Consider the following 72,089-nt stretch of genomic DNA (forward strand, 5'->3'; position numbering starts at 1 on the left):
TCATATCTGCCTTTACTCTCAGCGAGGGTCTAGAGTTCATATCTTACTCTGGAAACGTCAAATTTGCCATTGTGTAATACCTGATCTTTTTGAAAGTTATCATGATTAAATAGCACACGGTTCTAGAGTTTAAATAATAATAATGTATACAATGTGTATATATAGTAATACAACATTTCAAAGGTAGGAACACAACAACCGAAAAAAGGAACGAACAGAAGGCATCTGCAAATAGACACTACGTAGACTGTGGACACCTAAGACGATAGATTTTTTCAAGGGGACCGTCTCAACATAATTTGAGTATATTATGCGCGGTAGGAAAAAGATTTTATAACGGCAATAGGGTTTGGGTTATGATATCATCACTATGCGGTAGGTGATATAAATTCGAATGTGCCTGTTTTTAGCTCGAAAAAGTAGAGCTATTGCACTCGCTCCGGCGCCGGCGTCGGCGTCGCCGTTTGTTAAATTTTTTGATAATGTCAAGTATCTCTGTTACTATCAAAGCTATTGACTTGAAACTTATAAAAGTTATTTACTATCAAAGTCTTGACCAGGAGAAATAATCCCCTTAACTCTGATTTGAATTTTGATAGAATTATGCCCTTTTGTAACTTAGAATTTCTGATTAAAAATTTGGATAAAGTCAATTATCTCTGTTACTATCAAAGCTATTGGCTTGAAACTTAAAATGTTATTTACTATCGAAGTCTACACAAGGAAAATCAATCTTCATTACTCTGATTTGAATTTTGACAGAATTTTGCCCCTTTTTTAACTTAGAATTATTGGTTAAATTTTTTGATAGGGTCAAATATCTCTGGCTATTGACTTGAAACTTAAAATACTTATTTATCATCAATGGCTTCACCAGGAGAAACAATCCCATAACTCTGGTTTGAATTTTGATAGAATTATGCCCCTTTTTAACTCAGAATTTTTGTTTTAAGTTTTTGATAAAGTCAAAGATCTCTGTTACTATCAAAGCCATTGACTTGAAACTTAAAATAGTTATTTACTATCGAAGTCTACACCAGGAAAAACAATCCCCATAACGCTGACTTGAATTTTGACAGAATTATGCCCCCTTTTTACTTAGATTTTTTTTTTTTAAATTTTTGATAAAGTCAAATATATATATTACTATTAAAGCTTTTGATTTGAAACTTTAAATACTTTTTTACTATCAAAGTCTTCACGCGAAGAAACAATTCACATTACTCTGATTTGAATTTTGACAGAGTGATGTCCCGTTTTAACTTTGAATATTTTACTGGCAAAGCCCTAATTGAGAGTCAAGCACTGAGAAAAGTCGAGCGCGCTGTCTTATGGACAGCTCTTGTTCCGTTGTTCTGTCCATCAGAGAGAAGTTATGCTACACATATCACCAAAAGTATCGAAGCGAGCCATGCGCTCTGCACGTCGTCATAATGTGGTGAACATTTGTGCCAAGTTTCTTTAAAATCCTTCAAGCAGTTCAAGAGTTACACATCGCACTCGAAACAAAGTAATATGACCTTTGACCCCTAAGTGTGACATTGACCTTGTAGCTAGCCATCCAAAACATTGTGCAATGTTTCTTTAAAATTCCTCTAACAGATCAAGAGTTACAGAGCGGACACGAAACAAAGTCATATGAACTTGACACCCAAGTGTGACCTTGACATTAAAGCGAGCCACCTGGTATAGGTGCTCTGCACGTCGTCTTAATGTGGAGAACATCTGTCAAGTTTGTTTAAAATCCTTTAAGGGGTTCACGAGTTACAGACCGGAGTCGGCACGAAATTGCTAACGGACAGACGGACACACAGACAGACAGACAGAATGTCAGATGAACACCTGTTGTATCCCAAAATACGTCCCCTCGGGCGTATAATAACAACAAAGGAATGGAGACGCAAGATATTACGTTTTCTACAATTTTCACAATGATTTACCTACTGACCTACGTTTTGATCCCAGCTGTCCCAGTTTAGATTTTTTCATGTCGGACGACGACGACGATGGAATACGGATACATTGCGATCAGACTAGCTCATCTTTTCAACTTTGACGCAGATGCGCAACTTATCATATTAAAGTCTTAGAACATTTCCGGAAAGTGTTATGACAATACTTTTTGCGATATGTATAACAAAACATTTTTCTGGTGAACAGACGGACGGAAAGACAAATCCAAATCTTATCCTGTTCGGTGACATAATAAGCCTTACCTTACCATCATATTTGGTATGTTTTCCTACCAAACATAATTTAAAATTATCGTGTTGAGACGGCCCTCTTGAAAAATCGATCGTCTTAGGTGTTCACAGTCCACGTAGACTTAATTCGCAAAATGTCTATTGGTAGCATGTTGGTCTACAATATTGTGCCGGTAACTTAAGGGCAAACAGTGAAAATCGCTAACTCGGTTTGATTAAGTCTGTTCATGGGCAGTACTGAAAAGTGCAACACTACCCACACACCCTAGAACCGGCTTAAGCGGTATTCAATTTTCAAATCTAAATTTGATGAGATCAGTGGTCCCCAAGGACCAGAAGAAAGATAAACACCACTGAGATGAAGCACTGGGCGACTTTTTACATGTTTAAAACAAGTTTGTTTTCTAACTTCAGTGTCACAGATTGATGAAACTATACAGAATATCAAAGCAAAGTACTTCTGCCACCAGCCTGGATCTAAAGGAGCCAAAAAGCGAAAGGTAGGAAAGCCAAATTGCGATATCTGATTGTTTGCGCAGCCTGGCAGGCATGGAACAAGAAGGGACCCGTCCAGTTCATTGAATCGCTAGAGCATCGAATCATCAATCCAGCGATCGTGGCTTGATCCCCCAGTGGAGCACTCATACATCTGCTGTGATTGGCCCTGAAATTCTTTTTTTTTGCCATTTACACTCTACCTTTGTCTAACATGTTGAGAAGTTGTCCTATACTTGCGTTCGTGTACACATCAAGAACTGGTAAACAGCTTAAGTCTAGCCAGGAACGGTGTGCATTGGTTAACTGATCACCGTATATGGCAGAAAGATCGCAGAAGTCCTAACACAATAACAGTAAACACATGGTTTGCCCTCCTTGATTTGAGTTATAGCTTAGAAGTGACCTATAGCGGTAAAACATCTGTAGGTAGATTGCATGAAAACAAAGAATTTGGGATGGCTTATTATATAATATTATGGTTGGTGGATTAAAGGTCAATTTCACTGTTACTGAAAATAATTTTGTTTTGTAGGCGGTTTCAACCCTTGCATGGAGACATAGTTTTTATTGCATATAGTAGCATATGGTTCAGTGTGAAAAATTCAGTGTCAGAAATGAAATTAGAAAATAACAATTATCTGTCAGTAATGACATACTGGCAATGTCGTTTGGTTTTTATTCCATTACAGGTATACCAGTTGGGGACTAAATGAATGCTCGATTCCATTCATCTGTGCGTCTGTCTGTCTTTCCATCCAGATCATTTCTGCTCCGTATAAATTTAAGAACCCTTTGACCTAGAACCATCAAACTTCATAGGCTAATTGGCCATGATGAGGAGATGAACCATTCTTATTTAAGGGTCACATTGTCAAAGGTCAAGGGCACTGGAGACGTAAAACGTTAAAATGGTTTCCGCTCGATAACTTGAGAAGCATTTATTCCAGGACCTTCAATCTTCATACACTTATTTTCTTGATGAGTAAATGACCCCTTTTCATTTTGTGGTCAAAAGTCAAAGACACATGGGATCTTCAAACTTCGTAGGCACATTAGTCCTGATGGGTACACGACCCTATTCATTTTGGGGTCAGTAGACTTCAATTGGCCTACTACCTACTTACCTACTTCCTTGTTTTTGAAGATAAAGCAGTTATTATCTGACCAGTACAGGTTTACATATTGATAAGGATGGGTGACTTTGATAACCTTGACCATGACTTTCTGACCTCCTTATTAGTCCCCAACTGGTTGAAAACCAGTTTCGGGGACTATAGGAATGCGCTTTTCCGCCCGTCCGTCATTCTGTACGTCCGTCCGCAATTTCGTGTCCGGTCCATAACTCTGTCATCCATAAAGGGATTTTAATATTACTTGGTACAAATGTTCCCCATGAGAACTCTGTCATCCATCAAGGGATTTTAATATTACTTGGCATAATCGTTCCCAATGATGAGACGACGTGTCATGCGCAACACGCAGAACCCTAGCTTAAAGGTTAAGGTCACACTTGGAGGTCAAAGGGCAATGGGACATTTTCCTGTCCGGTGTATAACTTTATCATGCAAAACATGATTTGAATATTACTTGGCACAAATGTGCACCATTGTGAGACGGAGTGTCATGCGCAAGAACCTGGTACCTAGGTCGAAGGTCGAGGTCACACAGGCGCCAAAGGTCAGATACAAGAATTACTTTGTCTGGAACGCTTTTTCTTCATGCATGGAGGAATTTTGATGTATCTTGGCATAAATATTCACTACCATGAGACGGATTGTTGTGCGCAAGAACCAGGTCCCTATGTCTAAGGTCAAGGTCACACTTAGAGGTCGAATGCCTGCCAAAGACAAGAATGACTTAGTCCGGAGCATTTCTTCTTTATGCATGAACGGATTTTAATGTAACTTGGCACAAATGTTCACCACCATGAGGCAGTCTTGTTTTTTAGAACTTTGTTTTTACTATAAACAGCTTATATTGTAACTTACTTATTACAGGCCATAGGAGAAAATCGATACCAGTTTTCTGTAGTACAACATGCATGTTACATCCAAATTTTAGGTGTATTTTGACCTATATCTACCTGGTAAAGAGTTTTGTGTGGACATTTATAGATTTTTTTATACTATAAATAACTTAGATGCTACCTTTTTGATAATCGGCCAAAAAAAGCTATATGAAAACAACTATAGGGTTTTATGTATAGAAATGTTAATCCAAGTGTTTTGTTTATAACATATTGTATATATAGTACAATATTGTGTATACATTATTGACAGTTCATTCTGTTATACCGCAGTAGAGAAAATTAGATGCCTTCCAGTAGGGGACTTTGTATTGCATGTCAATACTTCATTCACTTGTTTCTTTTCGAAGCTGCATCACTGAAATTAGGCCCCCATGGACGTTTTGGCATTCAAATGTCATTGGTTACTATAGTTTGATATTGTTGACCTTGCCTTTGACCTATTTACATACTTCTTTTTTAAGATGTGATATTTGGATCACATGTATAATTTAACATATCATTGTAGATTACCTTTAACACGACCTGCGGGCCTTTTTTTGCTTTTGAGGCCACATCATTAAAATTTGGACCACATAAACATTTTCGCATTAAATGTCGGTGCTTTCTTAAGTTTTTCCTTCATGACCTTGCCTGTGACATACTTCCTTGTTTGAAAGACACATCAGTGTATTACTGAAGACTACTTCATGAAAGGCCCGTGGTGACATTTCAAATTCGTTATTTCAAGCTTTCTACTTCATGATTTCTACTTCACGGTTTCTCGATTAAATTTTAAGGTTTCCACTTTACGATATCATGAACTCGTGAAGTGGAAACGTAAAATCAAGAAATGGTGAATTCGTGAAGTGGAAATCAAGAAATCGTGAAGTAGAAATCGTGACTTTGTGAAGTAGAAATCGTGAATTCGTGAAGTGGCAATCGTGAAGTTTAATCGTGAATTCTTGAAGTGAAAATCATGAAGCAAAAAGCATAAAATAATGAATTTGAAATGTCACCACGGGTCTTTCGTAATTTCATCTTAAGCCTTTTTACTGCACTAATGTCTGCCATGTACAGTAGTCTTCATACTGCATGGGAATAGATCATTCACATGTTTTATATGTTTTTAAAAATACTGCTGATTTGTTTCAATATACTTCGGCGAATACCTTTGTAAGAATACAAGTACATGTATGCCAATATGCTTTTTGTGCCCCCACCCCCCACCCCCATGAGTGGTGGGGGCATATATATTTGCTCTTGTCCGTGCGTCCGTCCATCCGTTCGTGCGTCCGTCCGAAATTCGTGACGCGCCTAGCTCAAAAAGTATTTGATATAAATTGATGAAACCTTGCATGAGTCTTTATCATGATATCTACTTGCGCACCTTCTATTTTTCGTCTGGCTCCGCCCCGTAACTTTAGAGTTATGGCCCCTGAAATAGTCAAAAATGCACATTTTCACCTTGTCAAACGCCTAGCTCAAAAAGTATTTGATATAGATTCATGAAAACTTGCATGAGTCTTAATAATGATATGAACTTGCGCATTTCTGATTTTAATCTGGGACCGCCCGCTATTTCTAGACTTATGGCCCCTAAAATACAAAAAAATGCACATTTCACCTTGTGACATGCTTAGCTCAAAACGTATTTGATATAAATTGATGAAACCTTGCATGAGTCTTTAAGCACTGTTTTTTAGACCATATGTACAGTTTTGCATACTGATTGAGATGGGTAACCTTGATCACCATGACTATGACCTGCTGACCTACTTTTAATGAAGCTATATTTTTGAAATGTTGGCAACATATATACTTTTGCATACCAATGTCATTGTTTAATATAGCTTGACCTTGTTTACCTTGCCTGTGTCTTATTTACCTACTTTCTTGCTCTTCAAACTACAATCACTATATTTGGACCTTATGTACAGTTTTTCATATCGATTTAGTTATTAGACTTTTATGACCTTTAACGTGACCTTTTGACCTACTTGTGTGTTTTTTGAAGCACTGCCAATGAAATTTAGACCACATATACATTTTTGCATTTGAATGTCAGTGCTTATTTCAGTTTGTCCTTCTTGAACATACCTGTGACCTGCTGGTCTACTTTCTTGTTTTTAAAGACACTTCAGACTATTTATCCTAAAGCCTTATCTTACATTAATGCTTGCAACCGGTAGGGGAGTTTTTATTGCACGGCAATACATCATTGACTTGTTATTTTTTGCTCACAATGCTCACGTGAGATTTTGTGATCGCTCGATGTCCGGCGTCCGTCGTCTGTCTGTCTGTCTGTCTTTGTCAACATTTAGCTTGTGTACGCGATAAAGGCTGTATTTTTCAACTTATCTTCTTTGTCAGGAGGATTATAATCTTGATAAAGTCCAGGCCAAGTTTGAAAATGAGTCCTCTTGGAGCAAAAACTAGGTCACTAGGTCAAATAAAAGAAGAACGTTGTGTATACGATAGAGGCTTATTTTTCAGTTCATCCAAATGGGAAAAGTGCCAACATCTTAAGTAATTTATTTTACAAAAAATATTTTGAAATAAAGACCGTAGGCATGTGCACGTATCAAAATCACGTACTAGTATTACAAACTTCATTTTAGGCAAGTTCAAATGAAAGAATTCTTTTCTTGTATTCTGCTATTCTGCAAAACAACGGATATATATTAAATTTGAATTACAATAAGTTGCACTATTACAATAACATGACCTTTAGCCCTCTGGCGGCAAGTGGTTCTGCATTTCTGACCAATGATTGCCAAGAGCAGCCTACGTATTTGTGCAGGCTGATCATGGTCTGCACTGTTCGCTATTCAGTCAGTAAATTTTCAGTGAACAACCCTTTGAATAATAAATGATACTGTCTAAATTTAATGATGGGCCTGTCCATTGTAGAAACTTTGAAGGGCAAGGGATAATTCAGTCAGTTATGGTTGTCTGAGCTATTTTCAAAGATAATGAAGAAGTAACTACAAGGAACATGTTTTACGGAGTCTGAGTAGTTAAACACATTTTCAAAACATTATATGTAAATTGTCTGCGGTAAAAACGAATACCCTACTGGAAATCATTCCTTTTAATTTTAGAAATGCTATGTACTCACAGCTATGAACTATTTATTTCCTTTCACTCAAACGTTTTACATATGGACAGTCAAAGCAGACAGAATCTATTTCTTGTTTCAAATCCAAATGTTCTTTCTTAATCTGTTGCCTTATCTGTGCGATAACTTTGTATGAAACAGGGATTTTTGCAGTCCAGAATTATCCTGGACTGAAACGCAAGGCGTTGAAGTACGCGGATTTTTGATGGGTAACCGTATGAAAGTTGAAGTTAACGTATGCCGCAAAGGCTTTGTTTCCAGAAAGCTGTCCAGGTGTGAAACATTTGCGCGAAAAGAAGAGACGCAACAATTTCGGGAAATTATTCTGTCAAATATCAGAACGATGGAAAAATACACAACAGGCGATTTCCAAATCACAAAAGTTGAATATGTTTCAGCAGTATTTGGAAATAACATTAGAGTGAGAATTTGTCACACGGATAGATCCAACGTTAATTGAAAAACGTTAAGTACATCTGTACTCGCTTACTGATACATGAGATGTCTATTACATGTATCACATATGAGCCGCGCCATGAGAAAACCAATATAGTGGGTTTGCGACCAGCATGGATCCAGACCAGCCTGCGCATCCGCGCAGTCTGGTCAGGCTCCATGCTGTTCGCTTTTAAAGCCTATTGGAATTGGAGAAACTGTTAGCGAACAGCATGGATCCTGACCAGACTGCGCGGATGCGCAGGCTGGTCTGGATCCATGCTGGTCGCAAACCCACTATGTTGGTTTTCTCATGGCGCGGCTCATATAGATTTTCAATAAAAGTCAAAATCACCCATATTTCTAATCATAAGTCTGTCAAGCTTAGACAGAAACACGTGACAGAAAACTTGGTAGTCATAAAACCCGTGACATTTAAGGAAAAAGATTTCATTAGGTGTACTTTGCTATTTATATAATCTGTTTCAATTGTAGTCACTTACTGGAGTCTGAATAACAGCATATTGTCAAAATTAAGTTAAAAAAATTGAACAGACGTATCAATATGTGAAATTCTAAGCTATTTCGTTTCAATGACGGCGAATAACACAGAAATCGTTCTGAAACCGGTGACAACACAAAATCCGTTACCAAGCATTTCTTTGTGTTACGGACATCCCTAAGCGTGAATTAGGCTGTAAAAAAGACACATTTTTATACCGGCATTTCATGAGTTCTGGATTGTTAAATATAAATAAACAGTAACACTTCTTCTTTGATAATATTTTCAACAAGTAAGAGAAAGTATGGAAATTGTAGACAGAACTTGAGAATAATGCCATTGATAATTGTACACAACTGTTCTTTTTCACGTTTAAAACATTGACATTTCTAAGTGTTACATCTCTTTATATCACTTATTCCATCGATTATTGTACGAGGTTGGTTGTAATTTCCGTTGGTATGAACATTTGACCAGTAGATCAAGGGAGTCTGACTCCAAACTGAATGTTTGCTTCTTTCATACGGATCTCTGCAAAGTGATTCTGCCTTTGCGATAAGTGCAGACCAAGATCAGCCTGCACATCCGTGCAGTCTGATCATGGCCTGCACTGTCCGCAATTCAGTCAGTAAATTTTCGGTGAACACCACCCAGATACTAAGTGGTACTGCCCAAACTGAATGATGGAACAGTGCATTTTAGAAATTTAGCGGGGTTAGGGTTAACTGTCTGGAAGGTAACAATCCAGAGATCTGTAGGACCTAAATGATATAACATAAAGACAATAAACAAAAAGAAACACTTTATTTCTATACATTTTAGTTCAAAACAATATTAGATCATTCAAGAAAAGAATAGAACAGAATTTTGTTCTGCTACCATTTTCGATATAATTAAACGTTTTGTAACATTTCTGTGCAAATTGGTATAATATTAAGATGTATAAGTTTAATTGATATTGCTTTAGGATATATCAATTATTTGTTGTGAAATTATTGATAACGGAACTGCATTTGCACAGCATATTGTTGTATTTAAAGTTGATCTATATAATTGTTTATACAATGACATGTAGTTTTAGTACACATTTTTACAGGACAAGTTACATTATATGTTAAATATAAACTTCACCCTAATATAATAAGTCACTCATGGTATTACTGTTGTACATACACAATTATATAAAATTGAGCAATATATAACACTTAAGTATAGGACAGTCCAGTAGAATGAGGGTTGCATGAGTAGATAGGTCTAAACAATCCATGCTCGTGTGTGTAACTTAAAGATCTGCAACTTGTGTACGAATAAACTATATGATCTTTTGAAAACATAGAATGCAAACAGATATATGATAGCATCCTCGCGTTGATCGAGTCTGTTTATGAGAGGTAATGATAAGTGCAACTACCCTCGCACCCACTAGCAGCGGCTTGAGCAGAATTCTATTACACAATATCTACTATTGAATCGACTCCCAAGATCCCAAATGACCAGAAAAAAAAGAAGACAGAATCCACTACATGCAAATAGTATATAGTTCACATGATCTTTCTAGAATTCGTATTACTTTTTTTCGGTTGAGTTTTTTGGAGGGTAAAACATTTTCAGAAGGTGTGATTGTTGAGACTCCTCAACTATTTGAATCATGATGTCCTTTTCTATGCGTTTTGTTTTCATGATTTTCAATAGATCTCTGTTTGCATCTGCCGAGCCATTATTTCTAAATACAGCATGGATTGATTCCATCTGTGTAAGCGTAATAATATCCTTTGCATATAAATGATCACAAAATGTTTTTGTGTCTATCTCCTTTACCAGTTCTGGAAACCGTTTTTTTAAGTCCAGCTGATCTCCAAGCTCATCAGCCAAGACGTTCATGTCAGGGCTTGAAACCACTTGAGGCACGCCGGGTACTGGAACCGGTTGTGGAGCTGATGATGGAGAAGACTGAGTTTGAAGTTTCATGTTTTGGAGTTCCTGTTCAAGACTCATCACGCGTCCAGCAAGGTGTTTAACCACTTGCTCACTGCCACCTGCAGTTTGACGATCATGCCTTTCCACATTATCCTCTGGTGGAACTGCAGTTACTCTAGGTCTTAAGGGTAAACTGTCCGGTTCATCAACACCAGTAGTTGTGGAAACTGGCCCTCCAACTGCTCCGGATATAGCTTCGTAACTGACTGCTTGTGCTTTAACCCTGTATAGGCCAAGAACAACCCAGACGCCATTCTTGGCGTTAAAGTTTAAAACCTGTGTGTTCTGTTTACCTCTCGCCGTTTTGTATTGTACGGTTTTACTGTCAGAAAGAGTTACAGTTATTTCACCGTTACATTCGTCTTTCTCAAAACTTTCAATAGTCGTGAGAGGCGGATCACTTGTTTTAATATAAGAAGCTTCAAACAAATATTTGAATTCGTTCTTCAGGGTTGAAGGGTCTTTCTCAGAGACATGTAATCTTAATTCATACCGACTAGGTTGCCTATCCCCTTCTTTTTCTGGCTCGCAATTGAGGTGTAATGTTCCTCCAACTTCTAGTTGCTCTGATATGAAACAAATGGATGCTGGATTTTTGCTGACAGATGTGGCTTGTATGTTGTCATTTTCTAATGTAATATTTGTTCCATGTTTAGCAGACGAAAACTTCTTGTTACTCTGAGGATCACCTGAAATGAAATATCAATCATTTTCGTTTCAAGAATTGTATTTTGCAACAATTATTCAAAAAGAAATTCCAGCCCATTCATACCTTGATTTTCATATTCATATACAAGCATGATTGTGACATGAAACTTTTCGTTCTTTAATACATAAAGTCATCTCCTAATTTTCAGAAATGAACGCTACTCCTTAATAAAATGTTAAAAGGGCTAATACAAGTCTTCTTAATGATTCACTGTTAATTATCAGAGTATCTGACAAATTTCATCAACCCTAATAACAACAGTTAAACGGACGATTGATATGACCAGGTATTTCATTATAATACATTCATATTTCGTTCAGTAGATATTCCCTTAGTCTGTTGGTAAAACATGCTGAACCATTTTAAACAAAAATAGGAGCTTTTTATTATTGGCTTTCTTCATCGATGCCATTTTTATGTCAACTTTAAAGTTTGTTTGTTCTTTGTTATAGATTTGATATATTTGCTGGAAATAAAATGTATGTATTTGACTGGGTAATGTTACACACCAGCAACCCGACAAGAGAAAGTAACTCGGATGAAAACACCAAACGACCGCCACTGGTACCAGGAGTACTGATTCTCTCCTTAAATAAAGGGCTAAATGCTATTACTGGTACACAACTTGTGGCCAATATGCCAATCTGGTGTACATTATGCTTATAATTTGTAAAGAAAATACGGAAACTTTCAATAACCCCTAAAAGTAACAAGCCATCATTTTATTCATTTTACGACCTCGACCTATATCTTTTTTTTCAAAGTCACAACAACCACAGACAAATGTTTCGTTTTTATTTAAAAAGAAGATGTCATTTGCAAGGTGTGAATATATTAAATTTGCATGGTCACTTCTAATACGATCCAATTTAGTCTTATTAAACATAGAAGACAGAAAATGAAATGTCTTTATATTGCAACAATTCACTGTCTGTACGTCATAACTACACCGCCAACGTCATAGCTGCGTGATGGAAAAGAACCCACACAAAATAGACAAATATTTGGTGGATGTCATCACGGATTTACATAATGATACTTGATAACGTGTTAGTGATTTGCTCTTGAATAAAATCATTGTCTGTCTTTTAATTAGGTACGTATTATTATATCATTCGATATGCGCCCTCATGATATACTTCCTTCGCATCTGAACTCCAAACAATGATTTTATTCAACGAGAAATCTCTGTTTGGGATATATTATTTCTTAAATATCAAACCAAATTAAAATAACCTTTCCATAGATGACGATGAGATTTCTGCCTAATTATGATTAAGTTCTGGACATTTACGAGAATTTTTTGACAATTCAAAACTTGGTTTAGGTAGTAAAGTGTGTATAATGATGTCCTGAGTACACACTTTTCTATATGTGTGAGAAAAAATGTACTGTTAAGTTTCGTTAAGTGTTGTTATGGCAAATTGTCATGTTTAGTTTATGATACATTCTAGTTTATGATACATTCTACAGCAAAACCAGTTTAGAAATGAGGTGTTATATTGTACTAACATCCATCGTGGCATCACAGCGTTCAATTACATATTGCAGTTGAAAATGCATACAATAATGTTCAGATTCTGTGTTTTCATAATGGGATGTTTATTTTGTAAAATTAATGATTAAATGTGTTATTTCTGAATCAGTCGAGTGTTGTTTGACATGAGATATATACTAACCTTTTGTCATGAGCTCAACAGACATTTCACCATATCTGATGTATATAGCAATCCAAACTTTTGTCTCTTTTTCTATTTTTTTCTTGAAAGTCTTCTCACCAAATTTTGAGGATATCTGAAAACACTGAAACATTTTACTGGCTACTGCGAAATTACTGTAAAATAAAATCTTTGAAATTAAAAGATTCAGCAGAAATATATCAGAAAATTCCTTGGAAGCATAAAACGCATATATAACAAAATAAGAGACGCTTTCAGTGAGTTGTGAGCACTGCGAACCTAACAACGGGTTAGCTCTAAAATCAGTGACAACTAGTTTACATTATGTGTGCAAATGATTCTAAAAGAACTTTTAGAAAATATGTGTATAGATCTACAAAAGATAGCTCCTTAGAATGAATAAAATTTACTGCAAATATACATGTATGTAAAATGATTCCCCTATCGACATCCCAAACTAATATAAATATCAGTATCTTTTCACACGTTTACCATTAATACTTACTTCGTCGCCATTTTCTTTTAATGTAACTTCAATTCTACATGTTCTTCGATGCGCACGTATTTCATTCAATGTTTTGAATGAGACTGAAGTTTGCTCCTCCTTCATAAAGCCGATATCACACCGCCCACTTCCTTCTACTTTCACTTCAAAAACTTCTCCTGGTTTTAATTCCGCTTCGCTACATGCCCATCCATCAGAGTTCTTTGAAACCCATGTCGCAACTTTTTTGTCCTCAGAAAGTTCAACATTTTCACCACAAACCTCGCTAAATATGACGTTGGTAGACATTTTTACTACATTTCACCCAGGTTCTATTAATAGATTGTAATAGTATGTACAGCAATTATATTCGTTACTGTTTGTTAATTACAATATGAGAAATACGAATTATTAAAGCATTTAGTTATTTGTATTTATCGTCAATATCAAATTGATATATCCCCTACATAGATTTATTATCGTGTAAGATCTTTAATCGAAATCGAAACTAGGTTCTTTCTAATCGAAACTAGGTTTCCATATAAATCATGTATATTTTAATGTTAGGTATATATATTGTTACTACCTGATATGTATAAACTAATTCCTTTCCTTCATTTTGTAGACAAAACACATTTTCCTATTATTCAATATCGTACACATATTTTTTTACAATTATCCATTTGTGAAACTCAACTTCCTTGTCTTGATAGAGTGTCGGGTGTAATCGGTAACGTTCGTAAATACTTCTACTACATGCTATTTATAGATCTAAACTAAAAAATCCAGAACGTATGAACGTGTTCTATCAATCTACTTTTGTGTGTTCTTTTATTATTATTTTCTAAATGTTTTATTTTTTGTTCTGTGTTACCTCATGTGATCTTAGCTGCCTTGTCTATTTGTTGTTTTTAATACTATATTACCGGTATTGTTATTATTATTATTACTCTAGTACGAAACTGCGGTTTTTGTCGTTTTCTAGTGATGTTGTCAGAGAGATTCCCGTGCTCACGCGCTGTTAACACACTTTTTAATATATCGAGGGCTCAGCGCAAAACTATTCTAACTACATATTTTGGTGAAAATGAGATTTTTATATTTTTCACAATGTTTGTACATAATACATATTGTGTAAAAAAAAGTTTGGTTATATCTTAACTATTTCCTTTGATTTTAATAAAAATAGAAAATATTCTATCTCAAAATGGTTAAATTTGTATTGCAAAACTATTCCAAGTTGAGTTAGACTAGTTTCGCACTGTTACTTGCAAAAGTCTATAGTAAGAAATTTATTGCACAACACTATTCTATCTCATCTTGGAATAGTTTTGCACTGAAAAAAAAAGGTTTATGACATAACAACATTCTTACAAACCTATCAAATTATGTCTAAAGATAACCTGTAACATTTTTGAGTATAAAACTGTTTAAAAAATGTATGAAAATAAATAAATACATAAAAAATTTGCTATTTTTTCAAAGTAATAATTTTTGTCAAAAAAAAACTGGAATAGTGTTTAAATCATATTGAATGCATAATTTATTTGGAACTCAAATACTGTATGTAGTATATTCTAACACAATTTGTATTTTGCCCCATATAGAAGAAATTTAGAGTGCTAAATCTTTCTTTAGATCACACAAGATGGCCAGACTATTTTGTGGTAGTTATATCATGAGCATTAAAGTGTAGTACCACACTGTAAATAGGGCAAAAAAACACACACTAAATTAGCATGTTAGAAGCAAAATGATAAATCCTTTGCTGTGTGAGTCTTTGATTGGAGCACAGTTAGTCATTCAGATGCGTGTAATTAGATCACCCGCTCTCATTACTGAATCTCCAGGAAGAGTTGTCGTTCCTTACACTCACATAATCTCCTCTGCAACAGGCTCATGTCAAGATTTTTAGCTCGACTTTTCGAAGAAAAAAAGTCGGGCTATTGTCGTAACCTGATCGTCAGCGTCTGCGTTGGTTAAGTTTTTCGTGTGAGTCAATTTCTCACTGACTATCGAAGGTACTTGAAACTTTGAATAGTTATTCACTATCACAAGGGGAGTCCATAGTGATATAGCACATCACCCTGTACCCTGTATATCTGGAGTGATCTGCCCTTGTTTCTACTTAGTACATACAAATTTGCACTATTTTTGAAGTTAACTGAATAATTTCTCAAACACTATCAAAGGTATCCCCTTGAAACTCTTTACCCCCTTACTTAACCCTTACCCCACACTGATGGGAGGGGGGGGGGGGGGGGGAGTCATTTGCCATGTGCCGCAGTTTGCAGCCTTGAACATGTCTCACCCTAGTTATCCTGCTAACTCAAGTTTTAACCTTTTATTTCACCAAAGTTATTTTTTAGTTTCTTCCACTCTAAATTTTTATCACTATATTCTTTCTCTTTATGATTTTGACGCGCAAAACGTCTATGTCCCTGCAAGGGGTCCGACGGTTCTGGAAGATAGATAGATAGAATGCATTATGACCAGGATTCGTACTAGTATCCATTTGATCTCCCATAATAGACTGATAGAAGTAACGTATGCTATAATAGCCTATATTTACACAAGCAAAATATATCTTGTAAGGTTGCGCTACATTAAGAAAATCTCGGGATAACTATTTTTCAGTCCTTTTGCTAGATTCAGTTATTGAAAACAGTTTTTCAGATGAAGAACAATAATTTCTGTTTCTTTGAATTAAGGGGAGCACTTCTAGTCACCCAAGTGTATTTTTTATACTTGTACACTCAATTAAGAATAATTTTATTGATTATAAACTTTCAATATTTGTTAACAATCATAGCCTTCATGTGTAGGCAAGGGTATATAATTCTAACTTGCATTTTAACAAAATTATGCCTCTTAGTCTTTCTCTTGATTTTGCATTCATTATTTATTTCATAAATGGGATATTAATTGGATTGAAACTTCATACAATCGTGTCTTCTTTATTTTCTAAAAGTAGTTCAACAAACATTGCATTGAAACTTCACATCTTTAAATGGTAACAGAGCCAGGTCCCATAACTCTTGATTTGAATTTGAACAAAATTAAGCATTTTGCAATTGATAGATTATTGCTTAGATTTCACTGTCAAAGAATGGAGCTCACTGGATTATAAGAATAATGTGACTGTAAGAATTAGATCTACTTACACAGCCTTTTCAATTTTCAAAAGATGCTTCAGTTTCCAAGAGGTATTATATATTGGGATAAATTTCATTTACTTTGAGGACATTATCCAACTTTTTCTTGTAAAAATAATTTTTTCTCAACAAAATATAACTATTATTGTATGTGAAGAAATAATATACATATAAATAGCAAGTGAAAAGACACAGTATAGCTCTAAGTCTTGCTGGTTGTGTATTTTCAAATTGTATTACTGTAATTTGACAAGTCTAAACCTCGACAAGTCGCTTTAATTGTTTATCTACAGCAGTGCATAAAATTAATTTTTATGGATCCATGTAAATTTCTTATTAGACTTAAATAATTACTTTACACACAAAAAGATGATGAGTAAAATAAATTGTATTAAAACATCATCTCTGTTTCTGAAACAGTCAAAACATTTTATGTAAACACAAAATTTCGCTTCAACAAAAAATAATTTTATGATTTCTGGCACTTTTGAGAAAATAACTAGAAGTTATATACTCAAAAGGAGTCTTACTTTTACTTAAGAAATAATATATCTCATCCAGTGATTTGTCGTTGAATAAATCATTGTTTGGAGTTCAGATGAGAAGGAATTATATCACGAGGGCACAGACCGAGTGATATAATAATACGCATCTGAACGACAAACAATGATTTATTCAAGAGCAAATCACTAAATGAGATATATTATTTCGATTCTAACACGGTACCAAGGATTTTTAAGTACATCCTTGATGACATTCATTAAATACTTGCCCGTTTTCAATCGTTTTCTTTTCCAGCGCGCTGCTATGCCGTTTGACGCCGTGACGTAATAACAGTGATTTGTTGCATAATAATTCACTGTTTTCTGCCTTCTTTGTTTAATAGGAAAATGAATCGGATCGTGTTAGAATTTATAATAATACACTTGTGTATTTAACTATTTTTACACAAACTGAAATAGGACAAGAAGCATGTCATGTTAGTATAATTTTGATAGTGTCTATTGCCTGAACAGTTTGGATTTTTAAAGACAGATCGAGATATTGTACATATGAGGATACTACTCCTGCAGGGTATTTTAAAAGAAGCAATTATTTTTGTGTTTATATTATTGTTTGATTGATATAATGGTCCTCATGCATCATAATGAAATCAAAAAGGGTGTCAATGATTTAAGTTCATGTTGTAATGTTGTAGAAAAAGAGTTTCATTATCGAAACGTTTAAATGAAGAATAGTCATAATTATCAAACATGTTTCAGTTACCTTGTGGGATTTATACTCCTGCATGATATTTAAAATGACAACATGTTAATATAATTGTTTATTTGAACAGTTATGGTCCTCATGCATTGTGGAACTCAAAATAGATACAAGTTACAAAAAGGTTTTCTGTACTGAAGCATTTTAATGAAGAAAAAATCATAGTATCAAACATGCAATCATTTGAATTATTGCGAAGAATTTATAAGTGCATATTGCAATGACATACAAAACGATTTTCTGTATTGAAACGTAAGAAAACATTTAGAAGAAAAATGCATTTCATCATTTGAAATATTGTGCAGGATTTATAGGGATCATACTTTTAGCAGATTATATAATGCAAACATATATTATGGGCTAGATAGACGTAAAATAGGAAATAATTACACTTTTAAAGAACATTATTATATTGAAATATTCTGTTTGGGGCAACATATTACATAATTATATTAATGAATTGCGTCCATTTATAATAAATCGCCCCCACCTAAAAAGTGTACAACAACAACAACGCGATACCAACAAATCATGAGTTGTACATGTTGGATTGTTTAGTGGATATTTTCAGAGTTGTTTTTTTGTATTCATGATTAAATACAGGTGCCTATAAAATCAACACGATAAAAAAACAAAATTTAGTAATTTTCGCCGCAAATTCGAGTGCTGCTGTGGCTCCATAAATTCATATTATTGTGTTGTGTTTGTTATGTACAATGCTAGATGATGTTGGATTTTCTTTTACTTATTCCTTTTAAGTCAAAGCTTCATTTAATTATGGTTTCTGAAGATAATTAAGTGCTTTCAGTTGTAGGGTATGCCCCTTTAAATAAAGCAGTTTCTGGTCATATTGTATAAGTTGTTGTCTTCTAAACTTAACAAATAACATTTGTTAGACATTATCTTTGTTAATTTGATCTAAGTATGAAAATCTGACTGAAAAGGAACATCAAAATTAAGCTATATGTTAACTTGGAATAGTTTTGCACTGTGACATCAAATGTATTTTGCTGAGAATATCAGTGCAAAAGTAGTTCAACTTGAGTTAGAATAGTTTTGCACAAACAAATGTGACAAATAAAGTCTATTTTCAGCGCAAAACTATTCCAAGTCAAATTCTGCCTCATAAATCACTTTAAAGCACAAGAATATATAAAACAACAACATATATGTATATATTAAATCACGTTGTATTTTGATTCCAAAACTAAATTCAAAATATTGAATAAAGAATAAAAGAAAAAGTTTTTTCCTTCTCCTGAAAAGAAGTGCAAAATGTAGTTAGTATAGTTTTGCGCTGAGCCCTCGATATGCACGTTCCTTGACAATGCGTAAACGTATTACGACCCTATAACAGAAAATTAAATAGGATATGACGTTAACGTGAGACGCCAACCAATTCCCCGGAATTCTGCAGATGTTACAACACGAATGAAAACCTATGGAATTATGCTGTTCCAACATTGCTGTTATCTCGGCCAAATAGATTTCTAGGAAAATTGGAAACAATGTTTAGCGATAGCTACATCATATCAAGTTTCTTATCCAGTTTGTGATGTCACTAACGCACAGCTACTAAACCCTAGTTCCACCACAAAAAAGTGGTGGTAAGGAAAGCAGCCGTGGACGCTTTCGAGAAAATGTAGTGCCGTGTAAAAACACTTTTACTACAGGTTGACTGCAATTGTGTTAAATTTTTATGTAAATTGTAATTTTAAGAGTTTTTCTCTCGATTCGAACATTTGCGCATTTTGATGCATAAACAAGTTGTATGAATATTTTCTCGCATGCGAATGGTCTCAGTGTGTATGATGCTTTCACAGGCAAACATTAGAGCTGATAATACTTCCCTTAATAGAAATATATACATTCTAAAAGTTGGAGCCATAAAACAGAAAAGATGTAACAGTATATAGTGAATCATCACAGAATACCGTCCAATAAATTACATACATGCAATATTATAAAGAGTAATTTCTCGACAGCGACTTCATAACACAAAGATGACAAAAAAATCAGGTTTTTGTACATTTTCTTTTTCAAATACTAGTATTTCTTTGTGCCTTTCAGCGTCTTTTTAAACATCAAATATTTCTAGAACGTCTTCCTTTATATATGATGGTTTCATTATTATATTTCTCTTGGCTAAAATAAAGGAATCAGTCGGTTTATCTGACTAACTGATGACAAAGTCGTCACATGCATCAATTGAATGCAATGAAGTGTCAGACTGCTCCATTTCGCTAACTATTTCAAACATTTCTTCATATTCGTTGTCATTTTTAGAATTGTCTTGTACTAGAATCTTTAAGTGTTTCTTGACTTGCTAATGAATGACTTGTACTTATTTGGAAGGTGATTTCACTTTTTATGGCACATCTTTTGATTACTGAACAAAATTAGCCATTCTGCACATTCTTGTGTTTAATGGAAATAATCCTTATGGAGAAAAGGCTTGGCATGATATTGTTCTTCTTTAGTTGTAGAAGAGGTCCATTTTTCCTTTCAGCTTGAAATCCCCATCTGCAATGGATAAATAGAGTATGTAGAACTTATCACATTGATACTCGAGTATAGATCTATAAAAGTTTTGTACGATTCAAAAATCAATCGTTCACCTATTGTTCTAAAGTAACGTTCAAGTTTATCAGAATAAAAAGGTAAATGACAATTCCTGGAAGCATGCCATTTGTTCATTAATAAAACTAGAAGATGCTTTTTAGAAAAGCACATGTCTACCCCAACGCATAGTAGTAATAGGCAAGAAGTCAATAGGGGACAGGAGCAAAAGTCAAAGAGACACTGATGGTTGTATCCAAAAGGGATCATCTACTCGGCATGTCCAATCATCCAATGAAGTTTCAACGTTCTGGATCAGGTGGTTCCCAAGTTATGGATTGGAAACAGTTTTCCATGTTCTGGCCTCTGTGACCTTGACTTATGAAACAATGGCCCAAAGATCAATGGGGGACATCTACTAGGCATGTCCGTCCAATCATCCCGTGAAGTTTTAACGTTCTGGGTCAAGTGAATCTCAAGTTATAGATCGGAAACGGTTTTCCATGTTCTGGCTACACCTAAATGTATTTGGAATACGAACATATGTCAAAATGTACAAACGTGCGGATCAGGACTCAGAAAAAAGCTCTTGACAACTCAATTAATATACATAATACTCTAACGAAATTACAGTCAAACTGTAGTAAAAGTGTTTTTAAAACGGTGCTACATTACCAGAGTTTCGAAATAAGCTCTATCAATTTGCCATATTTTAATGTTCAGTAGCTAATCTAACCTCATCATCTGTTATTACTGAATTAAATATATGGTTTTCAACTTCAGTATCAGGTTCATCTATTGAAATATCAGTTGTTCCAGCATTGTTATCGTTAGCAACATTTGGATTCAACAAACCTTCAGAATATTCAACCCATTTAATAGTGCTTATATTATTTACAATATTGCTCTTGCTTTTAATGTCACACATGGTTTTGAATTCATTTCTCGCTTGTAGATATAAGTTCAGGTTTTCGGCCGATCTGTTTCGTCTGTAATTTCTCAGAAGTTTGTATTTCCGCCAATTCAGATTTAGACACTCCTGGTCGAACCACTTAGGACCGGATTGTTCCAAATAACGCTTCACTGGACAAATATATTCTGAACCAACGTACTTCTCTAAGTATTTCGACGAAATTTGAAACACAATCATTTACACTGATATTTAGATTATTTATATTGGAAATTATTTTGTGAAGCATTTTATTACTGAAAAAATCCCGAACTTTATGTTAAAACGATTCTTTAGTTCTTGCATTCAAATTGTATTTCGTTTCTGTATATTCGGAATTGGCTTGCTTTTCGGCCCTTTGTATTTTAATCCCAAAAGTTACTGACATTGGAAAATGTAAAGATTCTGTTCTTTCTTCAATACAAAAATTGCTCACCAAGTTCACAACATTTTTTAGAAAATAAAGAATAGTCTATAACACTGCAGCCTTGTGATGAAGTGAATGTAAAGTTCCCAATATTATTGTCATCTCCAAACCTGCCACTCATTATATACCATTCATTATATATAGCGCGTATGTTTTACACAAGTCTGTTAAAGTTCGTCCTTGTGTATTATTGGTTTTGTCACTAGACTTCCGGTTTTAATCGACAGGACACTCATATATATCATTATATTCTTCCAGGGTTGGTATCATATGTTCAGTTGTAACGGCTTCCCTTAATTCACCACAGCGTGCATTCATGTCTCCCATTATAACTAGATTTGTTGCATTGTATTTAGTATATATTGATAATAGTTCATCTTCAAGAAGAAAAGCACCTTTTACTTCTATATCTAAATAGAACGGTGAGTCGATTGGCGGAAGGTAAACGAACATTATGTATACATTTTCGCGTAAATTCAAAAACACTTATCAAGCTTTAGTATAATGCCAATGCAACAGGTTTCTTCTATACGCTCTACATATTTCACAATATCATTTTAATAGTAAACTGACATCCCTTCATAGCACGACCATGTTTTGATTGTTTTACAGCAGGCAAGAAAAAACAAGTGTGTGTATCTAAAAGATGTTTTGTAGTTTCATTATTTTCTTCCAAAGTTTCGGTCAAACCGATGATATCAAAACATTTTAAATAGCTCAGTAAATCCTCGAATTCATTATGTCTCGAAATACCTTCAAAATTACAAAGTACAATTTTTAACTGCTCTAATTGCGGGCCTCGCCGAGTAGGCTAATCAACGTTAATATCTTCATGGTCATCTCTTCAACTGTTTTTATTACTGGAACTTGCGCCTAGATTGTCTGAGCTTTTTTGTGTAATCCTTTTTTCAGCGTTGATTAAAACCCTTGCACCGTCCGTTTAAATTTTCAGTTCTGATGTGCAGTTTACCCTTTGAATAATTAGGGTTATTGCTAAAAAATAACCAGGTTTATTTTAGCGACGGATATTCGTTTTGATTAGATATTAATCGTACAGAAGTTAAATAAATAAATAAGTACATAAATAAATGAAATATAATTTACTATAAGAATAGCACTCCAGCTTTAGCGAATACGGCGGAAACTGCCGATGATTACCGAATTTGTCGTCATTATCAATGATGACGTCATAAGCACCCTCTTTTCACGAGGAAGCCAATGCCTGACTAGCAAAATTCTGACAAAAAACTTTATCCGATTTAATCGCTGAAATGAGGGAGAAACTTGCTAAGAAAAGAACGGCAAATGATAAACAAGTGCCTAGTACTTCTCAGAGCAAACGATCGAAGACGGATGAGGCCAGTCCGACAGAAAATTCTGAAGTTTTAGCTGAACATTGTTGGTTACACAAGATTCGGTGCATACAGGTAATGTTGATTGCAACGTTATAGATTTTGATTCTTTGCTAAATAAACTCACAGATAGTTCTAGTAATAGCTAGAATGTCAGGGTGTGGTGGTGATAGTCTGCCTTCTGTAGCAACAGATGCCTATGCTGCTTTATTGACCGGCCAAGCGGGTATCGAACCTATGAAATCGCTCTCAGACGACATGACTATACATAGACCAATACTGTAAAGCATCAAACTCGCAAATATGGCGGGTGGAATATATAAATCTGTATTGAGCTGTAGGTCATGCTTTAAATTTCAATTGCTGCACTGAAAGTATGCTGGGAAAGGAAGTGATTAGGGTCGATCCGTGAAAGTTCGGACATCCGGAAAATTTCGGACATTATCGTATAAAATGCATTTTACGTCACTCCCTTAAGTGAGCTACATGTCCTCCCTAGTTACTTCCCTTTCTTGTTTATGTTTAAAAAAAATCCAAATATAGCATGTGACGTAGCCGTTTTTTTCCGAATATACGGGCGAGGAATTCTGGGAAGACTTGAGCTTCCTTTCACGTTCACAACAAACTTCTAAAGGCGGGAATATTCAAATCTGAACACTCATCGTAAAAATTTATGTAGTAGATTAAAACAAATTGAGTACAACTTCGTGTAATGCAAAGCAATTGTTATTTCTCTATTCAATTCATTTTACCTAGAATGCAATATCAATTGTTTTATTTAAATAAAAGGGAAAAAAAGAGATGTCCGAGTTAACCCTACGTTTTTTTATTGGATCGGGTAAGCTCGGACACAGGTATTTTCATCCTGCGCGGACAAATAGGGTTTTTAAAAAAAAACAGGTCTGACAATAGGATTTGTATAAAGTTGTCCATAGGCATAGTACAGAATAAATGTAAAGTTGCTTATCTCTTTCATGTTTACTTAAGGCATTGACTTCCAGATTTTGCTAAAAATAATCTTTCTTTCAAATTGAAGCTTGGTCATATTATGAACATCAGAATATGAGTTTTTGTTTCTAAAATATTTAAAAAATTCCAAATCAAGAAAGAAAAAAAGATGACCGCGTCGGGAATCGAACCCCGGACCGCCGCTGCAATAAAGTCGTAACCAATAGCGCTAGGCAAAATTAGTGATTTATAACTGCAAAATATGGATATTTATAACCGAGACGGTTTACCTGGAGCTTTTCGATTTGTATCGTAAAAGTAGTAATTACAGCAAATTCTCACGTGTTTCCGTAACATACAGTTTGTCAGTAATTAAGTTTTAAAGCCTTCTTAAGAAATATAACATTTATTTCCAGATATCTAAAAATATTTTTGTTGTCGAACGATCTGGAGGCCAGTCCCTTTAATATCTAATTAATTAGAACACACTTTTCGGAATGTTATGATTAAGCCAAAACAGTTCATATTTTATTTGTAGAAATGTTTGCCATACCAAACATAGTGAAAGTGATTAGCAGACGGCAGACTGGGTTCAAGAAAACAGAGAATATTCTAACAATTATAGCTCTCAAAATGCTGGACAAATTATTTGAACACGAACATTGTTTTGATCATCCGTTACTTTATGATTTACATTTATTGATAAAGAAATTAGCTATTGAGAATGCACTTGTAAGAAATGCAGTTGTGGTTATCATCGAGAGATGGGAAAAGGAAAAAGAAAAGGAAAATATACTAAATGATCCTGATTATATTGTATCGTGCAGTCATGTATTTATATCAAATTATATTCTTGAATTTGTCAGCGATGAAACAAAGACATTGTTACAAACTTTGACAGATAAGATAAGATCTGAGTCACTGTGACGAACTTTATAAGTTGTGAAGGTTTAACAGACCTGTAAAGAGCTTGCGTTATATTATATTTGAGAAAGAAAAAGGCTTATTTTATATCTTTATTTCAAGCTTGTGTTACAGATAATATTTTAACGTTCTGTGCTGAGACACAAACTCGAAGTTAAACATAATGGTCTTAACTGGGTTCGAACATAACCAGGTGCCCGCCAATGATGAAATAATGCACGAAGGGGCATATAAGGTCTTCCTCCAACGTTAAAGCCGGAAAGTTGCACATGACCTTTAACCACATCCTCTCCTGAAAACAAATTTACTAGTATATAAACTAAATAAGCAAGTTAAATCTAATTAATTAAATCCAAATGTATATTGTTATTAGTTCACGACTGTTTAGTGTTTTGATTCATCGTTAATTGTATAAAATCCGAACTATTTCCTTAAAATTTTCTCCGCCTTCATCACAGTATCATAACATGTATCATAATCACTTACATGCGTATACGGGCCTCCGTGTCCGAGTGGGTAAGACAGCCGACTTTGAATCACTTGTCTGTAGCTACTTGAGGTCGGAAACCTCGTTAAGTGTGTAAAATTCCTTCACATGAGGATGTCATCAAGCTAACTTACGGAAGGTCGGTGGTTCTATCGAGATCCTCTTTATCTGCAAGAATGTCCCAGGGGTGTGTGTGGGGGGCGGGGGGCATATTGTCTTCCTCAACCAACAAAAGTCTGTAAATTGCAATATAAACTAAAATTGTGTCGGAGTTACCACCACCACCATCATCATCATCATCATCATTTTTTTCAGAATGCCTAAAAAAAATACATCCATACCAAAAGGGGGAAAACTGTGAATTACGACAGCTCCCAGCTTGAAAAGGCTGTTCGAGCTCATCAGGAAGGCATGTCAGTCCGTCAAGCTGCTGCAATGTTTAGTGTCCCGAGATCAACTCTTGGGGACAGAGTAAGTGGACGCTTCGAGGTTAATGTTCAACGTGGGGGCGACCGCCTTGTATACCAGCAGATATTGAAAATAAAATAGTGGATAGTGTAAAGATGGCAGCAAGGCGTGGTATAGGGGTGACGCGAAAACAGGTATTAATGCGAACGAGTGTTCTCTGTAAAAGGTTGCGTATTGGTTCAGGGTATCCGAATTTTGTGGCTGGGAAAGATTGGTGGGAGGGGGTTAGAAGAAGGCACCCTGACCTCACTATCAGAAAACCAGAAAAGTTATCATCTACAAGGGCGCGTATGATGAACAGAGAGGTCATTGGACGTTATTTCAATGATTTGGGCACCATTATTGAGGAGCTTAATTTGCTAGACAAACCCCAAAATGTGTGGAATTGCGACGAAATGGGGAAAAGTTTCGAGCACGACCCTGTTCGAGTTGTTAGCCAGAAAGGTGTTAATTGCGTTACTCGGACAAGCTCTAGGTCAACCAATATAACAGTAATGGCGTGTGTCAACGCCAACGGGAAACGGTTACCACCCATGTTCGTTGTTAAAGGAAAGTCGTCAAAGTCTCTGCATGGCTTCAATACAGAGAATGCTCCCGCTGGCTCAAGGTGGTTCTACCAAAAGAATGGCTGGATGGATGACCAGATTGGAGAGCACTGGTTTCTGGATGTTTTCTTGAAATGTTGCGGCCCAGACAGGCCACAACTCCTTATACTTGATGGGCACTCGTCTCATGAAACTCTCGCCTTCTTGCAATGTGCAATGGAGAACATCCACTTGCTAGCGCTACCACCCCATACTACACATTACTTACAGCCGCTTGACCGGGCCGTGTTTGGCCCCCTTAACAGGGAATACAACAAAGCATGCTCATCTTTTCTACAAGAAAATGCTTTACACCAGATTAATAAAGGGACTTTTCCGTCACTGTTTAAAGTGGCATGGGACAGTGCAGTGGTTCAAGCGAACATCAAGAGTGGTTTCCGTGCTTGTGGCATTTTCCCCTTCAACCGTAATGCAATCCCCGATTCAGCTTTTGCACCAAGTGAACCTACCAATGTTCCCATACCGGAAGCAGAAGTCAACTTACATGATTCTTTGAAAGGTGGAAGCATTCTGGCAGTTGCCGACGGTCTGGTAAACCAAACAGGAAAAAATGAGGTCAGTTTGGATCATTTCTTATCTGTCACTTTGGATTTTTAAGTTCAGTATAAAATCAATATAACTTGTTCTTTTTTGACTAATATTCATTTTGTAAAAGCAGACAACAAACATGAATATGACTGAAAGAAATACAATCAAGCATAATCCCAGGGCCCTCTCTACACTTTGGGGGATTGGGGCCGGGGCCCTTGGAGGGGGGAATTTCGCGTCGTTTTCAAGGGAGGGGGGAATTCATTCTGGAGATATGACATCTGAACATAACCCCTTAAATTAAGGTCAATTGAGTATTACAGATATCAAACTAATGTGAATATATCTGAAGTATTGTACAGAACATAATCTATTGAAAACAGGCAACTTTTATTTTCTTTTATTAAATCAATTAGGTGACATCCAATCGAGGTTCACATGTCGTCATTAACGGAAGCACTAGCAGTATCCACGGACATTGTCTCAGCAGCAGCCGGAGCAGTGCTTCCCTTCGTCATATCTACCTGATTGTGCATGTCTGGCCCTGATGAAACAGCGGTGTCCGTGACAGTAGTTTGTTTTTTGAGAGCATGCTGCTTAAAAAGCAAATCTATTTTTGCGCATTTCGCCCCAGTTGCATCTGTGATCTTTTTACTGTATGATGTACATTATGCAACATTTTTTTTCAAAGGGAAGTAACTTTGCATACACGCACCCGGGGAACTGAAAAACGAGCGTATTATACGGATCAGTAAAACCAGGGGTTCCACTAGACCTGAAAACCAAAGAGTCCCGGGACCCTTGGGTCCAAATTTTGAAGGGTCCCTTTTCAAAATACAAGAGTCCTGCCCCAACACATCGATACAATTGACTATATTTTCTTATAAAGTAATACTACGTAATTAATAGCTACTACAACCAAGAACATGTTACAGTATAATAACAATTTCTGTTACAGGTCATATAATCTCATATTGTAAATAAATTTTTATCAAAATTCATTTTAATTTGATGAGGTTTTTCTTCAATATTTTTGTTTGTTAGCAGAAAAGTGCTAAAACACTCTGTAAAAATGTATCCAAAAACGTACTATCCGGATACTGGTACACTTCTGGAATGTCGTCTGAAATGTTGTTTTTTGCCAGTTACTTGGTCCACTAAGGTAAACCAGAGATAGTTCCTCAAATAATGATGCTACTTTTCATTAAAAATTGCATTGAAAGTCAAGTTTTTAAGTGAATTTTGGAAAAATTGCATATGTCATCGGGTGTAATTAGAATCGTGAATGGACATTCTGTACTTATTTTTACTTTCCAAATTCATTTAAATTTGTGGATTTTCTCGTTGAAGTTAAGGTACAATCATTAAACAATGATCTAATTTAAAGTTTGCATGAAGAAATCTTGCAGGACACTTTTCACATGCTCGGTAATCAGCTGGTCGCTTAATTACGATAATTTAATAATTGGCGCCTTTTTTGACAGTATGCAGGCTCAATACGGGTAACGCTTTATCAATGAATTAATGTTAACACTTCATTGATTCTCATTACCTATGTGCACTCGCCGTGACGTAACTTGCTGATAAAGAAAAATCAGCGTGGCATGCCCACAGGATAAAGGGCGGGAATTTAGCAGAAGATCAAAGGCAGGAAGGAGGGCATGACCGCGAGTGTTTACTTTGAATACACGTGTTTATCGTGGACATAGTTTTACTTTGGGAAATGACTGATAAGAGGAAGGATTATCAAAGGAAAATGTCTCCGGGTCCCGAGTGACTCACAGGCAATTATCATGGTCCTTTGAGCGTCTTTTGAAAATCTCCCGGACCCGGGCTCCTAAGACTATCGGGTATCGATTTTTTTCTTGATTTTTTTTTCTTTCGAGGGGGAATTTTTCTATACTTGGGGGGAAAGAAACATACTATTTCGAGGGGGGAATGGGGCCGAATTTCGGCCCCAAAAATCGGCAAACGAGGGCCCTGAATCCATAAGTTATATTCTGTGTATAGATTTTTGTGACCATAACAAATTAATCAGAATAGTTTTCAAAATTGTTTAAAATGCCTGAAATAAAAACGCAAAAGCAATTGTGATTACAAAAATGATTTGTCTTTCACAGGGCAGCCATGACGAAGTTACATCGTCAATTACCGAAAAGCCGAGGACACATGTTGTTGAAGGTTTGCCTGACACAGGAATATTTGAACCAGTGGTGTTACAAGACAGCAGCTATTCTTTGACAGGTTCTGTTCTTGACATTACCCAGCAAACAATTGACGTCGGATTGACGTTGGTTAGACGTCGAAATCCGACGTTGGATAGACGTTGGTTTTTGGTTGTATATGAAAATTGTTTAGACGTCAGAATCCGACGTCAATCCAACGTCAGATACAGACGAATATCCAACCAATTTCCAACATAAATCCAACGCGTTTCCGACGAATATCCAACCAATTTCCAACTTGTTACCAACGTAAATCCAACCAGTTTCCAACGTAAATCCAACCAGTTTCCAACATAAAACCAACCAGTTTCCAACGTAAATCCAACCTATTTCCAACGAACAGCTATACTTTCAACCCACTCCAGGGGTTCAAACCAACCATTAGAAAATGGTCAGTATCAAGAACAGAACACTGAATTATTTTTAAACAATGGTTTTATTTAGACAATTTGTGAAACAGAAACAAATATATACAGGTGAAACTATTTTAAGGCTCATTTAGTACATCTAAAAATGCAACACTTAATTGGACTTTAGTCAGTAACTTTTTAACGTGATAATTAATAGATATATAAACTACACTTACTTGACTGTTTTTTGTTGTTGTTGTTTTTTTTATGAAGGTAAGGTTTATAAACATTTTTACAATACTACTATATAAAATTCGAATATACATGTACAAGGAAAGTATGAAAGAAATCGAAGGTAAAAACGTTGCTCTTTAGATGTACTGAGCATATAAAATATAACCGTGACATATACAATTTTTACATACCTAAGGAGCAATCATTATTTTTATTTTGTCATGCCTTTGGAATTTATTGCTCTTAATACTTAAAATTTGTTAAAGTAAAAGTAGATCCCATGCAGGTGCAATTCTACATGTACATACATAATTATCTTGACAATCAGGACTATATAAACCGACTGTACATGCACACACGAACTGCATGCAGTCTTGTCAAATATCACAAAAATGTGAAACAAAACAAGAAGTTTCAAAATAAACATGTTTCGAATTCAACTGTACAAAGAATGGAATAATGAACACAAGCTTATCAAAGTTGTAGCTAAGCTGAGGGTTGAAAATGAAATATCAAATGTTCATAAAGCAAAAATAAAACAAGTAAGACAATCAAAGTACTGATAAGAATTCACGAAATTTTACCAATGCAACATAAAGACACCGAATGTTAATACTGGTAAGATTAATACTTTGATGCAAAATTTATAGACCTATATACATTTAAATATAAAGCCAGTCTAGAGTTGGAGCTCTATGAAAATTTGTCTATTTTCATCACATTACTATCAGATTTCCTGGATATAAAGCAGAAACTTGCAAGAAAAATTGCCAACATTAATTTTACTGTAAAACACTTCTTGGTCAAAATATATGTGCTTGAAACTGTATTTGCCCTCGCCTATTAATACTGTTTTCTCAACTCTTGGGTCCACTAATATAATCAGAAAATGTATCATACATATACCTAGACAATTTAATATAAGATGTACTGCAAACAAAAAATACTTTATACATTTTTTTCAAAGTCACATTAAACATATCTCAATAAAAAGTTATCACTCAAAACGAAAAACAGAACTCGTCATCAAGATGCAAACTATATAAATACAGCGCCATAAATACAGCCGACAAAACAGGACAATTATTTTGAAAACATTAGAAATTCAATTTAAATTTTCTTCATATTTTTTTTTTCTTTTTCTTTTGTTGAATACAGAGCTATCATAAGTACTTTGGTACAAACTATGAACCCACTTATTTACGCAATGATTTATGTACATAAAAATCTTATAATTATTGATTAGCTTGCCAGTTTGCAACAATTAAAAGTTGAAATTGCCAGATGATAGTTTTAACTACATATGTATATATATTTATGACTGGATGAAAATTGAACAAATTTTAAGCAATATATATGCAACTTAGTAAACAAAAATTTGATCCCTAAATTTCTAACAACTATATACAGACATATATGAACTATTGGCCACTTTAAATGAACCTGGATTTATCTGCAGAATCTGGAAAAGCTAATTCTTATGTTTCACTAAATATTTTGTGCAACTTTTAATAGCTGTTCACATTCTCTACCTTAAATTTAAAATGGTCAACGGATTAATAATTATACTAACAAACAGCGCGCTTGACTATTCGAAGCATTGATTGAAGAATGGGGTCAAAATATTTCCACGGATATTCAGACAAAAGAAATAAATAGATTAGACGAACAATGTTCCTGTATTTCTTTGATTTCGATAAGTCTTGCACTAAATGGCAATGTATGAGCTAATTTCAAAGTCCAAAAAGGGCCATAATTCAGTCAAAATAGTTATGTACTCCTGCCTACAGATGGAAATCATAATGATAAACAAGTGTTCAAAGTTTAAAAGCCATATGTCAAATAGTTTTAACAAAACATGGACTTGTATGAAAACAGAACCAATTTAAGTCCAAAAAGGGCCAAAATTCAGCCAAAATAGAGGACAGAGTTATGTACTCTTTCTTACAGACAGACACTATTATACTAAACAAGTGATAAAAGTTTCGAAGCCATATGTCAAACACTTTACAAAAAATATGAACTGGTACGAAAAACTTAACCATGATTTCTAAGTCAAAAGGGGCCATAATTCAGCCAAAAACCTTGATGGAGTTATGTGCTCTTGCCTATAACTGGCCATGATGATGGTAAACAAGTGTTGAAAGTTTCAAAGCTTTATCTCAAAAGACTTTGTCAAAATGTGGACTGGTACGAAAAACTTAACCAAGGTGTGACGCCGTGGTGAGTAGAATAGCTCTACTTATTCTTTGAATAGTCGAGCTAAAAATGAACAAGCAGTAAAAATATGTAATGTATTGCCTGAATATTTTCATTTAAATATTCCTGAACTGACAAAGTTCTTAAGTAGTGCACATAAAAACTTAATTCGGTTCTATTTTTACATTAATATATATATATACATTCAAGTAACAAAACTGAACAACAATGAATTTGTAATTTCACAGTAACAAGTCATTACTAGATATATTTGGATAAAAGCTCTAAGTAAGTTCTTGTTTGTTTCCTGTTTAACACCATTCTTCAACAGTCAGTTATGTAATGGCAGCAAGGGCAGTTAACCTAACCAGTGTTCCTGGATTCTGTACCAGTTTAAACCTGTTCCCCGCAAGTAACTGACAACTTCCACATGAATTTTCAGAGGCAGAGGAGGAAGATTGATTTCAGACACAGTGTCTTTTATCGAATTGTCATGGATAACATGTCCTGCTCGAGATCAAACTCACGACCTTGCAATCTGTAAACCAACGCTCTCCCTAATAGCAAAGCGGACGGGCAAATACGTTTATATATAATCAAGCTTGTGTGGGTTTCCTAGACATCGATAAAATATTACAATGAAAAATGAGGATGTTTTACATAAGACGTTCTGTTAGTCAAAAAGCTATTCGAAAGAATTCACAGAATCAATATAAAGACATAAATATCTCCTGAAATGTCTCTACAGTAGGTTTAAATTGGCGTTTTCAGCAACACCTCCACAAGACGCCTGCTTGACAAGTTGATCTAAATGAATTTAAACATGAAAGAAAGAGTTATCATCCATATCATGATCAGCTTGTTCTCTGGTTTGATTCAACACTTGACCCTTCCAGTACCGCCACGTCTGTCTGGAGCATACTTCAGGCAACCTGCCACGGCTACATTTACATCCTGCTCAGTGGTTGCGAACGTCTTCATAGCACTTGCTAAAAGTAGAATACAGAAAATATTTAAGTTATATCAAAACAATTTATAACATTGGTGTTATAAATAAAATAATGTCAAGAAAACTGTTAATATTTTATGTTATATACAAATAAACAAAGTAACCCTCTGGGCAATATTACAGTACATGTGCAGGCACCAAAGTATGTTGCTTCTTTATAGAACAGAATTGCACACCTTTGAGCAAGGTTTCCACTCAAATCGTCAAAGACAAGTGAATAAAAATTTAATCACTTTGCAAGGAATGTCCTATACACAAGTTTCTTCAAAATTAACTTTACCTTGTACAACTTTAATCAATCCAGTTTTTTCAAAAGCCATCTTCTGACGATTGCCTTTCATGTTGAATTTCGACATCAATTCATTAGACATCAGTCTATAAAAAAATGAAGGAATGAAAATTATAACTTCCATACTACAGTTAACGTGATTTTTCTTTTAAAATTGAATAACATCATCTTAATGGAAAAAAAGTTATTTCGAGTTATATTCGCTAACAGCTACCTTACAAACAAAAACTTAACAGAATTCGGTTGCAATGCTTCCTGCTTTTCAACAACTGTTACATTATTAAAACATGTTAAGATAAACACTAAATGACTTTGTTTACGCAAAAAAAATAAAAATAAAAAATATCAAATGAATAAGCTGAAACTTACTTCTCAAGAATACGTTTAACATTGTCTTTAACATTAATTCCTCCGACCAATGATAGTTTCTGTATCTGAAATAAAGACATTAATAAATAATAATAATATGTTGGCAAATCACCTTTGTATGTATACCAGTTGTGAAAAGGAAAATTCCAACCTTTCTTAAGATATATCAAAGATAAAAAAATTTATCATGAAAATGCAGCTAAGACAATTACATCATTTGTTTTTGGTGGATCAATAATTAAGTATAGTGCCCGCTTCAAGTAATAATACCTGCTTCTGCTTATCTGGCTAGATTGCAAGATCTGTTTTTATTAATTTCTTCATATTTTTAGTACGGTTTGTATGAATAGTTAAAATTATAGTAATTTGTACCAAATGTCTTCTCTCCTCTGGACTTCTTATCGAGTTTTCCAGAACCGAGAAGTCATCAAGTGTCTGAGACTGGGAAATAAGGTCATCATCATCTCCAGCTTCATTTTGTCGACGCCTGCCTTTTAAGTCAGAGATATCGTTTCTCATCTCAGCCAACAAATGTAGAACTTTTTTCTGGAATTCTGAAATTCAAAGTAACTCTCGTTAACAGTTTTCAATAAAACAATTAAACATTACAATAAACCGTAAAAGATATTCAACTTTCTTCAGTTAATTTTTGTAAATGCTAAGCTAAAACTATATTCCAGAACTAAAAACCCGGAAAGGGAACTAAAATTTAATTAATAATTTTAACTATTTAGCCGTTGGTATCATAACCTATACACTTACTTGCTTCAGACATCGGAAATGCCTCTCTCTTCTCATTTGCGGCTGTTGCTTGACGGCTACTGTGTGTTGGTGTAGAGCTCAGCAAATGGCTGTCTCTAGGCTGCAGTGCACCTTGCCTGTATGATCAAGACCACTAGATGATGCTACATACCAGATATCAAAGCCCAAGAACATGAAGATTTGTTTCCTTTCGGTTGCCATACCAATCAGAGTTCTAAACGGAATTCAATTCTTTGAATATTTTTAAGAAGACCATCCAAGGAACATCCCTGTCAAGTTTAATCAAAATTGGCCTGGCAGTTTAGTAGGAGATGTTGTTTAAAGAAAAATGTTGACGGATGACGGACAATCACTGACCACTATCGCTCACCAGCTCAGCTGGAAAAAAAGAAACTATATAATTCACTTTTTTCGATATGCTTGTATTTATTAGAAGTTGGAAGTCTGAATCAAAGAAAATGTTATAACACCACTCCTTTTACAAATTATTGATCCATTTGTGCTATATGTCCAGTCTATATATAGCAAATGCTTTTCTGGCTAATAACTAAACATTGGTTTTGATATCATGTAATCAAACTCTTATTGAACGGTCTGCATGCCAGAAGTAAAACCCTTTTGACCTCGTGTGCAATTGTTTTATCCATTAACCTGGAGTGTACATGTATATTGATATATCCAGGATGCATTTCGTTTGACACCGATTATTTTTACGACAAAAATTATCATTTTTAAATTATGAGTAAACGTGCTTATTCATTATCACTATCTTTAAAATCTTGCCCCTCATCAATGTGGGTTCGAGCCTCACTCGAGGCGTTGAATTCTTTATGTGAGGAAGCTATCCAGCTGGCTTACGGAAGGTTGGTGGTTCTACCCAGGTTCCCGCCCGTGATGAAATAATGCACGGAGGGGCACCTGGAGTCTTCCTCCACCATTAAAGCTGGAAAGTCGCCATATGACCTATACCTGTGTCGGTGCGACGTTAAACCCAACCAAAAACCCCCTTTAGAATCATTCAAAAAAGACACTAAATGATTTTTAAATACGGAAGGGATATCCGTAATGCTACATTTAACTATCCATAGTAAGTAAATCCTTTTCAAGTTTTAGTATAATGTCTGCCGATAAATTAAGACATATGTATTAAAGACACCATTGCCTGCTGGGCTGGTGGTCTGGTGGTTACACGCTTGTCTGCCAATTTTGAGGTCTGAGGTTCGAATCCCGGTCCAGGCTATGGAAATTTGAAATTTCTGATGCTATTGGGTGTCTCCCACTTAACTTAGAGGCATGTACTGGTTCTTCCCAGGAAAGATGGCTTTGCGTGTATCGGTGCTATACACCGGGCACGTTAAAGAACCAGACTGTCTATTCGAGAAGAGCTAGGCTAAGTTAGTCGGACAGGCCTGTATCTAAAATGATTTCTCTCTATCTGTTCTGAGGGCTTTATCTCACTTTTTACCTCTGGTCAGATCGCTCTGTGTCTGTACTATTACAGGATGAATTTCGCGCCCTGTGTGGCTGCGTTTGCTATATGTAAAGCGCCTTTGAACGTGTTTATAATGAAAAGGGCGCTGTATAAGTCTGGTGTAATAATGATAAATAATAATAACTAGAGATGCTTTTGAGAAAAGCGCATGTCTCCCAAACTGCCCCTATGAAAAATGTTAGTTTCTCTAGATGTTTTAGACGAGTGGATCCAATTAGATGGTCTGGATGAGTGGATCCAATCAGTAATTCAAGGGCCATAAATCAAAATTGCCTGGGCGGATTTGGCTAGTTATCGAACTTGGGTAAGGTCTTATGGCCAAACACATTTTGTTCAAGTTTGGTGAAGATCGGATGAGAAATGTTCGACTTAGAGAGCGGACAAGAGTAAACAGATGGATTTTTTCGGTAATTCAAGGGCCGTAACTCTAAAATACCTGGACCGATTTGACTAGTTATAAAATTTGGCCGAGGTCTCATGGTCAAACACATTTTGTTCAAGTTTGGTGAAGATCGGATGAGAAATGTTCGACTTAGAGTGCGGACAAGAGTAAAAGGCCGATTTTTCGATAAATCAAGGGACGTAACTCCAAAATGCCTGGACCGGTTTGGCTAGTTATCGAACTTGGCCGAGGTCTCATGGTCAAACACATTTTGTTTATGTTTGGTGAAGATCGGATGAAAAAGGTTTGATTAAGAGTGCGGACATGAGTAAAATGGCCAATTTTTCGATAATTCAAGGGCCGTAACTCCAAAATGCCTAGACCGATTTGGCTAGTTATCGTACATAGCCGAGGTCTCATGGTCAAACACATTTTGTTTAAGTTTGGTGAAGATTAGATAAGAAATATTCGAATTAGAGTGCGGACAAGAGTAAAATGACCGATTTTTGGTAATTCAAGGGCCATAACTCCAAGACGCCTGGACCGATTTGGCTAGTTATCAAACTTGGCCGAGGTCTTATGGTCAAACACATTTTGTTCAAGTTTGGTGAAAATCGGATGAGAAATGTTTGACTTAGAGTGCGGACAAGCTTTGTGACACACACACACACACACACACACACACACACACAAACGCGCGCGCGCACACACACACACACACGCAAACACACACACACACAGACTGGAGTAAATCAATATGTCTCCCACACCACTGTGTGGTGGGAGACATAATAATAATAGTAAAATCTTGGTATAATTATACTCATTGAGTAATGACCATTGGACCTAGGGCCGTCAGATCAGTATGCACTTCATCGGGCAATTGCAGCATGAAGGCGCCGAACAATCAAGTATCAACCTCTAAATATCTGATATATGGGATTTTCGTTTTACTACTAGTATCTAACTGTCTTACTGTTTCCACACGAAGCAAAATAAATGGATTGCGAAATTGATAGAGGTTACAATTATTTCCTTCTAATTAACTTTTTTTGGTAAATTAATTTTACTTCGGTGTATCATAGTTTCTGTGAAATGGTCTGTTCAGCAATAACACGTTGATTAACATGTCACACAATCCCACTCCCTGACATCAGAAATGTCAATGGAATATAAATGTGTCAAATTATGTCACTGGAACTAGTTGATGACTTGTATGTTCAAATTAATCTTTTATCAAAACTGACACTGTCTGAAAGCTAACAGACACTGTCTGGAAACTAAATAACATCACGTCATAAAAATGACAAAGGTGCATTGTCTATAGAATCTTAGCAATTTGGAATACATATAGCGTTAGTAGTAGTTTGTCAGGTTTAATTTACAAAAATTTGTATCATAAGGTATTGCTTTATTACTTTAAAAAAATCTTATTATCATTAATATAATCATTATTAAATTAAAAAACAACAAAGAGACAACGGTTCCCTTAATATATTTATTTTTACTAGAATACCCTTACTTCAGAGTCTGTAGCTTAACCCTTAGCCTGCTAAATTTCTATAATGGACTGGTCCATCATTCACTTTTGGGCAATACCATTTATTATTCGAAGGGGTTTTTACTGAAAATTTACTGACTGAATAGCGATGTGCGGATGTGCAGACTGATCTTGGTCTGCACTGATCGCAAAGGTAGATTCACTTGCCGCCAGCAGGCTAAAGGTTAAATTGAACTTCTACCTTAGATCCACATATTTCGTTTACAATATACGAAAGTTGTATCTTTGTTACATGTGTGCTTTGATGTAATCGACTATTTCGTGAGGTTTATTCTCTTTGATAAAACCGAAACTAACATTATGACAGTTTTGACAGCTTTAAATGGTGTTGCACTGAACATATCTTTGAAGCCTTCCATGCTATTTCTATGTTTTGTTTTATACTGGTCTATATTGAAGTAAACACAAAAAGCTAATTTTAGCCGCACCATGAGAAAACCAACATAATACATTTGCGACCAGCATGGATCCAGACCAGCCTGGTCAGGATCCATGCTTTTCGCTAACGGTTTCTCTAATTGCAATAGGGCTTGAAAGCGAACGGCATGGATCCTGACCAGACTGCGCGGATGCGCGGGCTGGTCTTGATGCATGCTGGTCGCAAACGCACTATGTTGGTTTTCTCATGGTGCGGCTTATTTGTTTATACAGAGCAATTTGCTTTCAATCGTCGAAACACGTTTTGATTCTAACTTGATATATCAAAAACATATAACATACACTAGACATTCGTTTAAAGCTATCTATTACGTAACTTTGGTATATATGGGTATTAAGGCTTAATTGCCTAATTATTTCTTGAGTAAGTAATTAAAGTAAGTCCACGGTAAACGAGGCGACTGTTTAATATATTGACAATATTTCAGAAAGCGAAGACAACGGTCGAAAACATAACACGTTTCTTTGATTACTTTCTTTTTGTAAATGTCAAACTTGCATTTTTTCAGGCACCAATCTTAAATTTGTATATAAAAAAATTGACATCAAGTCGGGAAAATAAAAATTATGAATAAACGGGCGAAATTGAAAAAACCCATATCTTAACATACACTTTTCTGTCTGACCCGTGACTTTTAGGCAGGAGTGTTTTTTTCAATTGTGTTTGATCGGCAACTAAAATTTTTTTTTTCCCGTTTTACTAAAACAGGGGAAGCCCCTTTTTTCAAACCGTAATGTCAATTCAAATTAAGTAAAAGAGCGCCCCAAACCATCACTTAGTTGTAATCAAGGTGTATAAAATTTTAGCATTTTACAATTTAAACCGAAAATTTTGCAAAAGATGACCCTTTTTCAAAATTTAACAAAAAAAAAATGTTTAATTTAATATCAAAAGCCTATTAAGGGATAAAGACATAACGCCATTATCCTTTTTTAAAGGGAAATTCCAAAGTTTTTTGTGCGCATCTTTTGCGCAGCCGACACTATTAAAAAAAATAAAGGGAAAGTCAAAATTTTGAAAAGGGACAGAAAATTTAATAGAGGAATCGAAAAAAATGGGATTTTTAAAATTTTTTTACAGAAATCAAATGTTGTAAGGTTTATGTTGTATTGACTGTACATCCGACATTTATTTTGCCTTTTTGTGGCTGTGTTTTGACAGCGTTTTAGCACAAAGACGTTTTGTTCATATGTGTTAGACAATTGACTTGTATTATAAAACAATATTCCTTTCATTTTATTTAGTTTTAAATTATAGAAAAAATAAAAATTTTAAAAAAATTTTTAATTTGCAATATACATGTAATAAATTTGGGCCCCGGGCGCCATTTTTGCCCGAACGGGTGTTGTATTAAAAGCGATCTTAAACAAAAATTTACCCTGGGACCCATACTTTTTTGGGCCGTTTTATTTCCACAAACATTTTTTACAAAGAAAAACAAAAAAAAAATCTATGAAACAGTTTTTAAAAATTTTTAAAAAAAAATTTTCACTATGGGATTTTTCATTGAAAAAAAGTTACAAAAAGGAATAGAAACAAGATATTTTTTTCTTTGTACCCATTTTGTAAGGATATAGTTTTACAAATATGATATGAATAAAAAAGTATTAAAAAATCTGAAAAAGGAATAAATTTTCTGCTTTTTGAGCTATTTTGGTTGGTATTTATAAAAAAAGCAAAAAATTAAAAAAAAGGGAAAAACGCTGGCTTTTCGCAACGTGGGTTTTTCAAAACTTTCAAAAAAAAAAAGCGGGTGCAATTGTTTTTATTTTTTCATTTTTTTCAGCCCCCAAATTTTCCTTTCATTAGGGGAAATTTTGAAAAAAAAATGAAAGGAAAATACTATAGAATTCTTCCCGTATGGGCAGATAGAAAAAGCCAATTTTAAGTTAAAAAATTTTAAATTCTTTCAATGATTTTCGATCCCATAAGAACAATAATAAGGGATCCCTTTCATAAAAAGGGAATTCAACCCATCTTCAAGTAAATTTTCAGACGGTGCTGTCCAAAAAAATATTAGGTTGAATTAAAATGTAAGTTATGTCTTGTAAAAAAAGTTATATTTTGCAAAAAAAAAAAAAAATTTGTAAAAAAAAAAATACAGAAAGGGGACCTTGTTTACCGTTTTAAGAAAGTAGCCTATTTTTAAAAAGCAAAAATGCCGGAGTTGGAGGAATTTGACCCACCATGAGAAACCAACAAATGCTTTTGCGACCAGAAAATCCAGCCCAAACCGTGCATGGGATCCATGCTGTTCACTATTTTTCTCAATTGCGTAGGTTTGGAAGCGAACAGTTTGGATCCTGACAGGATGGCAAAAGCCAGGCGGTCGGTGCATGCTGGTCGCAAATGCACTATGGGGGTTTTTCAAAGGGGGCCTTTTTAAGGAATTAAAAGAAAAACTTTTGGGGTAAATGTTTTATTTTTCGTTTATGTGTGTTGGGGACTGGGTTTTTTCATTTTTTTAAATTTTAAAAAAATTTTGATAAATGACATGCTTTTGTATTTCCTATAGTAAACAAATGCCGAGGGGTCAAAAATGTTTTTTTGTTCATCTTATACCCATTAAAATACGATATTTAATCCTAGTTAAAATTGGGTTTTTTTCAATAAGTTCTGCAAATTGTTTTAGCCTTATACCCATTTCAGGTAACGCGCAAGTTAGTCAGAAGGGTCTCATTTATTGCAGAGTTTCATAATTTACATTTGCAAATAAACAGTTATTCACGATTAATTTGTCATAATACGGTTTACTGGTCATTTCGATTTTACAGTACATCAGCCGGGAAATTTTTATCACGGGCCTATACCCTGACTTTTATGGCTATGGTGGGTATAAAAAACATAAACAGCCGTCGATTCAGGAACATTTTTTATGTAACTTTCTTAATCCTGCCCCAATTTTTTCAAATAAAGCGAGGGCCCGGCCATAAAAAAGAAAAACAGGGTTCCTCGTTTGGAAGAAAAATTCGTTTTTTTTTCAAAAAGTACAACAGAAATTTTTTCAGCAATTGCCGACGTTATGGGGGGTGCATTCTTTTAAAAATCGTTTATCCCGTTGTTTTTAGATACTTGCACTAATGAGTTTTAATTACCGGGGACGTTTTTGGGTTTGGGAGTTCAAACCCTTTTAAACAAAAAAAAGGGGGTTTTATCCCCGAAGGAAAATAAAGTCCGCGATAGCATTAAAAAATGTATAAAAAGCATACCCCACACATAACGCATGGAGTCTTTTCTCAGAGTCGTTATTCATACTTAGCCACTGTACGTCGTATTGCGTTTTAACTGTTCACACTATAAACACTAGTTAAGAAATATATTTTTAAAAAGTTTAATCAGAAACGTAAAAAGGTAAGGCAATATGGTGAACTTTCCGTGCCAAACAAAAAGGGAATCATATTGCTGGAGGTTTTCTTTTCCCGATTACCCATTTTACTATTGAAAAATTTTTTTTATATAAACAAAGTTTAAAAATTCCTGTGAAAAAATATTTTGGATTGACATGTTGTTGTGGATGAGTAAGTTTGTTTGTTTATTGTTTGATTTCAACGCCCTGTTTCAAAAAAGTCGAAATCATATAAGTTTTGAAGTTTGAAGTTAATTAAATATATTCCCCTGGGCTTAAGCCCAGGTGGCACACATATACAAATATAACGAACAATGGGTATACAAAATTTAAAGGGGAAAATAAGACAAAATAATTTTTACAAAATAAAAAAAACGTTACGAACAGAAGTTGTATACCAAAAACAAATCAGACATCATTAGAGAAATGCTAAAACACTGGCCGTATTATGTTGAAAAATTTCCCAAATTGTCAGTTAATTTACATTTTTTGAAACCTATACTAATTATTTACAATCAAATACAATTATAAAGACATATGGGCGGGGAGTTTACCTAACCCTCGTTCCTGGGAAGTACCCAAATACGACCCCATCCCCCGTAAAACAACTGTACTTTTTCACATAAGAGATAGGGGTAGTGGGGGCTCGAACTACGGTTTGCAATGAGAGGTTAAAAGTGGTTTTTAAGTCAGCGACCCCTTTCCCAAATTTAACCGGAGCAGGTCAAGTAGATAAATATAATGGAGTGTCCTTTACACTAACAAAATAGAAGACAATCAAAATACGGAAAATTATGTTGTTAGATCATTTTAAAAAGAAGTCCTTGGGGCGTTTACCCCCCTTTATAAAAAAAAATTTTTTTTTTTTGTTTTAAATTTCTTTGGGGCTTAATTTTCTGCAATGGTCTTGTTGAATGAAGGGAGGCGCTTACAAAACCAACACAAAAAAGCAAAAGCTATGTAGTATTCTCAAACGAACTTTCTAAAACCAAACGAAATTTTAATTATCAAGAAATGTAATTGATTGAGTGTTTCTTTTAAAATTATTTGGCTGTACTTTTGCGATAGACGCGCTACAGATTGGTTTTTTTAAACCTACTTCATTCAAAAAGATGCGCCCTCGTGATTTAATTCCTTTGCATTTGAAACCAAACAATGATTTATTCAGTGACAAAATCACTGGATGAGATATTATTTCCAAAAGGTAGCGGCTCTGATAAATGATCCATGTGTTATTGTGTGGAAATTTAAAGCAGTTTTTTAATGCCTCCGCATGTACTTTTTCTTTTCCTTTGAGGGAGAAGCCCTTTCTTTACTTGAAAAGTGGTTTGAATACAACCCCCAAGTAGTGTAAATTTTTGGTTTTTTTTCAAAAGATGCGCAAAACTCAATAAAAGCATTTAGTGCAACTAACCCGAAAATAGGTGGCGGGGGAAAATTTCAATGGAGCAGATCCAAGGCACATCTATCTTACACTTTTTGTCACCTACGCCCTTTAAAAACCGTTTTCAGTAAAATGCTGTATTGTCACTTTTAGGGGGGTTTTTCAGGAGAGAAAAAAATGTGTTTAAAAGAAATTTCGCGCTCCGTGCTGTTATAAAAAACCCCTTTTTATTTATGCCGTTCCCTGGCAAACGAAAACCCTTCCGATTTTCAGCCCAAAAACGGAAATTCAAAATGAAATGACGTCAAAGTGACAAAACAACGTAGATTTTTACCGCGCATTTCATGGAAATTCAATGACATTGAGGAACAATATATTCATTTTCCCGTTTTAAACGCGTTTTATGCTAGAATAGCGTTAGCGCATATTCTTTTCGTGTTATAACATCTTTAGAATCCCTTGGGAATCGTTGGTACCCTCGTCGTAACGGGCTCGGGTACCAACCAATCCCTCGAGATTCTGCAGATGTTTATAACACAAAAAAAACATGCGTTATCCCTACAAAGATGTTTGATAACACGCGCTCGTAATCAATAACAACAATGAATCTGACGCGCTAATTCTCTATAACACAGCGACTTTCTAAATAAATATAAAAAAGATCTGTTATGCTAGATGGATACTCATTTCTTCTATGAATGTAACACGAGTAAGTTAAAACTCACTTTGTGCAAGTATCTCAAGCAACGGTATCATTTTTATGAGTTTACTCCCACACATACAGTCCCAAGCTCGCGGATTTTTCAAAGTCCGCGCTTCCCCGCGATTGGACCCTAGCGCGGACAATTTCCTGAGCCGCGGGGATGCGCGTTTTTTCATGCATCTCCGCAATACATTTAACAGCGTCCGCCGCGACCAAATGCAATAAAATCGATTGCGGTGTCCCGCGATGATGGTCGCGGCGCATCGCGATGAAGTGCCGGTGGTTCGCGGTGAATTGCGATGAATCGCCGCGATTTACAGGTAAATGCAGTGGCTTGTTATTACGTATACAGTTAATTTAAAATTTCAACACTATGATGGGATAAGAAATGAAAACATTAAACAATGTTTTATATTTTTGAATCATTTATTTCTTCTTACTTTTCTATTTCAGGTGTTATTTCCATTAACTCATATAATTTAATAAATGCAAGGATTATATTTTTAAAACATTAGGGTTATGAAATTTAATATCATTATGTCTTTGAACTTGTATAATACATGTATATATACATGTACTAACTGTATAATTTGTTAATTCATTTAGACAAGATGAAAATAAATAGTATCTTGTATTTTGCAAGCATTTATATCTTCTAACTATTCTATTTCAAGTATAATTTCCATAATTTCTATAATTTCATAAATGCACAAAAGACTGTCATTCCGGCGTTATGTTATTTCATTGAAACTCGTATACTATAATTAGCTAATTCATTTTAACCAGATGATTTTGGATTTGAATAATATTGCAACAATATTTAATAAAAACACTATTTATGTTGAAGTAATTCATGTTGATGGCTGAGTTACGAAAATACATCACACATCGAAAATTCGATTTCATTCATCAACGTATTGTGGTCGGTAATTGCCCCAAGTTCAATGATGCCCATTTGTTTTAATTCCGAGATACGAATTTAATTATAGTTGATTACTTATTTGAGTGTTTCATGCCATATTCTAAATTTTCCACTGATCAGTTCGTTAACCAATAAAAATGTTACTAGTCAAGCATTAAGTACACGTGAAAATTAAAGACTTGAAAACAGTCATTGTTCAACAAAGTTGTGATTTGTGTTTAACTTAACCTATAATGGCACTTCGTCAACGGACGAATTAAATTTCGCATTTTCTTGTAAAAAACTTGTGTGACGACAAGAAACAGATCAGGAATTAAAAGACTTATTAGAACTAACGATGAGGTAATTGAAGATTTCACTTCGTTATCTTATATCTTATTATTTTCCGGGAGTTTTGCAGAATATGAGCCGCGCCTTGAGAAAACCAACAAAGTAGCTTTGCGACCAGCGTGGATCCTGACCAGCCTGCGCATCCGCGCGGTCTGATCATGATATGTGTTGTTCGCTGTTTCTCTTACTGCAGTAGGTTATGAAAGCAAACAGCTTGGATCCTGTCTAGACTGCGCGGTCACAAAGCCGCTATGTTGATTTTCTTATGGCGCGGCTCAATTATATAGTAAATTTTTTTTCCAGATATTATCAGATTACGAGTTTAAAAATCAAAATATTTGCAGCTTTCTGTAATATTTTAGTGATCAAGTCTGCTACATGTAAATAAGGCGTTAAAGGTGTTACATAGTGAAATTTAAAAAAAAATTTCGAAAATGATTTTATAATGTATTTAAAGTATCTGCATTTAAAACGGAATTGACTTTCCACCCGACAATGTTCATGAAACATTTGCAATAATAATGATGATTTAATTAAAACTAGAAATATATCATGATAACAATTAATTTCCATATGGATGCAAAATAAATACATAAAAATATTTTTAAGTCAGTGCTTTAAACTCCAACAGAAATACGTATGTTTTCATTATATAAACTAACTTTTTTATGAAATTAGAAAAAAGCGATCCATCTATCCATTTTATTGGCCCGAATTGCCACTAAATAAGGAGCGTTAAACAACACAGAGATATACAACACTGATAACTATAGATGCGCTTTGAATATAATTATAATGCCATTTTACTTTTCGCATCTTTGTTTTGTTATATTTATTTTTGGAAACAGTTTGGTGAAATTTGTTACGTTACGCAAGAAAAAGACTGCCACTGCTCATGAACTAAAGTGTATGCACTACTCCTTATTTACTAACTTTAAAACATTTAAAATATATTAAAACTTTAAAAACACGTTATAACAACAATGTATTAACGTCCGATACCTTCCATTCACAGGTTTATTTTAGATAACACGCCCCGTCTATATGTCATATCGATAAATATGTTACTCCATGTACTTTACTATTCGCATTATGGTTAACAATTTCGCTTTACTGTATGTATTTAAATTGACGGCATTTTTTAGTATTAGAGATTTTTTTAATTCTGTTTTTTTTTTTTTTTTGCCTTTTCTAGCTGAAAGTCCAAATTTAATATGTGAATTGATTTCAATTTATTTACTTTTTAGACATAATAGCTATTTACGATCGCGCGGTATGAAATTTACCGGTAATTTTACTGAAAACCGGCCGTTTTATTGTAATTTTGTTTCGTTTAATGTTTATATCTTAATGAAAATGCCCTGACAATCTAGCTTTATCTATCTTTTTACGATGTGGAAAGTTGAAGCAAATCTATTGGATAATAAAAGCTCTACACGCATTTCCTGTGTACGGGACCACCTCAATTTCGCGGTTTAATTCTTAGCTAAAATTTACCTGTTTACCTGTTGCCTGCTTTCGGTTGCCTGTCGTCGTCTGCTTGTTTACTGTACTTCCTCACTACTGGATTTTCCTATGGTGACTTCTTTTTTTATACCTATTACCCTGCTCTGTATGTTGTTTATGCCACCATGGTCCCTAACATCTATCTACAAATGCTGGCCTAACTTTACTTTAAATAATAATTTACTGCCTGTGATCCTACTGAATTTCTTATTAAAGGGTTTTTTTACCTTTGTTTCTAATCAATGTAAAACATGTACAAATTGTGTTTAAATTTGGTTAAAACTGTTAAAACCTAGCTAAAAATTGAATAAAATAAGAGTCGGCCATTGCCGAAAACGAAAACACAAAGACTCTTATTTTGATTTTTATTTTGCCTAAAGATTTAATAAAATTTTATTATAAAATTATATTTAAAACTAATTTGGTAAAAACAGGTGACCATCCTTGCCGAAATGTAAAGTGGTTACTTAGAAAGTACTTAAACAACGATTTCTTTATATATTTTATATAATATTCTATAAAAAAAAATGCCCGATATAATGTCTGTTGATAATACATATCACATTGTCAATTGCTTCTTTACAAAATAGAAAAGTTTCAAGTGTCAAGTAGTGTATCATACAGTATTTGACAATGCTTAAAATATTGATGACAAAAACAGTATGAAAAGTGACACTTCCTGCAAGTGTGAAAGGGTCAAGTTTTTTTTGTCCAACCTCGGTACTCCACAATGACATGAGACAGTTTTTGTGAAATGCTATATATTACTTAAGTTCTGTTTTATTTTGCGAATGAATATAAACATTATCCTCTACAGGAAATAATTAATTTTCAACTTAAAACTACAAAATTGCGACGCCAAGCCCTAGTGTAGATTTTGAAATTTATCCAAAGGTAAGATAGGAATAAATTTTAATTTGTTAAATACTATAGATAAATTATTAAACTAATGGAATGATTACATATCACATTAACTTTATTTATTTGTTCCTAAACCTATTTATTTTATAGAAAAAACTAATGCAATTATACATGTAACAACAGAGTTTATATGTATTTAACCTACAAAATTTACCTGGATTTCGCGGTGATTGCCGGTGGTTCACCGCGATCCATCGCAATTCACCGCGACCCCCTGAGATTATTCCTCGTGACTCGCCGCGGACATTTAGTGATACTTTTCTGATGATTGCGGTGTATTATATAATCACCGCGATTTTTCGCTCTTGTCAACAGCCGTTCAATGTGAAAAAATCATCGCAATTTTCCACTCAAGGCAGTAGTATAGGCGTCGGTTTGGCCCCACGACTGCGCATGCGCGGCGGCCATCTTGGATCTATGACGTCATGCGCAGCGGCCATTTTGGATTCTAATTTTAGAATGACATCATCTTCCTATTTTGAGAATGACCTCACTCTGCTATTTATATCTCCCAGAAGTATATAGAGCTGACTTATATACCTATCTAGGGCGTGTTCGCGCAAAATTGAGGTCAGGTGCTCAGCCCTAGACGGGGAGATAACTTTAAAACAAAATATTCAAGAAATCAAATAAATATTAATTAAATTTGAACATATAGATTTTTCTATAACCTAAATAATAAATACATTGAAATGGTAAACAAAGAGCTTATTAAAAATAATTTAAAGAAATATATTTTTATATTTTAATTAAAACATTAAGCTTTTTTTCAAATAGTCCGTTAGAAGTATAATTTACTGAAAATTAAAGACTACTTTTTTTTGCTTACGATGTTTCCTCCTTGGCGTCCACTGAAAAAATGACTCCAATCATAAGGTATATTCCTAAATGCGCTTTGCTGGGACCTTTTTTTTCATAATGACTTCATAAGCTATATTTAGATAAGGTCATGAGTGAATCAAACGTGATCATGGTCATAATGTCTGCGGTGTTGATTTAAGGCCGAATAGACGGACAATAAAAAGTAAACATGTAAAAGTTTATCCCTTTAAAGTCGCCACAATGTCTGGCGTTTATTTATTTAAGAGCGGATACGTTAACAATAGCCTATTCAACTATAAAAATTTAATCCCTTTAAAGTCGCCGTAGTGCCCTGGCTTATGTTGATTTATGGACGGATGCATTCAAAAAAGGGCCCTATTGATCGTCCGGTTAATCCGGGTGTACTGAGTAGGGGAAGGGAGGCGACATCGGGTCTGGGTCACATATGGACCGAAGTGCCCCCTTTCATACCATCAATGATATGATGTTAAAGAAAAATTTCTTAAACAATTGCCAACATTTTTCAATGACCATCCAGAGTTTTACAACCAGTAAAGGACTTTTTAAAAAGGGTTGCTAAAAATCATCAAAAATAAGACGTTTTATGGTCCATTTTTACTTTTGGGGGTATTGACATTTTTGAAAAGTTGTAGGGTGCACTTTACCATAAATAGGTGCCAAACAGGAAATGAAGTCATTAAATTCAAAGTCATCGTACAGGCGTACGTTTTCCAGATATTGAGGTTAAAACAAGAATCATTCATCCGGAAACACCCGGCTTCACGCCTTTATTATTAAAGATAACCTAGGCATTGGGTATCTAACCGAAGTCTCGACGAGTATTTATAAGTTGGTACACTAAAACCGGAAGTAAAATCAATCGTGCGTAAAAAAATTCACATTTTCTGCGGTTCCTAGACTCGAACCTGCAAAAGGGCACAAGCAAAAGCACACGCGTACCCCACACACACACGCACATACACACACGGACACACAACACACACACACGCACACACACACACACACACACGCACACGCGAAAACACACACACACACACAAGCACACGCACACGCGCATCCCATGCACGCCGCACACACGTAAACAATATATGTAATATCATCAAAATATTAAAAATTTATATAAATCTTTCGTGCCTATTACCTAGTACACAGATTGTGTCTGCAACTTCATTAACAGGTATCACAATAATAATTCCTTTGTAGTTTTACATTTGTCATCTTTAGTTATTACAACAACATCATAGTCTCCGAAATTGAACATGCAGTTCCACTACGGTGTAGATACTCCAACACATCACACAATATTTCTATATATAATTTAGAACATCCAGAATTTTGAATTAACCAGAGTATACACTTCAATATAATCGTACAAGTCTATCTGAATTCAACCTTCAGGGATATTAAGTATTAGTATTTTTTGACTTGAGATCGGCTTATAGAAAATGAAAGAAAGAGAATTGGCCAATGCTGACACTAATACTTTGAAAACTGTAAAAGCGGTTTAAATTTCGGTAAATTTTATGACTTTTAGGAGAAACTTATAGAAACGAGTATTTTGTTATAAAACTTTTATAGTCCTTTAGGATACTGTCTTAAGTACAGATAGGTTCTAGAAAGCCTATTTCGACCATTCTAGGAAATCGTCAAGAGTTTCAATGAACAGAAATACATTGAACAATCAGTTTTTCCCATTTCGGGGACACACTTTCTATTCATCAATTCTGAGATGTTAATTTCATGTGATAGAATTCATAAAAATCTTTCTTTTAAAATCCCCCATTCTCGATTCGATTTTCAACCTTTATCGATTTATGACGTAACAGCGATTTAAACCTTTCTTAAACTTGCAATAAACTCTTGAAACAGATAGCATTGAAAGATCTCGTCGCATAGGTTCAGAAAATGTATAGATATTTCCCTCTATGTAGATCCATTCCAAGATATTGGCTTTTTAAAGATTGAAGTGACGTCACCTTTGGCGGTAAATTCAAATTTCGCAACCAAAATTTTAAAAATGTAATTTCTCCTCTATTTGTGGGACCGATTTAATGATCTTGGTGTCAAACCAAAACCTTGGGCGAACCTAATTTGTTGGTAGCAAACAACCGGAAATGAAATCACTCATGCGTAAAATATCGATTTTCTCCTTTATTACTCAACCGACTATACCCGTGTTTGGTATCCTACGAAAGGTTTGACTAGTACTATTCCATTGTTTGCACAAAAAAAGAATAGGGGGTCACTCACGCGTAAAATGCGTCAAAGTAAGCTTACCTGATCCTTACACTTTGAGATCAAAAATGACAATGAACGAATTCCAGGGTCATTTAGAACTGCTAGAAACGCTTATTGCGAAGCATGAATCAATTTGTGAAGCGATGTTGGAGAAATAAAATAAAAATAAACGAATATGTTGTTTTATTTGTGTACACCACAAACAAACTGACGCTTCTCTTTTCTTTCAAATCAAATTCAAACGTTGGATTAAAAATAACAAAGACATTGTTCTTTTAATCTTTTATTGCCAAAGCTTGTATCACTAATACAGGTTACATGTATCAACTAAAATAAGACAAAATAAAGTCATCATTCAACTTCTTGCAATACCATCAAACGGTTTTACAATGCCCTTCATTTTCGTCCAGAACATCGGTTCATAATGTAATATACGAAATTTACAGCCCGCATATTTTTGGGAATTTGTATCCTGTATTTGACTGAAGTTCATCCAGTAACGCTTCTTTAACACTTGCTCAAAATGAACTTTGTAGTGCTCTGGTCTATTACCTAGTGAATCGAAAAATTCGTCGTGTCCCCTTTTTGGAAAATAAAAGGCACCCAATGTTTTCCTGATCCCTGGCTCGTGTCTGTATTTGAGATGACGTATTGTCCTCTACGTATCTGAAGTTGATCCGCAGCACATATTGTCACGGGGTACTCTTTTAACATTTCCTCGAGTTCATAGTTAATTCATTTTAAATGTATAGGTGTTCCAATCCATAGTATCTTGGTTCATATTTGGCGATATTTCTTACTCGTGGGCTGTCTAAATCACGACTCTAGGTGTGTCCAATGTATTCCTATGTCGCTTTAGATCACTATGCTTTCGTGACCGTCTTATATCCGACCTAGCAATATCAACGCTGGGCTACGGGTGTCACAAGTTTACTACGGGGAGATCTTCCCCTTTTTGTTCTGTGCTTCTCTTTCTTGTTTCTCTTTTAGTTCAGCCTTTTCTAAAGATGAGCCACCGCTACCCACGATGTAAGGGCCCATATGATCAGGATACACATATCCGTCCCTCAAGTCTTTGAAGGTTGTATCCATTTTTCCGGGTCCGGTTATCCGGTACCCTTTTTCTTGTTTATAATCGTATACCTCTAGGGTACCCATTTTGGCATGATGAAAAGTTAAAGCACGCCAATCCTTCTTACAACGTTCATTCAATCATCCCGATTTTTCATCGTCATCACTTTCTTTATTATCATCCATTAAATATTCTTCTTGCTTTTATGACGGGCCAAAAACTCATCAAATAGGTCTTTTCTAAGGCAAGGGCTTGCCGAACAGATTCTTTGACAGTCATGCCGTGCTGACTTCTTAGTTTCTTACCCGACTGTAGAAATCTGCTGCTGAGTAGGGTCGTTTTGTAGCTCATAAAAGTCAATTAAAAATTTCGGGCAAAAATTTTGTCTCAGTCTCTTTCTTAATTGAGGCAATTCATCATAGCAGTGCGACGGTACGCTTCTTTAAAAGAGAGCCCTTGTTCTGTATAGTTGTTAACTTTAGCTTTAAATTGTTTTTAATAGATTGTCTGAGAGGATCCTGAAAACGCTTATCCCATATCTCACGGCGTGATCGCTGTTCTATAATCTCAACTTTTCTACGTTTACCTGGAGGTCCCTTGATCAAAGATCGTTTCTTTACAAAAGTTCCATTATTTCTATTTCTTTTTTCACATCACTATCATCATCATCATGGTCATCAGAATTCTTCCTTCTCATCTTCAACCTTGTCATCATTTTTATCAGATCCTTCCCCATTGAATAGTCTCTTGTTTATATTCATCACCCTGTTCGTTTTCTCTTTTCTGGAGGGGTTTGCCTCGAAAATGTTTTCACGTAAACGAGTTGTTCTGGGTGCGGGATTTTAAGTCTATTACCAAATAACCGTGGGGTTTCTTGATGTCGCTCGTTCAAACCGTTTCATAAAGATGTTACTAGACGAAGGATATATTCTTCTTGCCAATGTAGCCACTTGCTGTCTATCAATAGGATTATTAAATAGCACCAGATACTGCGTATTCAAAGCGATATCTCTGCAGGCTTACCTTGAGGAAACAAATTTTGGGTGAGATAAACGACAGATATGTTCCTGTGGTGACTGCCCTTCGTAAAGAGATCAGCAATTCTTTGTGGGCCTTAGCTTCAGTCATCATCTTTCAAAGACCAGCAGGTTCCTTTGACTAACATTATATATTGGGAATCATTCAAGTAGTCTGGAATACCGTGTACAAATTCGAACACCGGGAAATTCACGCTGAAGTTCATCATACAATGGTTGCCATTGTCCAAAACACCATATGATTACGCTGAGGCTGAGGTCTTACAAGATTTGATGATAGCAGTTTTCTTGTCCTTTCAGTTTTTCCATACCCACTGGTCCTGAAACGCCCATAGAAAAGGGATGTTGAAAACGCCGTTTCTCTTGAGATGTCCCCATGTTTGTAATGGCGGTAAAAAAACTGTCAGTTGCTTCGTCATTTCCGTGGACATAACTTTGATGTCTCCGCATGTTGTCAACCCGGGAAGAAAAGACTGATGGCAAACAGGACACTAAATGCATTTGGAAACCGATGTAAGTATCTTTTATCAAAAAGACACTGCTTCATTCGTTTGCCATTTTTACGCTTTCTTGGGGCAGAGGAGAAGGAAAGAGGAGGAGGAGGAGGAGTGGAGGAGGTGGAGGAGGAGGAGGGAGGGGGTGGGGGGAGGAGGAGGAGGGGGTGGAGGAGTGGAGGAGGAGGGGGTGGAGGAGGAGGAGGAGGTGGAGGAGGAGGAGGAGGTGGAGGAGGAGGAGGAGGAGTGGAGGAGGAGGAGAAGGAGTGGAGGAGGAGGAGGAGTGAGGAGGGGGGAGGAGGAGGAGGTGGAGGAAGGTAGAAAGTGAGGAGGGAGGTGGAGAGGAGGAAGGAGGAGGTGGAGGAGGAGTGGAGGAGGAGGAGAGGAGTGGGGAGGAGGAGGGGTTGGAGGAGGAAGGAGGAGGAGATGTGGAGGAGGAGTTGTGGTATATACAGTAACTGTAACACCTTCAATCATGGTAAATTTACTTTACGACTTAAAAGACGTGTGATCCCTGAGTGATCATCAGAATGCGTCATATCATTAGCCAATCAGAGCATTGCTATAAGTTATACTGACTAATCAGAACTTTTGTTTTGGGCTCTATTTATTTTACTTTACCCTTTTGAATTCGTTCATTGTCATTTTTGATCCCCAAAGTGTAAGGATCAGGTAAGCTACTTTGACGCATTTACGCGTGAGTGACCCCATATTCTTTTAGTGCAAACAATGGAATAGTACTAGTCAAAACCTTTTTCATAGGATACCAAACAGGGGTATAGTCGGTTGAGTAATAAAGGAGAAAATCGATATTTTACGCAGAAGGATTTCATTTCCGGTTGTTTGCTACCAACACTTAGGTCTCGCCAAGCGTTTTGGTTTGACACCAAGTCTTTAAAAAATCGGTCCACAAATAGAGGAGAAATTACATTTGAAAATTTTGGTTGCGAAATTTGAATTTACCCCCAAAAGGGGACTTCATTTTCAATCTTAAAACGCCAAATCTGAGAAGGATCTAAAATAGAGGTAAATATCTATACATTTTCTGAACCTATGCGACGAGATCTTTCCAATGCTATCTGTTTCAAGAGTTTATTGCAAAGTTTAAGAAAGGTTAAAATCGCTGTTACTCATAACTCGATAACGGTTAAAAAATCGAATCGAGAAGGGGGGATGTAAATAAAGATTTTTACGAATTCAATCACATAAATTAACTTTCCCAGAATTGATGAATAAGAAGTGTGTCACGAAATGGGAAAAACTAATTGTTCAAGTATTTCTGTTCTTTGAAACTCTTGACGATTTCCTAGAATGGTCGAAATAGGCTTTCTAGAACCTATCTGTACTTAAGACAGTATCCTAAAGGACTAAAAAATTTTTTATAACACAAAATACTCTTTTCTATAAGTTTCTCCTAAAAGTCAAAAAATTGACCGAAATTTAAATCCGCTTTTTACAGTTTTCAAAGTATTAGTGTCAGCATTGGCCAATTCTCTTTCATACATTATCTTAAGCCGATCTCAAGTCAAAAAATACTAATATTTAAATATCCGCTGAAGGTTGAATTCATGCATAGACTTGTACGTTTATATGAAGGTATACTCTGTTAATTCAAAATTCTGGATGTTCTAAATTATATAAAAGAAATATTGTGTGATGTGTTGGAGTATCTACACCGTAGGGGAACTGGCATTTCAATTTGGAGACTATGATGTTTTTGTAATAACAAAGATGACAAATGTAAAACTACAAAGGAATATATTATTGTGATACCTGTTAATGAAGTTGCAGACACAATCTGTGTACTAGGGTAATAGCACGAAAGATTTATATTTTTGAATTTTGATGATGTTACATATATTGTTTACGTGTGTGCGTGCGTGCATGTATGCGCGTGTGCGTGTGCTTGTTTTTTGTGAGTGTTGGTTTGCGCGTGTGCGTGTGTGTGGTGTGTGTGCGTGTGTGTGTGTGTGTGTCTGTGTGTGTAATGTGCGTGTGCGTGTTGTGTGTTGTGTACCGTGTGCTTGTGCTGGGGCTTGTGCAGGTTCGATCTAGGAACGCGCAGAAAAATGTGAATTTTACGCACGTTTGATTTTACTTCCGGTTTGAGAGTACCAACTTATAGTACTCGCGAGACCTTCGGTTAGATACCCAACATGCCTAGGTTATCTTTAATAATAAAGGGTGAAGCCGGGTGTTTCCGGTGAATGATTTTTTGTTTTAACCCCAATATCTGGAAAACGAATAGAGATAGACCATAATTGTACATATTTTCTGAACCTACTCGAAAAGAGCTTTCTAATGGTACTGGTCCCGAGCCTGTACGAGACTTTGAAATTTAATGACTTCATTTCCTGTTGGCACCTAGTTTATGGTAAAGTGCACCCTACAGACTTTTCAAAAATGTCAGATACCCAAAATGTAAAAAAATGGACCTAAAAAAGTCTTATTTTTGATGAATTTTTAGCAACCTTCTTAAAAAGTCCTTTAACTGGTTGTAAAACTTGGAATGGTCATTGAAAATGTTGGCAATTGTTTAAAAAAATATGTTCTTTAACATCATATCATTGATGGTATGAAAGAGGCACTTTGGTCCTATGTGACCCAGACCTGATGTCGCCTCCCTTCCCCTACTAATACACGGATTAAACTCGGGCAGATCAATAGGCCTTTTGTTGATGCACCGTCCATAAGTCACATAAGCCAGACACTACGGGGACTTTAAAGGGATTAAATTTGATAGTTGAATAGGCTTATGTTAACGATCCGCTCTTAAAATAAATAAACGCCAGACATTGTGGCGACTTTAAAGGGATTAACTTTGACTGTTTACTTTTTATTTTCCGTCTATTCGGCCTTAAATCAACACACGCTAGACATTTTTGACCAATGATCACGTTTGATTCACCATGACCTTATCTAAATATAGCTTATGAAGTCATTATGAAAAATAGGTCCGAGCATGCGCATTTAGGAATAATACGCTTTTGATTGGGGTCATTTTGTCAGTGGACGCCAAGGGGGAAACATCGTAAGCAAAAAAAGTAGTCTTTAATTTTCAGTAAATATACTTCTAACGTGACTATTTGAAAGAAAGCTTAATTTTTTAAATTAAAATAAATAAATATTTGCTTTAAATTATTTTTAATAAGCCTTGTTTTTCCATACAATGTATTTATTCATTTAGGTTATAGAAAAAAACTATATGTTCAAAAAAATAATTAATATTTATTGATTTTCTTGAAATATTTTGTTTTAAAGTTATCTCCCCGTCAGGGCTGAGCACCTGACCCTCAATGTGCGCGAACACGCCCTAGATAGGTATATAAGTCAGCTCTATATACTTCAGGAATATAAATAGCAGAGTGAGGTCCCTTCTCAAAAAAGGAAGATGATGTCATTCTAAAATTAGAAAACCAAAATTGCCGCTGCGCAAAGACGTCATAGATCCAAGATGGCCGCCGCGCATGCGCAGTCGTGGGGCCAAACCGACGCCTATACTACTCAAGGCAAATATTTATGCCGGTGGTAACGCGGAAAAAAGCAAAATCCGCGAACCAGGACTGTAGCATAAATTTAGCGGCACCCACACAAGCATGCTTTTATTTATTTAAAAACGAGAGGAATACGCTAAAATTTCTTAAAAGATCATTTTGCAACTGTCAAACAAGGTAAAATTACATTCTCGGTTCCATTTGCCCTGTCGCTGAAAAGCATTTTAAAGAGTTTTATAAACGATTTTAACAGAATGCACCCACACATACACGTCGGCAATCTGACAAAAATGCGCGGTTGTACTTTCGACAAAAATACGAATTTAAAAATTTTTTTTCAAACTGATGGGCCGTGATGTATCTTTTATGGCCGGGCCCCGCTTTATTTGAATAAATTGGTGCAGGATTAAGAAAGTATCATGAAAAATGTTACCTGAATCGACGATGTTTATGTTTTTTATACCCACATAGCTATAAAGCACGTGGTATAGGCCACCGTGTTTTTTAGGTTAAGAAGGCCCATTATTACCTTTTTAATGTCTTTACCATATGTTAATTGGTAACTACTGATATCAAACACATCTGAAATCATATGTTGCTGATTTCTATCGACAATTCTCACGTAATTTTCACATCCAGTTAGATAATTTGTTGAAAATTCATTACGGCATATTACGAACATCTACTCGTACACATTACAATTAATCGTAAAAGTATTTCCCTCGGCTATAAAAATTGATACGTATGTACACAGTCGATCTGATAGAGCTTTACTACTCTCATGGTTAAGTGCATTCATAACAGACGATAAATTTCCCGTCACCCGAGATCCAATATATTAATGATTTCGAAATGTCAAGCAATTAGGGAAAATGATTGTCCTCGGTATTGTCTTACGAAAATGTTGTTTTTTTCTCATTAGAGCTTGTTTATTATTTCCTTGGCTCGAAATACGATATTGTATGTGACCTTCACTTCAAGGATTAAAATCGTTTTCTTCCATTTTGTAAAACATCTGAACTAGTGGGAAATAAATTAAAGATTTTGGAAGATATGATTATACAGTGCTTTCAAAGACAAGTAAACAAATTATTCATAGCTGTTCTGGAAGTTAAATAAAGAAAATGCTTGATAATTCTTTTGATTATTATCTAATACATTTAGGTTAATAAAGCCCTCCACGTATCTCAATCCAATACCACACAATCTGTATGCTATGTTCCTATCTAACAATAAACTGACCATAGCCTGCGTAGTTAGAGCAGTGTATTTTGTCCATGTATATATACTGAATAAATCTGCTAATTAGGCATCATATCTTTCAATAATTTTATTCTTAATAGCAATACAACATTGATATTTACAACATGTGCACCTGTTTGTTCATTTTGTAATTATTGAAATTAAACTTGCTCTACAATATTGTCATTACTGGCATGCTCAAATAGATCAAAATGATCAAATTAATTTTGACTAACCAGAACTACCGTCGGATAAAATAATTATGCAGTATGTAAATGACGTGATAAACACTAAAATAGCTATTTTCTTCAATTTCAATCAGCTATTGCTTTTTTTCAGTAATAGCCCGATTTTAAACATTCTTTCCGTGTTATGAATTTCTGAATTTCTGAATTATGCTTTCTTTTATAAATTCAAGTTATATTTATTAGTAACATCATTTCTCTTTAATAAAAATAGGTATTCTATGACAGGATTTACATCTCTATGTTTAAATATACTTATATAATTGCGTATTATTTGTATAAAGGAGCAGTGAAAGATCGAAATACCAAGAAGCGAAGCGAAATGTGAAAATGTTAGATCTAATGTTCACATGCAAAATTATCAAAAATAAAAATGCTCCTCTTTTATTTCATGGTTTTAATTTAATTCTATTCAGTGAAAAATGTGTTTTGAAATTACCAAGCATATTTCAATCTTATATTTCAATAATTCACTAATTAAACGGATAAAGCATTGTAAATTTGTATATGTTTAAGACAAAAAAAAATCAATATTTTTCATATTTCATAATACAGAAGTAACATGTAGTGTCAATGCAATGAAGCAGTTGACCGTGTCCAGTTATTCTAAAAGATAGGCAGTAGCCATTCTTAATATAACCTTGACAAAAATGCCTTTTAAACTAAGAACAAAATAACTCCCTTGTCATGTCTATGATATCTTATATTGGAATGACAACTGATCATTATAATTGTAAGCGCAGATATACATGTATAATTATCAATTACTTACACAACTTATGTATGTATACGAGAGTTGTTCGGGAAGTTCGTAGACTTTGCCAGTATTTTTGTATTTATTACATTTCATAGCTTAGATTTGGTATATTCAATGCAATGTAATGTTAGATATATTTCGCCAGAAAATAAGTCGTTGCATGCATACAGTAAATTTTATTCATATCCGCAGTATTCTTCTATATGAAGTATTGCTTTGTAAAACGATTGCTCTGTTTTTAGTCTTGCAAAAACGCCGTGAAGATGCAAACAAATTATATGACGCACTGACGTCGTTATCAGACCTACAAATTATTATAAAATTCACAGACAGTTGGTAAATGCAGTAAAACTTTTGCACGAGAGGTTTCGGAACAGTAGATCATTGATAGAGGACGATGCTAGAATGTGGACGCTTGTAATTTTCATCGATTGCCATTGCATGATTTCGCAACATAAGATTTCTATGGGCAGACTGTAACGTCAGATTATAATTCAAAAGGACGTAAATTTTGTGTATAATTACAAAATTGTCTTAAACACAGATAGCGACATATATAAACACCTGAATAACAGTACACTTATTTCTGATAAACGACTTAGCGCGTCAAAATCTGTCTTAAAGTGTCATTGCTTATTGCAATCTTTTGTAAAACGAGGCAAGACTGGTTTCAGGCTTGTAGAAAGAAACGCTCAGGAATCGATCTTGACCGTGTAATCTTGCTCTATGACAACGTCCATAGGCACAGAGCTGAATCAACTCCTCTATGGACTTTTGAGCCTTTTCCGAAGTTAAGCGTATGCTGCGATGGTGTAGGTTTGTTAGTGCAAACGAATAGACACTTCATCAATAGAAAATCCTTTCTTCACTAAGAGTGGTATGTGAAAGCGTACAGTAATATAAATGCTCAATGCATTCCTTATAAATGTGATTACGTTGAAAAAGTATGACATTTAGATCTAGAGCGTCAGCCGTGTTCTGAGTGAGCCTCTCTTAGCGTCTTCATAGTATTGTAAAATCTATGTTATTTAATGTAAGGTTAAGATATTTGGATCATTTGGAAAAGAAAATATAAATTTTATTTTGGTGGAAGTTTTGCTTTCGTATCATATCTTATGTCAGATTTTCGGTATTTCTCTTACGAACTTTCCGTTCACCCCTCGTATATAGCAGGTATATAATTATAAATGATGTCTGGGTAAATTATATAGTTATTTGTAGAAGATGTATATCTATCATTTGTAAGACAAATTATGTCTTTATTTAGTAGCAGGTTATGTTATATAAGTATCAATTGTCTAGACATATTAAATTGTTACGTAAGTTACATAACAAAGCAGGCCCAGATATGAGAGAAGCATTGACACGTGTGAAGAACATCAGCAAGTACAATCTAAAATGGCACAGATAGTATCCAGTAAATGTAATTGAATGCTAAAATTATTATTTATGTAAGTAACACAACATAAACATTGCAGTATCCTGTATAATCTAAGAGTCTAAAGCGTCTTTTTATGTGCCATTGATATTCATGCTTAGTTATTCAAATACCTTTATTACGTCTCGGAAAGCAATCCTAAGCAAGCATGTATTTAGACACATTGCAATGAGTTATTAGTTTTTGTAAATATAATTTGAATCATGGCAATAACGTGGATAAAATATGACTGTAATTAGTAACAAAAACATATTCCAGAAAGGTCACATATACAACTTTAATCATATCCAGAAAAGAATGTTAGATACGTTTTCTGTTGGGTAACTTAATGTAATTTAAAGAAATGTCACATATTGACATTTTGTTTTCTTCAGTTGATTAATGTTACCGTGTACGCCCTTTATTATGTATCAATGTAGTTGGTCTGTCATGCAAGTACAGGCAGCTATTAAGTGTGCAAATAGATGTGGTCTTTGCTGCATTTTCTCTGTAGACACTAGTTAACTCTTTCTTCTCAGGAAATTAACTAACTCAAGTGATCTTAAAGCTAAAGTTAAAAGGAATTTGAAATATATATACTTAACTTAATACCAGATGAAGTTGCATATACTCTAATCCTTTAAACATATATGTACACAAACGTAATAAAGAATATGAAGTCACGTCTTCATCAATGTAAAATTTAAAATGCTTGAAAAGTGTCTGCGGTATAAAAATTTAATAAACGTTTCTCAGATCTGAATGGACATTTAATACCTGGAAAATTACAATTTGTTGGAGACTTGCCCACACAGTGTTAAGAAAGGAATGCGAAAATAATGCAAATTATTTTATAGTTTCCATTTAGTTCAGACTAAAAGTAATTATAAAACTCATCCTGCCGAAAGAAATACAACAAAAATGAAATTTTTGACACCCCCGCACCAAAAAAAAAAAAAAAAAAAAAAAAAGCCCTCATGTTTCCATAACGTTAGATATAAGACGATAAATAAGACATTCCCGCCTCGGAGAAACATTACTGTTAAAATATTGGTACTGCCTTCCGGTGGAGTAAAAATCTGCAGCAAATTTGAAAAAACTCCTGTAGAAACTTCTTTTGTTTTCCTTTAAAATGTTGTTACTGGCAATTAAAACATATCTAAGACAGCAATCATGAGCAGTTCTGACAAAACATGGAGTTTTGACATGTTGCAATGTCATATATTTGCGCGCATAATATCAATTTAACACGTGTGTATTGCCTAGTTTTGAAATTGTGACATATATAATGTCTTATTAATGCTAATTTGGCAGACTTGAATTTCATATGACTGAACAAAAATATAACATTCTTACTTCGAGCTTTTCGTAGAAAAATATCTTTATATATCTAATAATAACTCAAAAGGTTATTTTCAGATGATATACTCGACCTTCTACGGCCTTTATCACATATCATAATCATATAGACTAAGTGTACTTTTATCCAGAAAATCCACATGTGATAAGTTAACGTACTTCTCTTCGAAGAAGACCTAGAAGTTGTTGTGGTTTTCAAACTGTTTCCTCTAAAAAGTCAGTACTTAAAATTAGTCCCAAAAGTTGCATCACGGAACTGGTCAATGCGATCTGATATTTCAGTCGTATTTTGTCAGGTTATGATAACAATGTTGGCGTGATTATGTAGTGGTTTTCATTCCAGTTAGATTTATTGGATGATACACGGTATTTGTTTGTTTAGAATTCAGTTGACTTGTATCGAAGCTTTAGTAACACATCAAAGTATGTGTTTTACTTACTTTGAATTGCCAAAGATATTAAAATGTCTTCTAATGTGTTTCTGCTGTGTATGATTGTTTTGGTACACTGTTCCTACTCTAGATTCGTGTTTTTAAATTTGTTATCTTTTCCGCAGCCTTAACGTACTAAAACGTATTAGCGTCTGATGGCCCTTTCACGCTTCCGTAGAAACAAAATTTATTACACGAAACTTATTTGAAATATATTCTGAAATGTCTAGGTCTGGGAGCTCTCAAATACGGCTATATCTTTACTCTGAGGCATATACTGACACTCTCAGACAACATCAAAAAGACATTTTAAGCGATATGATGATTTCCAAAATTTTCAATGTACCTTGGTCCGTTACGGACCCCTGTGGGATTTGTGTTTATCCAGGCCAAAAAAATTTTTTCATAGATTAAAAGTTGACATGCTGTACTAAAACCCAGGTAATTTCAATTCGTAGTAAAATGCTGAAAATTGGCTCCCCAATAGCAAAAAAAAAAAAAAAAAAAAAAAAAAAAAAAAAAAAAAAAAAAAAAAAATAAAATGGAATAAATTGAATAAAATAATAGGAACTGCTGGTATAAGGTCATGGATAAATCAGCATACTAGCTTATAAATCTACAGTTTCAGAGAAAACGCCAGTTTGTTTTCTCCTTTTCTCCTAATATAGCTTTTACTTTGTATGCCTTCCCTCTAATTTGCGACGGAACTTGATTTATTAACGCGATATTAACGCGATAAACACATTGCTTGTCACGTAGTATGTTTTGTCATGTTAATTAGATAAGAGTCTGTGGTATATCAAATATCTGAAATATTCTGTTTACAAATATCCTAAAACGTATCCATCGGCTGTATACACAACTTCCCCACTTTCTAGTTATTACGTACTACACCGTGACAAAGAGATCAACTCACTGAAATAAATTTAAAGGGAAATTATGACTGATTTTGAAAATAATGAAAATAAAGACAAGTAGGTCAGCATCTTAGAAAATGTTGTAGGGCTCCGGCAAGGCCGAGTGGTTAAGGTCGCTGAAGAAAGAATTGTAAAAGGCAATTTTTGTTGAATTTGGAACATAAAAAGTTTTAGATGATAAAAGTCTAACAAGATATTTTTCCAGATAAGCACCCTGACCTACCTTTATTTAATAAGAGCATAAGAGGTGTTGTTACTTCTGAATTATACATTAAAATAATCTCCTCATTGTTTATAACTCTTTAAAAAATAACTCATTTTATGAAAATGTGGTGAAGAATAAGTAACTGAATTCTTGTTGGCTGAATGGAACGATTTAAGTAAAAAGTCTGAGAGACGTTAAGTCACAGTTCATCAAAAAATAAGATCAATAAGCATGCTTGCAGAAAACCCTCAAAATTGTAAAGGATGCCTTCAGTTTCCAAACTGAATTCCAATTTGCTGAATTGTCTGAAGAAAATGTCTAAATGGAACCCTTTAAATTCAGCTTAGGAGCATTCCATCTTAAGGGTAAATTTGGTATAGTTTGATATCGGAATGTCTACCTCGGTCCTGAGCATCATCAGTGTTTGATAAATACAGCTGGATGCATATGAAAAAGGCGTACTTGGATTCAGTGTTGTTATATTTTCTGGTTCTTTGGGATCATGGAATCCATTCAATAGATGTGTAATAGAGTTCCTTAAGCCGGTGCAAGGGGACGTGAGAGGTGTTGCACATTGTATTTACCTCTCATGAACGGACTCAATAAAACCGAGCTATTATTCTTTTTTGTTGCATTCTATGCTTCTAAGGGATCTTTTTACATATTTTATATTTAATATTTTAACAGATTTTATTAATATTTTTTGATTGTCTATTTGAAGGTTACTGATTTCTAAATCGTGTAAAGAATTGATTTTCTTCCTCAGTCTAATAATAGATGTGAAATACATTTCGATGTGAGGCAAAGTTCTATAGAGTTAATTGGATAAATACTGATGCGTCATACATGCTTTCCTTAGTATGTAGATGTTAGTATGAAGCTAGAATTAATATTCATTGTTGTTGTTTTTTAAGGAATAATCACTGTAAATCTCAATTATTCCCACGCTCCCTCATAGAAAGTTTATTGTATAATCCCTACGGCGACTTGATGTCACGTCGATGTATGTTTTTTGTACCATACAAGCGCCTTGAAAGACTGCTACCATATTTGATCTACTATTTTATATAAAAAACGTTTCAGAATAAACAAGGCAGGGAAAGACAGCTATATCCCCGCCGCTGTTATGGATAGTGAAAGGGTTGATGGTATTGGGTGGAAGCATTGACGTTGTTAAGTATATTTTATACTGACCTTGACCTTGAGTCTGCATGGCTGACTCATGGGTTTTGCAAACCATCTCAATAAGGTGAACACTTGACCAAGTGCGTCTACGCACTCATAAATAGTTCTGCGGAACATGCAACACTCTTTGTTGTGCTTTAATATATTAATTAACAAACTTCAAGAACGCAATGAAGCAATTAAGTGGTTTGATTGTGTTTGTTCATGAGAGGAAGTTAGATGTGCAAATTCATCACCTTGCGCCCACAACTCCAGCTTATGATGAATGGACTCCATGATCCAAAATCAACAGAATATATAACAACACGTTAAACACAGTCACCTTGACACCGAGAAGACCTGCTGTTTGGCATCATTTATGCACCGAGAAATAATGCTTCCCTGTTTCATCTATGTTTTTGTTCTTAGATACATATAAAGATCGCATTTATATATAGCAGTGCCATCCTTTTAACCTTCACACTGCTACTTTTCTATAATGAACCTGTTCATCTTTCAATTTGGACAATACCATTAATTGTTAAAAGGAGTGCTTACCAAAAAAGATACTGACAGAATGGCGAACAGTGCAGTTCATTATCAGACGGCACGGAAGTGCAGGCTGATCATGATCAGGCAGAATCAATCGTGCCCAGCATGATAAGGGTTAATACATTTGAATACTTCTAATTAATCATGTTCCGCGTAAAATAACTACTCGGGCCACGCCCTCTTGAAATTATTCCACAGGTGTAGATCCTATTCCGTCGCGTTTACATATATTGAGGCATGGTTCTCCTTCATATATTATTTCTTTATGCTAATCTAATCTTATATTCTCTTTTAAAGTGCACATTTGACCTCTAGACGGAAAACGCACGTGCCAATCCGGCACAATCGAAAGGCGTCTATTGTCTTTCAGTGTGAATATATATTAAATTCTTATCATCTATCACAGAAAAGACAAAAGCAATCGATGACACTGTGCATGCTGTTTGCAAAATACTTCAGAATAGGAAACATTTAAATACGCTGCTCTGTTTTGCAAAACAGCGGAACTGTATGTTTGTAACCTTTTTACTTTCATCATTTACTTTCACTTTTGTGACCATTTAGTGTCTATGCAAAATGATTTTCCAAATCTATGCAATTTGTTAAACTTCTATAAATCATTCTGAAAGTTGCATTTACCTAAATAAATCATGGAAGTTCTACTTCATTTTACTATTCCTGTTTCATCATGTACAAAAATTGTTCATTGTTGGTCCAGTTTGACAATGTTCTAAATTTGGTATTCTATCAATTATATGAAGTTTGTGGCAGTGTTCAAAATTAATGATGTAATCAGTAATCATAAATGTGTTAAATCAATTATTTAGGAACCAAACCATGTTTGTGCTTGTTTCTCTAAATACAACTTTGGTTTGAAGATTATTTTGATCATGTGATTGATTCCCCGCAGTGATAGTTAAAGCCGACTAACTTCAGGATTCAAATGTACATAATTATACATCTGATTTTCTAATAATTAATTTCTTTTTTTCTCTTTTTTTTCATTTTTGCAAACATGAGTATAGTGCTTCTTTAAATGATTAGACATTCTTAAGACATTCAGAAAAAAAGTATATGTACATATATGGTGGAGGGGTACGTCGGCCCCAACGGTTTACATTACATTCGATATATTATAAAGAAAGAAGCATTTTGTAACAACCAAAAGGTATTAAGTGATTTCATGCAGTAAAAGATGAGATTTGTGGTAAGATATTTTTTCAGTGTTCAATAAAGGACTCGACAAAGTCTTTGAATTAGAAATCTTAGACTTTTCCCCTAACCTATTGCAATTTGTACTCGTCCTGCAATTTTCTAAGCAAAAACAATTTTTACAGACAAAGTCTTTTTTAAAGTCCGTTTAAACGGTATCTACCGTAATATTGTTGTAAACTTTCGAGCGCCATAATGCAGTACCACAACAGAGCGGTTGCGAACAACAAATCAGCTACCGTTTTATCCAGCTTCTGCACAGGTCTGTCTTTGGTTAAAAATCGCACTCGTCCTGCAAGATGAGTTCTACAGCAAATTGCACTCGCTCAGAGTCGATTCCTACTCGTATTTACGAACGGACACGTGGATTCGTCATGCTCTGCAGGCTTAGGTGATACCAATATCAGGCTCCATTGTATGCATTAGATACCAACGTTTGTGAATGCCATTAAATGATACAGGCATGTGCCTCAGACCAACACCTATCCTTAAAACTTACCTGAAGGTACGGCGCCTTATTCTTGGGTTATAACTTCCAATTTTCTGGCCTTGGCCAACCAACCACAAGGTCTCTAAACTAGGTTTTGATCTGGCCGGACAGTTCTGAGTGTTGCTCAAGGAAGCAGAAATGACAACGTATTGAATTAGCTTTTATACTGGATAATCTTCCGTTTGCTACATGAGAGTGTAATACTACATCTGCACGTATTTATTGTTGTTGAACCAAACAGTAAAAATCTGTTTTTTTAAAGAAATAAACCAGACTTCATCTTCACAAAAATATTTCGATATTCATCTCATTACCAAAGGCGTATAAGAGAATGGCTAAATAGCCTACAGAGCATCCGCTGAGCTGTAGTTTCATTCCAAAAATTGAACCTTTTGTTAAATAAACCCTATATCAATATAGATAAATTGTAGCGGCTTATGTATATAAAACGTCCCGATCTAACCATTTCTTTTGTCTGTCCGAATGCCAGAGTTATTATTATTATTATTTACCAGATATTTATAGCGCTCTTTTCATCCATAAAATAAACGTTCAAAAGCGCTGATAAACATTCAAAAGCGCTGATACCATGATATTGAGTGTAGTCTATATATATAACCCAATGACGCACTGATACTTTGTTTACTTCCTTTGTTTGTTTAATCTCATACCACCTCATGAATACCGCCGATTGACTTTTGCTTTGATTTCCATGAATAGAAAAGATCATGCTATTCGCTGTAAGTGCAATTCACTGTAGTTTGATCTCCAGCATTCCAAGGACAAATAGCCAAAACAGCCAAAACATCGTTTCATAAGTGACGAACAAAAAAAGCCCCTTCATTCATCATCTTTATCTGTTCTGTTATTTCATGTCGGGTGTTTGCTAGAGATCAAAATGATTTATTATCGCTATTGTACGCTGGAATGTACCATTAGTCCCAGGATGATTTAATTAGCTCCTTTCATTGTTCGCTGCGCGTATTTTAGATCTTATACTTATAAATTACATGTAGTAATTAGAAACGGGAGACAGTTCTCAATTTGTCTGACAAATCTGATTCCGCAAAATTAGCTTTGTATACCGACGGCACCATTCTAAAACCACGTTACTGTAAACTGTCTGTCAAGAAGAGAGAAATAATAAGATACTGTTTTGGAAGTTGATTGTTTCCCAAGAAATTCCAAAAATAAATCTGAAGTTTAATTTTTATTATTTTTTTTTGTCCCAAAATGGACACAACATAACCTCAAATTATTTTGAAAAAGTATATTCAGAAGCGATGATAAATGCTAATATTGCTGGCAATTTTTGTGATCAAAATTATCACTGAAAATCCTTTTTGTTAAATTTTAAAGCTTTTTCGCACAAAAAAAAATCTGCTTAAACTGAAAGTGGGTATTCCATCTTGTAGCAGTTTTGCATCATTCCTGTTGGTGATGAGATCAAACATGCATAATATTCCAAAACCTTAAAGGACAAGGAAAGCTTGAAAATAAGTTAATTTCACGTGAAAGCTATCCTCAAGCCTTTCGTAACGCTGAAAGAATTTCTAAAATCGGACCACTATTGAAAAATATATGACAGTTTGAAATTAATGAAAATTACTGATCATGGAGGCAGCCATTTTGTGTGTTTATGACATCATTTAGACACTGCTGAATTCTTTATTTATCTAAAAACTTTTTAAATCGATCAATTTTATACATTTCTTGGGTGTAAGATGTAAAACATGGTAACTTCTTTCATTATAGGTGGAAAAAGTAGAGAAATTAGTTTACAGAAATAAGTAAATACAATTCAAAAATGTGTCTAGAAATTTAATAAATCCGCCATTTTGTTTTTTGTTGCCATGGAAACAAAATGGTCGCCATTTTGATAAAATATTTAAATGCTCATAACTTCCTTATTTTTAGGCAGATTTTGAAAATTCTTTCACTTCTTTAAATGATTACAGAAATCCTAGCAGACGGAATTAACATCAGAACAACATTGCCTTTCCCTTTAACAAAAGCGCAAAATGCAAAAACGGATGTTCTTTCAACAAATTATTATAACAATTATAATCACAAACAAACAAATAGTGTGACAGGGATTTGAATTATATGATTCGGTATGCATAGGTTACAACTAAATAAAGGTAATTTTGAAGAAGTTAAGACAGTTTTCTGGCGAACTGATATGAGGTATTTGCTGTTATTTGTTGTTGAATGAAGAATATTGCCAAAACATCATTTTCTGGCGTAAACAATGAATTTATTTATTATTCGTGTTTACTTTTAATTTGTGATAGTGCCTAGGTATTGTCTACTTTATATAATATTTTTATATAAATCATAGACAGCACATTACAGTAAAACAAGCAAATAAGTGACACCGATGTAACACGGTGGTAAGACTTTTGTAAACAAAACGACTCGTTTATAAATGAATGAAATTGGTGTATATCAGAAATATATTGTTTCGTGGATGAAACGTTACTTTGTGCTCGAATTTCAGACTCTTCCGTTATATTTTCATTTTGGGGTCTGATATTTCTGGTTTTTTATTTGTTTTGTTGTTTGAATCATTAAGAGAAGCAATATGATATAGGAACAGTAAAACAAGTTTATTTACTCATGCTTTATTAAATGCTATATACAACAATTATTTACAACTCACTCACTCACTCACTCACTCATCCATCCTTTCCCTCACTCAAGATATTGACCAAATGTAGAAATGAAATATGAAATATTCTGGTCATGCATCTGCATGTTGAAGTAATAACTAAAGTCAAAATATAATATATGGTGCTCACGTCATGTCAAATCAAGATTATTTTTTTTGTTACACGTTTTCAATATTTTACTTTTTTCTTAGATATTATTCAATGTATTATTAGTCTAATATTTCAATATTTCATTGAAAATCATGTAACAAAGAACTCTTAATAACATTGTGACGTAATAAAGTATCCATATGCATATAGTATATGACAAATCGGTAAATGTTTGACTAAAGTTAGTCAAAAGACAATGACAATTGCTTTTGTTCTATATATTGAAAGATGAAACTGCGTTGCACTCGTGAACACCAGATTTAACATTTCAGTTGTTGCTTAAACATGAAGTTTTATTTAGTAATATCTGAAAAGTTTGCATCTGGTACTGAATATGTACTTTATGTTCATGAGGCAAATATCGTTTATATATTTGAACAGTAGCGAACAATTTCTCCAAGAAAAAATAAAATGTTCCTATTTTGGAAAACTGATTCGAACTAAAAATGAGCCATGCCATGAGAAAACCAACATAGTGGGTTTGCGACCAGCATGGATCCAGACCAGCCTGCGCATCCGCGCAGTCTGGTCAGGATCCATGCTGTTCGCTAAAGGTTTCTCCAATCCCAATAGGCTTTAAAAGCGAACAGCATGGATCCTGACCAGACTGTGCGGATGCGCAGGCTGGTCTGGATCCATGCTGGTCGCAAACCCACTATGTTGGTTTTCTCATGACACGGCTCAAATGTACTTGCACTGATTAGCTTCCCGTCTATACTAAAAATAAGGCAGTTTTTCATGTTTGATAAACTGTAAGTATTGACGTAACGTCATTCATCCGGATAAAATAGAACCCTACAAACGGAAGGGCAACATCATCCTAGTTACAAATGCTGTTCCGTGATCTACAAATAAAAGATAATATACTGATTTACAGCTGTGAAATTTTTCATTACATTACATAACAATCTACTTTGTACCGAAATTTGGATTTTCCTATAGGATTAAAATTATAAAAACTTTTATGAGGCCCATACTTTTACATCAGTCTAGCAAGTAATGAGGGTTTAATTAAGTTCTAAACAGTAGACATGTTTTATCCGAACGTGCATAACTACCCTAATCAATTCTAAAGAATAAAGTTCAAAGAAGAAAAATCAGGAAAAACAAACAACTGTTCTAAGATTGACATTTGTTTAATAAAGATCTATTTTATTTTATTTTAATAATTACCGCATTTCGTTTCTTATCTTGTAATTTAAGTGTTATAATCGGTGATAAGATATTTCATTTCAATGTCATATTTCTCATTAAATATTGAAGAGCAGTTAGTGTTTTATATCTGATGATAATTATAATATATAATTCAATTTATAAAATTTTTAAATATAATCTATATCATATATATTTATATCATTTAGGATATGATTTTAATATATATATATATATATATATATAATATATATCAGCTTAAATAGTGGATCTGAGTGTCTTAAATTTGAATTCACAATCTATTGTAATGTCATCAAATATTTAGGTAGCTGACAACTACATTACAGTCAGAGAGGTTCTCAGCAGTAATCCAATTATAACTGGGAAGTTCAATTGAATAGGAGGAATATTTGCCAGTGGAACTTCATGGTAATTAAATAAACTATTTCTGAAATTTGAAATTTCATGCTTAGAAATGATGACAGCAACATTTTACAGCAATATTCGGTCTGAAATTATTTATAATCACACTCATCTTTAGTATATCTTCATATAAGCCAAGTGACCACAAGTACCTAAAATACAGTAATATCATTAATTTATTCGATATATATGTGTGTGGTCCCAGCAGGAGGTAAGAGAATAAGAATTCGAAAATATATCATTTTATGGTAAAAATAGGAATTAGTTTAGTTGTTTAAGATTTTTATTTTATCAAAGAAAATCTATAACTCATTCCAAAACGAAATTGTTTAGACAGAGTAACATCCGAGGACACCTGGGGTTTCTTCCAACAAGAAAATCAGAAAGGCTTTTGAAATGTCCTTACAAATATGCATATTTTGAGCCTGACTTACGTTATTATCTGACACCCAGTCGAACCCTGTGTACTGCATTTAACACGTTTGTTGCAAATAGATCATAATTCTTAAAAAGTTATTGACGAGTGTGCATTAATACATAATTCTTACACTTTAAGAGTTTCTTTATATAAACAAAGAATGATTTTATTGTGTATTGTCTTGTCGATTAAAACAAGTTTCGCAAAATGACATGCTTTTGGGTATTCCGCCTAAAAGGGGATTCTAGATAAGTATCCCTTCTTGGTGTAAATCGAACGTGTTAGAATGCAAATAGAGATAGTTTTTCGTGCTTTTCCGGCAAACAAAACACGTTAGTTTCGTTATGATGCGCCGTAATTAATCACCCAGGCATTCGACCTTCGAGATTAAGATTACTACGCA

The 72,089-nt window shown here is 34.7% G+C and overlaps 3 protein-coding genes across 4 annotated transcripts; 1 reads left to right on the plus strand and 2 right to left on the minus strand.

Annotated features, from left to right (window-relative positions):
- Positions 1–9,552: 9,552 nt before the first annotated feature.
- LOC128550309 (uncharacterized) lies at positions 9,553–14,364 on the minus strand. 2 transcript variants are annotated; one of them, XM_053529120.1, is made up of 4 exons: positions 14,201–14,364; positions 13,636–13,946; positions 13,131–13,254; positions 9,553–11,431 (listed from the first exon to the last, which is right to left on the minus strand). In XM_053529120.1, exons 2-4 carry the CDS (start codon positions 13,921–13,923, stop codon positions 10,332–10,334), a joined length of 1,512 nt encoding a protein of 503 aa, XP_053385095.1. In that variant the 5' UTR covers positions 13,924–13,946; positions 14,201–14,364; the 3' UTR covers positions 9,553–10,331. The 2 variants fall into 2 exon arrangements, with proteins under 2 accessions (XP_053385095.1, XP_053385096.1); XM_053529121.1 differs by having other exon boundaries at positions 13,131–13,245; positions 14,201–14,363.
- Positions 14,365–26,006: 11,642 nt separating this feature from the next.
- Positions 26,007–29,740, plus strand: LOC123532438 (uncharacterized). The gene is made up of 2 exons (XM_045313866.2): positions 26,007–27,306; positions 29,400–29,740. The coding sequence occupies exons 1-2, from the start codon at positions 26,242–26,244 to the stop codon at positions 29,700–29,702; spliced, it is 1,368 nt and encodes a 455-aa protein (XP_045169801.2). The 5' UTR covers positions 26,007–26,241; the 3' UTR covers positions 29,703–29,740.
- A 173-nt stretch (positions 29,741–29,913) lies between these two features.
- Positions 29,914–34,848, minus strand: LOC128550310 (uncharacterized). The gene is made up of 5 exons (XM_053529122.1): positions 34,717–34,848; positions 34,327–34,508; positions 33,955–34,019; positions 33,577–33,671; positions 29,914–33,276 (listed from the first exon to the last, which is right to left on the minus strand). The coding sequence occupies exons 1-5, from the start codon at positions 34,727–34,729 to the stop codon at positions 33,164–33,166; spliced, it is 468 nt and encodes a 155-aa protein (XP_053385097.1). The 5' UTR covers positions 34,730–34,848; the 3' UTR covers positions 29,914–33,163.
- Positions 34,849–72,089: the final 37,241 nt, after the last annotated feature.

This window comes from Mercenaria mercenaria, chromosome 17 (genome assembly GCF_021730395.1).
Source record: "Mercenaria mercenaria strain notata chromosome 17, MADL_Memer_1, whole genome shotgun sequence".
NCBI classification, from domain to species: domain Eukaryota; kingdom Metazoa; phylum Mollusca; class Bivalvia; order Venerida; family Veneridae; genus Mercenaria; species Mercenaria mercenaria.

Coding starts and splice junctions, on each gene's coding strand:
- LOC128550309 (XM_053529120.1), bottom strand. CDS start 13,923: ATGTCTACCAACGTCATATTTAGCGAGGTTTGTGGTGAAAATGTTGAA. Junction 13,255..13,635: donor TAAAAGAAAATGGCGACGAA/GTAAGTATTAAT, acceptor AAAATGTTTCAG/TGTTTTCAGATATCCTCAAA. Junction 11,432..13,130: donor TGTTGAGCTCATGACAAAAG/GTTAGTATATAT, acceptor ATTTCATTTCAG/GTGATCCTCAGAGTAACAAG.
- LOC123532438 (XM_045313866.2), top strand. CDS start 26,242: ATGGCAGCAAGGCGTGGTATAGGGGTGACGCGAAAACAGGTATTAATG. Junction 27,307..29,399: donor ACCAAACAGGAAAAAATGAG/GTCAGTTTGGAT, acceptor TGTCTTTCACAG/GGCAGCCATGACGAAGTTAC.
- LOC128550310 (XM_053529122.1), bottom strand. Junction 33,672..33,954: donor GTTAAACGTATTCTTGAGAA/GTAAGTTTCAGC, acceptor ATTTTTTTATAG/ACTGATGTCTAATGAATTGA. Junction 33,277..33,576: donor ATTGATTAAAGTTGTACAAG/GTAAAGTTAATT, acceptor TTCTACTTTTAG/CAAGTGCTATGAAGACGTTC.